Source organism: Squalius cephalus (genome assembly GCF_949319135.1).
Source record: "Squalius cephalus genome assembly, chromosome: 17".
Taxonomy (NCBI): domain Eukaryota; kingdom Metazoa; phylum Chordata; class Actinopteri; order Cypriniformes; family Leuciscidae; genus Squalius; species Squalius cephalus.
Window position 1 is genome coordinate 25,662,924 of NC_137138.1, and position 72,089 is coordinate 25,735,012.

The window sequence follows — 72,089 nt, forward strand, 5'->3', positions numbered from 1 at the left end:
ACCTGACAGTGGCCTCAACAAGCTCTAGCCAAGTGTGGAATTGATTGGGGTCCACAAGTAAATTATCGGAGACTTTGACAGTGCCGATGAATGCAGTTTTCCTCAACTCACAGATCTCCGATTCTACCTTAGTGACAGGTGTGGATGGCCACTGGTCAGAAGGTTGAAGGAGGAAGTCTGGTCCTGAACTCCACTGATGGGGTCTTGCTATCTGGGTCAGTGTCAGGCCTCTTGTGATGTGATCGGCAGGGTTGTGAGCTGAATCAATGTACCGCCATTCAGCCGTGTCTGTGAGGGTCTGGATTTCTGCTATGCGTGTCCCTACAAATACCTTGTAGCGACAGGACTCAGAGGTGAGCCAGTTCAGCACGGTTGTTGAGTCAGACCAGAGGGTGACTGTATGGAGATTAAGAGACAACTCAGTCTGGATCACTTTGGCTAACTGGGCGCCAGTCAGGGCTGCACTCAGTTCCAAACGAGGCATGGAGAGGCATTTTCTGGGGGCCACTCTGGATCTGGCCAGAACAAAGGCGACATGGATGTGTCCTTGATCATCTGTAGTACGCAAATAGGCCACTGAGCCGTATGCTCTTTCTGAGGCGTCGCAAAATACGTGGAGTTCTCGGATGGCACTAGGGTAATCAGCACAGGCTGGGGCATAAGGTCGAGGAAATTGCAGCTGAAGCAGATTAGGAATCTCTTGTATCCATGATAGCCACTTCTCTCTTAGCTGTAAAGGTGTTATTGGATCGTCCCAGCCCAAATTCTGCTTCCAGAGATCTTGGATGAGAACCTTGGCCCTGGTGGTAAACGGGATGATATAACCCAGCGGGTCATACTGGCTGGCCAAGGTCTTGTACACATTTCTCATGGTAGGTTCCAGAGGCTCGGTTGATCGCAAATTATAACCAAGGGTGTCACTGAGACAGTCCCACCGTAGACCCAGAGTGGGTTCTTGTAGGTCTGTACTGGCTTTGGTCAACCACAGTTCACTGTTAGCAGACCGGGCTTCTGCGGGAAGATGTTCGATGACAGAGGGTATGTTGCAGGCCCACTGTCTTAAGTCGAAGCCTCCCTCAGACAGTAGTTGACGAAGTCCATCAACTACCTCCTTAGCTTCATCAGAGTTCGAAGTGCTGTGCAGGCAGTTATCAACATAGAAGGAATTCTCAACTATGTTAACCAGACTGACCTGGTCGTTCTGGTGGTTCTGGGCACTGCGCTGGAGGGCGTAGATGGCGCAACACGGGCTGCAGGTAGTTCCGAACGGAAGCACCTGCCATTCATATATCTCAGGCTCCTGGTCTCTGCACATGTTCCTCCAAAGAAACCGCAACACTGGCTTGTCCCCGGGCAATAAGCGTACCTGATGGAACATAGCTTTTATGTCCCCACTCACAGCCACCGTGTGTTGTCGGAACCTCAGGAGCACACCTAACAAGGAGGGTCCCAGCATCGGACCAGGAAGCAGCTGACTGTTTAAGGACTGACCCTGATGTTGAAATGAACAGTTAAAGACGATCCTGTTCTTGCCATTGTGTTGTACGATATGGTGCGGAATGAACCAGGATTCCGAGGTATTGTGTGCTTCTTCTGTGGTTATCTTGGCTACATATCCAGCAGATTCCAACTTGCGGATTTCAGTGCAGTAGGCTTTTGCTAGTTCAGGATCTCTTGCCAGTCTGCGCTCTGTACTTCGAAGACTAGGAAGGACAACATCCTTATCGGTATGGAACATGGTCATGGGCATGCGTCGGAGCAATGGTGTGGCATAACGTTGAACGCCGTCTACGTTCACAGTGGTGGTGGCATTCTGGAGCATAGTGAGAGCGTCTTTGTCTTGCTTGGACCTGATGACCATCTTCTCATTGTATGGGAAGGTGTCGACCTGCCAGAGACGCTCGACGTGCCGAATCAGATCATCATGAAGCGGAGTGGTGGTGATATGAAGGCACTGCTGATAACACCGTGAGGGCTGCTTGGGGCTCATGGGACCCTGAAGAGACCATCCCAGCTGTGTTCTGATGGCTATTGGACCTCCGTCTGGTCCTCTGCAGACAGGCTGTATCGGCATTAAGAGGTGTGGCATGTCAGAACCAATGAGGAGTAGTGGTTTGACTCTGTCAACAGGGAGAAGAGGAAGATCTCTCAGATGACGATAAGCTCCTTGGAGCGCAGCCACTGGGTAGTTATGTTCTGCAAGACTCAAACCGGTTGCAGTAAAGGCATTGGGGATAGTGAACCTCTGCATGGGTTTGGTGACTGCTGAGACCTCGAAAGAAACGGACGAACCTTCGAGTTCTGTGTGAGATTGCTGAACAGTCTGTAAATGAAGTAACTCTGGGGTACAGGTAAGCTTGAGCTGCTCCACAACTGGGAAAAGCACGAGTGTTCTCTCTGACCCATCATCAAGAACGGCATGTGCCTCCATTGTGTGATGTCCATTGTGAAGGAGGACCTTGACGACCTTCAGCATGACTCTGGGTGTACGGTTCGGTCTGTCCAAGTAAACCCGGGTCGATGGGAGGCTGACGGTGAGGATAGCACTGGTGGTATCTTTAATGGAATCGTGAAGAACTGTAAGATGTAGCTCTTTACAGATTCTACATGGACGTTTGAGGTTGCAATACTCTACAGCATGGGACCGTCCACATCTCCAGCATCGTTTACCATCTTTAATCCAAGATACAATCTGGGAGGTAGTCAACTTCTTGAATGTCTCACAAGAGTTGAGGTAGTGATCCCTGTTGTCACAATGGGGACAGTATGGCTTGGGCTTGGAGCTGGACTTAGGGGCTGTCGACTCAGGAGTCTTAGCTACACTCTCACGTGTCAGGAGAACTGGCCTTGGCTGCCCTCTTGGATGAGGTGCTCCTCTAGCTCTACCAGGGGGCTTCAGAGTTTCACTCTGGAACATAGCCGCAGCTCTGCTAGAGATACGTTTCGCTTGGGACTTGATCTGAAGCCAGTCTGCGAAATCAGGTAGTGTGTAGGTCTTGTCGGTGCCGGTCTGGAGAATACCCCGACTTAGGCAGTATTCAACAAAACTGTCGCGATAGGCTGGTGGCAGTTTACTCAAGAGACGGTCCACATGTGAGCCACACAAAAGCTCATAACCATTCTGGCCTTCAAGAGTTCTCAGCATACCCACTAAAGACTGTACTGACAATGCAAATGAGTCGAAGGCATTAGCGTCACCCAACTTAAGAGGTGGAGTGCTTAGGATGGCACCCAACTCAGACTGAACAAGCTGTCTCGGTTGTCCATACTTGTCTTGAAGTGCCTGCAGAGCAGCAGTGTAAGGCTGGGGATGATACATGAAGGATTTAGCGAGCTGATGGGCACTAGGAAGTTCCAACTGACTTAAGAGAACATGATATTTATACTGTTCACTGATATGATGGTGATTACTCAACAAATTGTCCAATGCTAACTTAAACAAAGCAAAGTCACTCTCAGCACCACTCTCGAAAACTGGTAACGTGGGTCGTGGAATGCCATAAGCTGATGCGAGCAGGAGCTCTGGACTCGGTTGAGGTGAGTAGGCAGTTGGGGGGAGAGGCACAGATGCTTTAACGTAACCAGGAGCATGAAGTGTTGTTGCTGATGCTTGGTGGCTGAAAACAGGGAGTTGTGACGGACCCGGAAGTGTTGTCACTGGCGTTGTTGCTGTCTGTTGTAGCCTGTATCGAAGGGTAGGTAGTGTGGCAGTAACAGGTTGCTGTGTCACACGCTGCATGCTGCTGCTCATGGGGAACGCAGCGGAGGTCGGGATGGTGAACACTGCTGAAGGCTGAGAGGCCACATTCGACGGTAATGACACACAGTGTACTGGAACGGCAGTAGGAGCCGATGGTGCAATGTCAGGGACTGGCGGTGAGAATGCTTGTGGCCCTGGGTCAAATGCAGCGGGCATGGGTGCATCTGCAGAGTGAGGAGCAGGTGAGGCCCAATGTGGCGGTCTAGGAGACGCTGCAGAGACATCAGGATCAGGCAGTGCTGTAAGACAAGGCAGCAGCGTTGACGTCACAGCGGGCGACTGGAAGAGGGGCTGCTGAGTTTCAGAAGACATGAGCTGCGGTGAGCAAGCCTGGCTGCGCCGTGATGCAAGCTGTTGAGCGTTCGGAGAACCAGAGTCTGTAGGGACTGGAGTGGTCGCTCTAGAGTCTACAGAGAGCATGGAGGATACAAGCTTAGCTACTTCGAGTTCAGTCTCTGCTTCTTGAAGCTTGCGCTGTCGTTCTAGTTGTTTCAACAGGGCCTCCTTTGCGGCTAGCGCTTCCTCTTGCATGCGCTGGGCTTCTTTAGCTTGTGTCTGCAGTCTTTGGTATTCCAGATCAATCAGTGAGTCCTCTTCTACTTGCCGCTTTAAACTGTCATACTGTCTCTGTTTAATCTTTTCTTCCAACATAGCAGTCTGGACGCTAGAGAGCTCTGGTGGGACGTAAACGCCAGCGGACATAATGGAACGCCTACTTTTCCTGGATTGAGAGCTGACACCACTGTGGGACGTTTTCCTTGAGCTGCTTCGGGGCTGACTAGGACAGTGAGAGGAAGCCTTTGGAGGAAGGTCACCAGCAGGATGGTAGCCAACATCGTAATCATCCAGATGTGTAGGCAGATTAATCTTGCGTCGAGGTCTGGACGTTGTCTCAGATAGGTCACTTTCTGCTTTGTCCATATTGGTTCGATCTTGCTCTCAATCCGGCTCGAAGGACCACCTTTGTAGCGGAGGCGTGCTACAACTTTATAATATGCTGATTGAGGCGGCCAAATATGGACGGGATTCCGGTTAGAGAATCAAGGGTCGGAGAATAGATCTTCACAAAGATGGATTTATTGAACAGTCTTTGCGTTGTCATCTAGATCAGTTATTCTTTGGCAATGATGTCTGTATTAATGGTCTAAAAGAACAATAAAGAAATATAATTACAATCATATTCTGAGAATCATTTACACACTGGCATGATAGTCGAACAAATGCAATAAACAATGATTAAACACTCAAGTCTGCATTCTTAACATTAATAACAGCCCTATCAATGCAAATAGTCATGATAAATTGTGCTATGATACATTATTAATGTAAACAACATTGGTGACGCAGTTTAGAATACTGCCGAGGCTAATACTGATTAGCGTGTTTCTCTCGCGGCAAATTACGGCCGCTACGGCGCTCAAAACTCGCCGATGGTAACCGCAGAACGATCGCGGGACATCAATAACATACTCAATAAACATACATATGCAAATGTACTTACATCAAGGCATAAACGCATTATACAGAGCAAAGACAAGTGTGCAGAGATGAACATTCACCAAACCGTCTTCCTGCGCGTCACACTATAATCAGTCCGTGTGGCCAACAACTTTAGTCCCTAGGACAGGCTTTCGTACACCACCATCTAAACTGGATCCGGCCCAGATCCGGCTAGGAATCTACTTGCTCAAAGGAATGTTGCAGGTTAAATACTACTATTCCTATTGATAGCCCTAATAATGACATCTGTGTCACTGTGTTGATTATTTAACCTGTTCCTTGAAACTAATTCTTATTTTAAAAACAGCATTTGTCATAGTCTTCATCAACATTTTCATTGAGCACCTATAACTGGTGCTAGCCTGTTGTGGTGTCAGGTAACTTTATCTGTGTGATTAGTATTGATAGTTTTCAATTGGTGAGGAGTTCACGTCTATGTTCTGTATGTTGATCTCTGATTGTAATGGAAATGTCACAGATACAGGGTTTGTACCATCATACAGGTTGGCTTGATTATAACAATTAGATAATCAGCTTGCAATATCAGTGTACCAATATCAGCAACCAGGATCAAGCCTGAAGTGCCATAACCAGAAGTACGTATAAAACTTTATTACATGGCTTGGTTGAATTCTAATGTAGAATGCGGTCTGTTATTTCTTGATAACAGACTGCTGCTAAGTAACACACTGTTGCCATGAAAAACAGAGCGTTGCTGTGGACGCAGGATTCTAATCGTAGAGACGGAATGGACTATTTTCTTTAGTGGAAGCAATACAATCGTTTTTAAATCAATAAACTCCTTTTTAAATCAATATTTTGTGTCAAATTATTGATTTATTTGGTAGGTAGCCATATAATAAGCGGGATAATGCAGAGCGAGGCGGTTGTTATAGCGAATACAACCCCTTCAGGCTGATTCAAGTTCCCTCCGCTCCGTGTCGGGGTCCTGATCAGCCTGTCGGGGTTGTATACGCTATAACAACCGCCTTGCTCTACCTTATCCCTTACTTAAAAACTTTTAAGTTGAAAAGTGTCATTTTTTTTCATAACATGACATAAGCAATCATGTCTCTGGAAAGTGCTTTTAGCAAACAACACTGCGTAGCCTTTAGTGGTGTTAAAAAAACAGTACCCACCTAAATGGGCCTGTCAGAGTTTCCAAACCGCAGAATAAAAAAACAAGATTCAGGTCTCCCCTGTTCTGGCATTATTCATTTGCAAGATGCATTATATCCTTTTATGCACAGCATGTTTACTTAGACCTCACATTACTTTTCTGTGTAGCCGATACTCAGCAGCTGTTGCATAACATGAATCGAGTCATATCACCGACATGTACAATGCGCACACTATAGCAACATCAGACTAAAGCGCTTCCCCTGCTGTTGTTGATTTCGTTTGATTCATTCAGTGAGCGTATTTACTCCCTCCGAAGCGAACGGGGTATAGAGAAGTGAATCAGATGTGTTGTGCTCAAGCCTCCTCTAATTGCCATGGACCTCTCCTTCCACTGGCTTTCTTCTATCCTGTGTAAAGAAGAAGAAGAAAAAAAACACTACGTTTGTACCTCACTGTTCAGCTTTTATCTATATTTTAAGCCACACACAAGGTGTAGAGTTGAGCTGGAGCTTGTTACAGGGGCCTGCGAATGCATAATTCATGAGCGGGAGCGGGTTGCAGCAGCAGCTAAATAAAAGATCTTTCTTTCCGTGGCAGGACAGCAGCAGATACCTGTCCGTGCTGCTTGCTAGTGTCGTGGAACATGCAGGAAGATCAATACGCATTTGTGTGACACAAATCGCTCAGTCGACTGTGTGCCTTGAAAGTGATCAGTCCCCCAATGCTTGTCCCTAATGTTGATCCACTCTAGGATGCCAAAAATACTCACGTTTCAAGCACAGCAGGGCCTCCTTTACCTGTCGTTCCGCAGTAGAGGCGAAGGAAACTAATTTGTCTTGTTTATAACTTACACTGTAAATCCTGATTTTAACGGAAAAAGACGGTAAAAATGCTACGGTGAAAAAAGCCCCTGTTAATTGGTTAACAGAACATTTACATACTATATACGGTAGATAACTGAGATAGATCTAACCGTACATTTAATGCAATTTTACAATGCAAAAGTCATTATATAATTTACAGTATAACAAACCGTAAATTGACATTCCCACAATTCCCTGCGTGACACTTCACATTTGATTTATTTTTGTTGAAATAACTGTTAACAGTTATGTATATTAGGGTTTTATGTTACATTTAATGTTTTTAAATGAATGTTTATTGCATTTTTAAGATTTCATGTGTGTTACCATGATGGTTTTTAGTGTTTGTGTGAATTACACTGTGCAGCTTATATCTATATCTATATCTATATCTATATATCTATCTATCTATCTATCTATCTATATTATATATTCATAACATAACATAATATATATATAGATAGATAGATAGATAGATAGATAGATAGATAGATAGATAGAGATAATAACCTTTTTGTGGAAAAGCTGCTTGTGATGAGTCAGCATGTGACACTCATCACCACTGTGATTGGTATTTATCCGTGTATTACAATGGTACAAAACAGATATTAGAACTTCAATAGGTCAGTAAATTAACATTATATCAGATAATGAAATACGTTTTTTTTTACTGTCAATTTAAGTTAAGTCTGTTCAACCTGAAATATTGCTACCGTATTTTTTACAGTATATTTCTGGCAACCACAGCTGCCGTTTTTTTACCGTAAATTTAACAGATTTCTTTTTTACAGTGTACAAATGAAGCTAATAACAGATTATGTGACTGATTTTTAATGTAATTTCCAGTCTTTGAAACTCTTCAACACCTTATGAGCATGAAAGAGTCAGTGTAGGTTGGGAAGTTCTTTAATTTAAGGCAGCACTGAGCCACTGTTCCACTTTATTAGCCGTCTGCACTGAGCCCATTACAGAACACTCCAGTTTGCAGGACTCAAACTCTCAAACTCCCTCTGCCTAGATTGCAGTGGATGGTGGATAAGGCAAGATTAAAAAATCATGTCAGGAGAAAAGACTTGATGTGCAGGCGGAGGCATAAAACCGCATACGGAAGGCGGCAGCTTCAAATTGGACAGCAGACTGCGCTGTATCTCTACAAAATGCATGAATCCACTGAAGACCCGAGATCAACCCCCTGACTGCCTGTCTTGGTTTCTCTTTTTGGACAAAGCAGCCGTGGTTCTGATGAAGGGCTTCGAAGGAGCATCTCAGGGAGCGACTTGATCACGTTCTGAATGTGAGCTGGAGTGAGGGTGCGAGCTGGTCAGAACAGGGGGTGCGGGTTCACATCTAAAGGCACGTGCGATGCAGACTGAAGCGTGCAGAGCTGCACCGAACAGACTCTGGCTATGACGGGGTGGAGAGTTGGGGGGATGATCTTTTAAAAGCCTTCGTTCTCCACCAGTGAAATTATTACCAGTATATGAAAACAAGGCTGGCTTCAGGCTAGCCACCCAGGAGAGTGCTCAGCCTCAGGGTGATTTCAGAAGAAAGTAACTCAGGAGAAATAATGGGGCTGGGAATACAAGGGGAAGGTAAAGGGAATTTTTATTCGGTTCACTCATAGTCTCGCTCTTCGTTTTCTCTGAAGCATTCACGACTTGCTCACCACCTTCTCTTAGGCTCGAAGTCCTCGCTTTCTTCTCCGCTCCTGTACACCCCACATCTTGGCTGTTGTTGTGGAGTAACAAAGCTTAAAAAAAAAGCCTGATGTGTGTTCACAGGGGCAGACTCTTTCGTTGCTTGGCGGTTCACCCACTTTCAGACCTGCAGGGTCTTTTTTTCTTCTTCTTGAGTTTGTCTAGGGCCAGTGTTTACATGCTATACAAATGAGAAATGTAAAGTAGAGCGTTCACATCGCAACACATTTGGGCATCATGCATGGATTCATTATATTAACTTTCATATTCAAATTTGGACCAGAAACTATAAATCTAGTAACATTTCGACTGCTTTGATTGAATCTGAATAAGCATTTTGTTAAAAAAGGATCACTCCAGCAAAGAGACCTTAAATATTTACTGAAAATGTAGCTGACTCTCAGCAAATATAAATCTTGCATAACATCATGAAGCAGAAGGAAATCTATCCCTTCTTCCCCTCATTTTCTGAATGAGCGCTGTCTGTCTTTGACCTCATACAGATGGATTTTTTTTTTACAACAAAATATTACATTTAACAGAGACATATCTGTTAAAGTGGTATATTTCAGAGTCAAATAAATTTAGAAATGCATCGTATAATCCAGATCATGATATGTATCGCTCCCGTTCCAGCAGGATTTTCGTGATGGAATTTTCCTCACATTTTCTGCACTTGTAAATGGGCCTTCCTTAGTGTGGGAGCTTGTGAAGTGTACAGTGCCCACACACTCAAACTTGTGTAGCAGGACCAGCTCTGACTGTTATCAGTTTTGACATGTCAAAGGCAAGGCAGGGCGTTAGCCTGTGGCGTCCAGGAAAACATGCTAATAGTCAGATGCATTAGTGCACTCAGGGGCTCGAGATGATCAAAAAGGATGTGTGTTTTTCAGCAGTCCCATCTCACGGCCTAGCAAAGGTACAACTCGTGCAGACAGCTCCTGCTCTCCGTCCACATCCTGTACATTTTCAGAAACCTTTACCTTTACCTTTAGTCTAAGTTATTTAGGTGCACCTTGAGAGCAAAAGAAACTAGATAATTGTTGTTGTTTTTACAGTTTTTCTGAGTCGCTTTGGTGCATTTCTCACATCACTATTTACATTTGCACAACAGTTAATTCAAGCTCCACAACATTTACAGTAGTCATTTGTGCACATCATAGTAGCAGTTTCTCATTCCTTCCAACAAATTGCAAATGCTTTTGGACATGCAACAATTGCTTTCATACAACTCTCTGCTGTTTTATAACATTATCATTTGCTTATGTCATGTCAGTCAAAATTAACTATACTTGTGAATGCTGAATAGTCATTCCATATAAAACTAATAGTCCTCATTTCATTGCTTGAGTCATTTTTTTAAAATCTTTTTTTTTTTCTTTCTGAAAATGTCTCCTAAATTGAACAATTTCTCTCAGGTGAACCTCAGCTTTCACTGATGAGGAACGTCTGGATGTGCATGAATGACTACAGTACTATGTATGTTGTATGTTCAGTTCCAATATGTACTGCAATATTGTTTACAGTTGTGCACAGCTCTACCCAAAGGGAGTTTATGTTTGTTGTAAATAAGGGTGTATTTTTTCTTTTGCACAATGCTGTGAACAAATTAGAATTGCAAAGAGCAAATGCAGTAAAAATGTGAGACATACATATTCAGTGTCTTGTACTCAGTTACCTCACTAAATACAGTAATGTGTAACTTTACTGTATTTTTCAAATGGCTGTGCAAATAGTATATAGTGCTGTCTTGAGCATTTTCAGGTAGTGTCACCAAGATCTGACTTTTTTGCATTGGAAAACATTTACAGAGTAAACTGTCATAATGAAAACATGACAAAGCCGTTTGACTATCTTGTTCATAAACAATGGTGTCAGGACTTTTCATCTTGATGACACTGACACTTTCATTGACATGAACACTTGCTTTTGAGGAATGAGCTATCCATCTGTGTTGGCTTTTGCAGGTTATCAACTAGGTTTTGCAGTTTGTACTAATTGTTTTGAGAACTGCATTAACTGTTGTGCAAATGTAAATAGTGATGTGAGAAATGCACCAAAGCGACTGAGAAAAACTGTAATTACACTTCACAGTGTTTATGTATAATTTGGAGCTGGAGTGATTACACAGTTGATGATTAAAACATGTAAATGTAATGTTAACATTATTATGTTGATCTGGGTCATCTTCAATAGATAGACACTGTGATAGAAATATTTTATGTAATGGGTATTTTCAACATTAAATGTACAGAGAAATGCAGACTCAGGTCAAAGGCCATATATACTTAACCAAAACGTGCTTAACACAGTAGAACTAACAGTCATATGATTAGCTTAGATCATTACAAACCAATCACCAGAACAAATTATGTTCATGTATCTTTCTATTCAGGAGACTCACTTGGTTGTTGCGGCCAGTGATCTCCCGGCCGTGAATAAAACTTAATTTCTACAAAGAGCAACTTGGGAGTCATGTCAGGTATATACTGCGTAGCTGAGAAATAGATTCTACGCTCAAAAGACAACAGCAGAACATCTATGTGTGATTGAGGTAGTCAAGGTTCTACGCTCAAAAGACAACAAAACATCTATGTGTGATTGAGGTAATAGAAGTACCAAAGATTCTATGCTCAAAACACCACCGCAGAGACAGTGTTGGAAGTGTTGATAGTGTTGGAAGACTATAGAGCCACCCTCGGGGTGAGGCTGTAATACTCTGAGTTAGTATTAATGATCCTGTGTCGGACCAGCGTACACCTGAGAAGGACGGTGAGAGTGTATAGATGCTAAAGACCTGTGTGCTCATGTGTGATTGAGGTAGTGATCGTAGCTGACCTTACTTCAGGGAAGTATTGTATTGTATTGTAAGTATTCAGGTAATTTAGGGAATTACCTTAAGATACTGGAAGTTGTTTAAATTGTCCGTGGTGAAGAAGTCAGATTAAGTAGGTTGTATTCATATTGAGAATTTCCACGACAATAGATAGACAGATGGATGGATGGATGGATGGATGGATGGATGGATGGATGGATGGATGGATGGATGGATGGATAGATAGATGATAGATAGATAGATAGATAGATAGATAGATAGATAGATAGATAGATAGATAGATAGATAGATAGACTAACACTGAAACAGCATTGACTCAACATTAGCCAATGAAATATATGGTGCTTCCATCTATCGGAACTGTCACTGAGCATTAGTTCTCTCTTTTTTTTATTCCATTAGAAGACTCTCATGAATATGCTAGTGTCAAGCTAATAAAATCCATTAATATTAAATCCACCATAATACGCACCCTCTGCTCTCGTAATGGAGGTCCTGCTTTCACTGATAATTTAAAGCCACTGTGACCAGGAGTATTCCTAGGTTTAATTGGGGCGATTCATTTCAGTACAAGGAATTTTGCCTATACCAGCATGATGTTCCAGTTAATATCTCAAGAATTCCACTATTTAAAAAAAAAAAGTGAACATTGCTTTTACCTGATTCTGTTTGGTGCATGTCTTTTTATAGGTGTCGAATTCAATAGAGAATGTTGGGGAGATTAGGAGTGTTATAACCTGTAAAACAGGGAGTGTAACACAGGGTGAGGTTTAAAACCATCAGTTTAAACAATTAAGAATGAGTTAAAGGGGTGAAGTCACTATCATACATCACCTCCACCACCTTAGGTGACAGTACAAGTTGCATGTCATTGTCAAAACATAAATTAATTACAGGACAATAAATCTATAAAAAAATATTTTAAAAAAATTAATTGAGGAAGGAAAGTAAAATTTCACTTTGTTTATAATATAAACATGGATGTTAAATGACAGAACGGGTAGAGGGTTGTTATGGTCTCCCATGTAGCCTACCTTTTATAGCTTTTTTTTATTGCATTAACAATAACAATAGGGGAATACAGAGTCATACAAAACACTTGAATCTATGAAATATTAAGATCACAATTCTGCATTTTGTATAAAAAAAAAATCAATCATACATCTAATACATCAAGTAGCCTATCCTTTTCAACAGCTGAGATGTCTTAACAGCTTTACTATTGTTCTGTTTTTTTTACGTCAGAGAGTCCTAAAAAAAACTTCAATTCGGTGGAAAATAGTCTACCATTTGGTACTGTTAACATACATTTTGATTTATGTATATGATATTTCTCAAATAAAATAAAAATTTTAGTTATATTATCCATTTAAACCGGTATCACAATCCATAAACAAGACACTAATGTCAGTTATAGTGACAAATTTGTAAAACATCTCAAAAATAAACATAGAAACTTTGGACCAACCTCTAAAGAAGTTTTTCCTGCTAAAGTTTACTTTCGCTTCCGAACCCGGAAATATAAAATAGGGTCCAGAGGTCGTTTTGTAACCAGATAACCATGACAGCAGTGTGCTACTGACATTTGTTATGAATCAGTCTCAGGCGATAAATCGACAAAACGTATCTTGTCATCATTTATCATTCTATTATTAAAGTAGACTATACTGTTAGCTCATTTTCCAGAAGCGCTAAAATGGACAATTTTTGTATATCAATATAATAATTAAAAAAAACAAAAAAAAACTGGCAGATATTCCATGAAAAGTCAGCTCCCCATAGTGCCGGCCCAGATCTGGCCCACATCTGGTACGCGTGGAATCCACATGTACCAGATGTGGCCCGGATCTGGGCCAACACTATGTTGCTGTCTGGGTTGTCTGGCAACGCGTGTTTATTGAGTCTAATACACGTTTAATATAGCCTATTGATCTCCTTCAAAGAGTTTGACACACAATGGGGAAGAAAAATAAACTGGTTCTTTAATCTAGCGACAAAAAAACACGTTTTTCAACTCTATTTAATAGGCTACATTTGAAGGAGGGTTTCCTCACATGTCTGATACCCATCATGCATTTAGGGAATTTGGCACGGCAAATCCTGGTGTTTTCAAAAGGGTGATTTTTTTATCAGTGCCCAAAAAATCCGGGAAAGGTGTGCCAAGGGCTGTTTAAATTTTCATGGCAAACCAACAGACTCCGTGGCCTGAACAGGTCGTTGAGTAAATCTCCAGTGGCTGTTCAAGCAAATACACTTAGCTACTGAAATGAACTGAATCCTGTCCAGTCAAATCTTTAAAGGGTCTGCATGTCAACCCCTCGGCATGACAGCCATCGGCACAGATGCTCAGCAATGGCCACAAGAACCAGGCGTGATGAATCTGATCTTCAAGCAAAATGAACTGGATGAATATTTGAATGCAACCAATGTTTTTTTTCTCCATTCTGTCACCTGATGGAGTTTGGGTTCCTTGCCACTGGCTTGCTTTATTGGGGACACTTCAACAATATTATTGATCTGACTGTACTGACAGTGTTGTATGAGAACTAAACTGAGCTGGACAATGACATCATTTTTTGTTGTTGCAGCAGAACTGCTTTATAGATGAAATGAACTAATTTAATAATTGATGATCTCTTTACCATAGACCTGAATTAACACTGACTTTCAGCAGAGTAACAACCAAAATGCATTATTTTCCTGTTATCACTGCAAAGCTGCTTTTAAACAGTCTGAATTGTATAAAGCACTGTATAAATAAAATGTGACAACCTTGACTTGACTTGTCAGATTTGATATCCACATTGTGTCCTTCCAATTCTCAATTCTCAGATTCTGAAAACTTTCTGCCATGGTGTAGGCAAAGCCATTTTTTTCTGTTTAAAATCTGTTGTCCAATGTATCTCAGGACTAACTGTGTACACTTTTTTTTTTTTTTTTTTTTTTTACAAACATTGAAGGCATTGCTCCTGATTTCTTCTTCAAACATGCCCAGAGCTCGAGTAATTACAGAGATCGTCAAATCCTTTAGTCATCGCTGATTTTCATTAATAGACAGCGTGCTCATTAATCTGACTGTTGATGCACTTATTAGCGCTCATCAATTCATTATTCATGGCCTGAGTGAATACAAAGATAGCGGGTGTCTGTGTGGGACAAGGCGGCCAACAGCAAAGCGTCCTCTTGAAATACCAGCAGCACCGCCAGTGCTGGACGGAACCCCTACAACTCGGTTCGTTATTATTGCATATTGTCCTCACACCGACAGGTATAAGCACACACTGGCCCCGCAATGCCGCGGGTAAAATGTGAATTCATTGTGGAACGCTTGTTGGTAATTCTGTTAACAAAAGGTATCCTTAGAAGGAATTAAATATTTATTCGTTCTATGAATAACAATTGGTTAGGGACGACTGGCTGTGTTCACTCTGTATGGCACATTTGCGAGAGATACAGTACGTGCGAAAGAGCGGAGCAGAGTCTATCTATCTATCTATCTATCTATCTATCTATCTATCTATCTATCTATCTATCTATCTATCTATCTATCTATCTATCTATCTATCTATCTATCTATCTATCTATCTATCTATCTATCTATCTTCTCCATCCGCGGGCCTGATTGCTTGATTGCTTGACAGTGTTAACGGTTGGGTATCTGTATTTATTTATATAGTACAATTTATTCTAACGCTCACACACTGTACAAATTATATGATCAATAAGTTATGACAACATGTTTTACTCGTTAAAAAAAGTTAAGCAATTTTCATCTTTTTTATGTTATACGCTTTTTATGTCAGTTTAATGTAATTTAAGGTGAAATTAGTGTATTACATAGACTTTTCCCAGTACATTAAGGTTTTTATTGATGCAAATGAGAAGGGGGTGTTACAGTCAAATAATGACAATCAACTGCAGTTTGTAATGTGTTTAAAATGAATTACATTTCTAATCGTAACGGTCACTTTGCCTGAAAGAGTTTTTTATTTTTATTTTGACATATTTGACAAAACATATTTATTTGTTTATTTCTTATTTCGTTTGTTCTCTAAAATGTTGTCGTGATAATGGTAACAGCACTGCTTGATTTTTTTTCTTTGTTATAAATGCATATCATTAACATAATCAAGATAACATTTTTGGGTTACACTTTATTTTAAGGTGTCATTGTTACAGTGTAATTATATATTTAAGTACTAAGTAATATATACATGTACTTTAGGGTTAGAGTAGGATTAGGATTTGGTTGAGGGTTTGTTGCATGTAATTATGCATAATTTACTTTTATTACTATGCATGTAACATAATGTAACAAGGACACTGTTACCAATTTTAGCTATGTATAATACAACAGAAAAAGAAGAATTTTCCACATTTCTGCACTTTAAAGTTCCCGTTATAAACCCATAAAAAAAAGTTTGGAATGCAATCAAATTTGAAGGAAATGATATGCTTTATAACAGGATTGCAGGTAACAAACAAGCTGCTACTCTTCTGAGAACACTTCTTGCGCTATAAGCAATTTTTGATTGCGTTTATGATCACACTCCTCTTGTTAAGGTGTGTGCCTTCCTCGCTGTTAATTACCAGCACGAACTCCCCATGACTGGGCTGAGTGGAGCTGGCGGAGGGTGAAAACACTGGTTAAGCAAATTGGTATTTAAATGTATACTCGCTGGCCTTCATGCCTTGCATTATTCATTGCCGATACAAAAAAAAAAAAAAAAAAAAAAAAACGTTGCACTTCAAGCCGGGGTTCTGCAGCAGGCGGACATGAGGCCTGTCTACTGGGAAGTGCGAAATGTAGGGCAGAGAATTGTGGTCCGTGCACTCAGCACTCACTCCTCTTCTGTCTGTTGTATATATATATATATATATATATATATATATATATATATATATATATATAACTAGCCTAAGCACAAGTCAAACTTTATGTTAAATGACAATCTTTTATTTAAAATTTCGTATATTTAAAATTTAAATACTGACTGATTTTTTGAACTCCTTATTTTGCTGACTTTGCTGGTTTTGATTATTGACCGTGTATTTGATGAATGAATTGCGAAGCATTGATGTGCATCTTCAAAAATACCCACCGTCAGTGTATTTAATTTCATTAATTTTGTACCTCAGCTAAACGAATCTATTTAACGGGTGTCCGGCTACAAACGGGATTTTATTTTGTAGTACCGGACCGTGTTAGGGTATCTTGTCAGTTTAGAATAAATTATGTATGGGACATGATTAGAAGCTTATACGCATTACTTTGAACATATTTCTTTGAATTAAATGTGAGGAACTCATTTCATCTGTTTTGATTTACATATGAAGTGGAATTATTTCATCAGCATGAACGTATAGATCTAATAACTGATCTCCTTTTGATTTTGTGACATTTGGGAAAACACATACTGAAAAGAAGGCCGCATAATACACATACCAGCATTATCTTAAATATGTATATATATATATATTTTTTTTTTTGATCATTATTTGTTTTCACTGTCCATTGTTTATATACAGTATATATATATATATATATATATATATATATATATATATATATATATATATATATATATATAGCCTCTCTCTCTCTCTCTCTCTCTCTCTCTCTCTCTATATATATATATATATATATAGCCTCTCTCTCTCTCTCCCTCTCTCTCTCTCTCTCTCTCTCTCTCTCTCTCTCTCTCTCTCTCTATATATATATATGTGTGTGTGTGTGTGTGTGTGTGTGTGTGTGTGTGTGTTTATTTTGGTCATTATGTAGACATTTTTATATTTATGGTTTGATATTTATTAAGAACACAACATTTTTTTTTTTTTTTTTTTATATAAAAATACATTAGGCTAACCCATGTGAAATTACGTATAGAATAGAGAAATGTTGCCTTGAGATGTTTTTGACATTACTGACATTATAATTTAGACTTTTCCAGCACTGCCTTGTGAAATTAACTTTTGTTGGGTGCTGTCCGTGGTCCTGAATGTCCTGATAAGTCACGTTTTATAAGTTTACATTTGTCTTAACTGGATATTTTTGTAAGATTGTTGTCCTTTTGTTTAGAGCGGTGACATTACATCAGTAAAGATAACGAACAAGTAAAATCATAGTAGCCTATCTTTACCATTATTTTACTATTATTATTTTATTATTATTTTGTACTTTTCTTCTCTGTTGATTGCCGCTTATTTGACCGAATTAATACAACACAATTCTACCCTATGCCCTTCAATTTACATTTACATTTGGCAGACTCTTTTATTAAAATAATGATAATAATAATATGCCGAGTTTACTTCGAAACTAAACAATAGCATTTGTATGTATTATTCTCTCTGTGACAGACGTGCACAGCCTCCCTCCTCGCGTGTTGGAATGAGCACGCGCCCGTGCTCGCTCTCGAGGAGAAGCGTCCTGCACGCGGAGGAGCAGCATATCGTCATTAAAAAGTTATTAACTCCCAAGATTTAACTCTTCAGCACTCGTATAATTCAGGCTTTCGGATTTTAGAGTGTTCTCGTGAAAGTCTCCAATCTCCATCATGGGTCAATGAAGACATAAACGTACATTTTAACCAATGAGGTGTTTTTATACATTACTTAAAACATAATAATAATTCAGACTACTTACATTTGTCTTAACTGGATATCTTTTTTGTTAGATTTGTGTCCTTTTGTTTAGCCTTATGCTGTAAATGTATCTTTCGTTTTTAAATTTTTTGTGAAATAAAACGTCACGTCACATCATATTCAAACAAGACGGTTCATGGGTTTAGGTTTATATAGATTCATTGGCTCAGAATATTTGATTTGCATTTCATTTAGCAGAGCGAAAAATCAGAATAGTTTTTGCATGTATGAAGAGTGATACAAAGTCTTCAGCCGAAAAAGTCACGACATTCCTAAGACTATTTTATAAATCTTATCATGACCGATCAAAATCCAATAAAACATTTACAAGAGTCTCACATTTCGCCCTCTACACCAAGGGATGAATAGAATATCCCCTACAGTAAATGTGTTTAATCTGTAATTGTTTTTGAGTATTAGGTAACACTTAATTTACAGTGTCTGTACTTACCATAGTAATAACGGTAAATTATGCATAATTACCTGCCCTCAACCAAACCCTAATCCTACCATAACCCCATAGTAAGTAGGTTACATGTTGTTTTATTTTTGTATAATTTTGTATAATTATAAATAATTAATATATACTTAAATATATAATTACACTGTATGACCTTAAAATAAAGTATAACCCGTTTTACATTATTGTTCATATTACATGTAAATTATCATTACAATAATAATAGAACAAGAACAACTCAATTTTTACGTAAATTTAATGTAGGATAACGACACCGCATGAACACTAATGTCAGGTCAGGTGTAACCTTTAATGGATTTTAAATGAAGACGTTTACATCTAAATAGCATAAAGCTGATAATTATTTTTGACCAGTGACATCATTCTTATGCAAGCTGGACAAGAGCCAAATTACATGATATAGTTTGTTACTCTGCTTCGATTGTTTTGATGGTCTATCAGTCAGTTTGTCTCAGTGCCAAATATTCAGATCTCTCTGTCTTTTGATCATCCCCAGCTGCTTCTGTCATTCATTAGGCTTGATTAAGTATACAAGATTCTTAATTACAACAGCCATGTTTTAATTCTTGTCGAATATGCATAATTCCAGTCTGTGATGTGGCATGCTCGTGAGTGATCATATTACACAGTTATATGTATATATTTATTTTAATCCGCTGTTAAAGACAGCAAGCGTTACAAAGATTCCCTTGTTCACCTTGTCAGGATCAATTTGAGTTGCTCTCCCTTGCACCTTCATTTAGGACTTTTTGTCTTTCAGTTTCGCATGTTGGTTATTTTTAAGTACAAATCCACAATGATTGGCAGTCAAAAACCAGCTCAGACTTCAGGTTAGGCGCTTTCGTAAGCTTGCGCTTCTCTCAGTGTGAGAACTCTGATATCTTGAACGCTGTATTGGGCTTATATATTAACGCGCTTGATAAATATTGCATTGTACTGATTTAGAGCTTCCAGTGCCGGAGGTGTGATCTGACCGTAAAGCGCGCACTCGCGGATCAAAACATAGGGAGCGCGCAACGCGGATGGAAACACTGAGGGAAGTTTATTTACCTAGCTCGAAATCGGCTGTAAGGCTGGGCTGAAATAAATGAAACGTTGCTGCAGTAATTCTCTCTCTCAAAAAAAAAAAAAAAAAAAAAAAAAAAATTCGCGATTACTACTCTCGACTGAGCCGGTCGAACGGGCCTTGTTGCTGCAATGTTTGTGAGGAAAGAGGGAGCCATAGTCATGTACCAGAGAGCTGATTCTCCAAGGCCCTCAGTCGAGCAGCACTCAAGACTCTGGCTTCATTAAAATTTTATACGCAGCGCTTGGCCAAGGTCTATTTATGAAAATGCGCTTTCCGCTCCATGGAAAACACAAGACTGTAAGGAACCATGGGGAGGAATGTAAATCTAAAGCGGAATTATATACACTTACACATATTTTTCACTCCAGCTGCATTTTACAAAATAAAGTAACCAATGCCACAGTTAAAATATTGCCTCGCATTTGACGTCTATATGTTGCGTGGCTTCAACGGTTGATGAATTATGTAGATGATTTGGTGAGAGATATGCAAATCCTCAATTGTGGGCACATTTGAGCACGATAGCATATACCAATTTGAGTATATTGTCTCGCATATTTCAAGATATTGATGCAAGAAACAACTGTAGCTAGCCAGTATGTTTCCTTTCACTATGGACAAACTGTGATTTGTGCTGATGAGAACACTCTAAATATAATAGCGTCACAATATTGGGTTACACATTTTGGTAACACTTTATTTTACAGTGTCCTTGTTATGTTACATGTACTTGCCATAGTAATAACAGTAAACTATGCATAATTACATGCAACTAACCTTCAACCAAATCCTAATCCTACTCTAACCTTAGTTGTAGTTGTAGGTACTTAAATATATAATTACACTGTAACAATGACACCTTAAAATAAAGTGTAACCAACATTTTAAGGTGTCCGTATTACAATGTAATTGAGTAATAATTATTAACTAGCCTACATACTACTATATGGTTAGGAGTAGGATGTGATTAAGGTTAGTTGTATGTATTTATGCACACTTTATTGTAATGTAACATGTGTAACAAGGATTCTGTAAAAATAAATAGTTACCCAATATTGTAGTTGCAATCGCTCTCACATGCACTATAATGCGTTTAAATATTTCAAATACGTTTTCCACTGCCTTCAGTCTTTAAAGGCATGGGGCGGAACGATTCTGATTTGCGTAACTTGTCTCGTGCCTTTTGTATTCAGCAGGAAACGAAAAAGAAACGATGACCTCCATTTGTGAATTATTCAAATCGAACAATTGACGCAAAGTGTCGTGGGAATAGGCTTTACCTCGTGCGTCTACACAGCCGCACTGTTTTCTATAAACTAACTTACTAAACCAAGCCTTATGGGATAAATTGTCTTTTGATAAGAAAATTAAATATTTTTGCGTAGGTGTCTTATTATATAGATTAATCATTTAATATATATTTGAAATTTTCATTTTTATTTTTTATTTATTTAAAGTAGCCTATACTTTTCATTTATTATGGTGCGTTCAATTCATGTCGGAAAATCGCATTTACGAGTTGATCACACGTGAACGCCACCACAATGTTGTTAAATAGCCTACGAGTGGGAAGCTCGGGGTTTTCTTTAGTTTAAGCCCATGAGTTGGGGGCGTGTCAGTGAGAAACGTGGCGAAACTTGTGTATAGGCTTATTTATTTGCACACACAAAAATAAGCTAACCACCTGCACAAAACATGATTGTAATATGAACATGTAACGATGAAGTTCACAGTCGCTTCATATATTACCGGTAATTAAAAACATCAAAAAGCAAAACATTTTTTGTTCTTCATTTTAGAAATAGAGTTTAAAACCAGTCATATTTTTGTGTGTGCAAGTATAATCTTGCTCCGACTTCCCAAATCGACAAATACGACTTCCCAACTCGTAAATGAACTTCGCAGGAGTAGCCTACATGAACGCACCATTAGTTATATGTGTGTGTGTGTGTGTGTGTGTGTGTGTGTGTGTGTGTGTGCCTGTTTGTTGTTATTATAATATAATATTTTCTATATGACAAATAATTTAAAAGTATTTGGTTGTTCTTCGCCACACTTTTTGTTTAAGACTGATTCGGACTAACTGCTTTTTTCAAAGAAACTTTTTGTAGGAATTAAATTCCTGTTTATTTGAGGATAATGAATGAGTTTAGGCTACTGAACTCCACGGGGGAAAGGACGAGAACTCTTGTTATACATCCGTTCAGCAATAAGATATCTTCCTCTTAACAAACACTTGCAAAATCGATAGTATCATAACACTTCATATTTATTATTCATAAATAACTAGATTTACGGACTCAAAACCACCTGCTGAACACCAAAGAGAGTCCGAACTTGACAACTAAAATAAGCGAACTTGCTTTCCTTTTACATTGACCAATTTAATAGCGTAACGTGTTATAAAAGAAACACATTCGGAGTTTCCTCATACATAAATGATGGATTTAATCGGGCTTGTAGAAATTTCTATGAACGTGATTTTTTTTAATTCGTTTAATCTGCTCGGCTAACATTGAGGATAAACTATAGGAACCTCGCCATAGGGGGAAACTACAGACATTTCACTGTTAAAATGAGTTTATTCGTTCGGAAACTGAAACGATAATAATAATAATCATCATGAAGGTCGGAGATTTTGATTTAAAATAAGCCTGAAATTATTAAGGGACGAACAAATCTTAGTAGTGTCCTCTTATTTAGAGAACGGTATAACTAATAATTAGTGTTATACTAAGCACAATAAATAAAGAAGACTCAACAATAAAGCAAGTTCAGGGTCATAAACACACGGCAGTAACAGAGGTAAGACGTGCATGGTTTATTGAAAATTCTGTCGCGTACACATACACAGTTAAGCACACTTTCACAAATGAACCATGTGTGGTATTCAAAATAAATTAAGCTCAAATAAATAAGTAAACGACAATATCAACGAAGTAGAAATATAAATAGGCAAAACAAATAAGAAAAATCGGAACCATATCTACAAAGTGCAATGAATCTCTGAAAATGTAATGAAATGTTCCCATCTACAAACTTAGTGTAATAATAATAATAATAATTTATATTTAGACGTACAGTAGAAGGGGGTAGTCACAAAATAATTATTAAATAATTTGATTGTCAAAGCATCGTTGAAGTGAAATTAGTTGCAACACACAACGCTTCGTGTTTTCTATCTAATTTTACTCAAAATGTGTCAAAACTGAAAACTATAAAAAAAAATGTAAAAAAAATCTAGTTTTATGCCCTATTTCCAAAATGACCATGAATGTGTCAAGACGTCAGGAATCATGAGGTAGACACAGAAACGTATATTAAGGATGTCCGTGTGTACGTGCGTTCGCCTGTGCGTGTTCTCTCTTATTGCAATACATCAAAATGAATGGAATTTTCAAACGGTAAATGAAACACTTAACGCCTTGTAAACCATGCAAAGGATCACAGCAGAACCTTCATGAATTTCTTCAGGAGCATATAGAATAACACTAAGGTTTCTAGAATGGGACATCTTTTGCACAACAGCGTTTTTAGCTTTCTTTCTTTTCATCCTTAAAAAAACAGAATTTTGATGCGTTCTTCACACAAAGAGGTGCAGTGTATTCACAGATATGTACACAGATGAATATAAAAAGAGTTGTTTTGAGTTAAGAGAATAATCATTATTATTCAATTCTCGATTTTTGTACAATAATTGCAACGTTTAGTTGATGTTGGTTGTCCTCCGTCTTCCAGACCTCGTTGTTCTTGACATAATGCCATGACAAACTTTTTGGGACAGTTTCTGTCTCTGGGATGTTGACGCCCAACTCCCAATTCCTGCGTGGGACGCGTTTCGCCTCACCATTGAAGAGTTTTGTCGGCTCTGTTCACTTTTATTTAAATGTTAAGTTTATTTAAATGCGTTATTTCTGGCCTAGTGCGTAGCCGAAAACTTCATCCGTTTCTGCTTTTGCCTTTGATTACAAAACCACACGCGGACCACGTTTTTTTTCAGGTCCAGTTTCTCGGCGATGGCAGCGATTTTCTCCGACGACGGTCTCGGCTGGACGGCGAAGTAAGCCTCCAGCGATCGCTTCTCTGGAGCAGCGATCGAAGTGCGTTTTCTCTTTTTGTCCCCGCCGTTAAAAATCTCCGGTTTGGCCATTTTCTCTCTCTGAGCCCGTTCTGCCTCCTCTAACCATGCTTCCAGGATAGGCTTGAGGGCGACCATGTTATTGTGGGACAACGTGAGAGACTCGAACCGACAGATAGTGCTCTGGCTCAGGCAGCCGACCCCGGGGATTTTAAGATTGGCCAACGCCGAACCCACGTCGGCCTGCGTGACCCCGAGTTTGATCCGCCTCTGCTTGAAGCGCTCGGCGAAAGACTCGAGCTCCCGGGGATCAGGCTCGGAGTCTCCAACGCCGCCCAGAGAGGTGTGTGAGCCCAGGCTGTGGTGGTGCATGTTCATACTTTGCTGGTGGTGATGCTGCATGTGGTTAATTGCTGACATGTGTGAGTGCGGGTGGGAAGCGGTGGAGCAAACGTCGGAGCCCATGCCTCCGATGGAGATGCCTGGGGTGAGGTGGTCGAGCAGGTCGCCCTCCAGGCCCTGCGTCGGCTGGTGGTGGGGATGATGGTGGTGAGAGGTCAGCACTGATGGGTGATGAAGGTGCCCAGAAGAGGACGTGGGAGTGCAGGTCATGCTCGTCATGGTGGTCATGGTGTGGTAGGTGGCATCTGGCTTGAACGGATGACTCTTTTGAGCTATGTCCACCGCCGCCAGCGCCTCGGCTCTCTGGAGAAGGGTCTCGTCAAAGCCGGCAAAGATGTTACCCTGCAACTGCGTGACAGAGAGCAAGCATAAGTATGGCAAATTCAGTTTTAAGTTTTTATTTTTATTTTTTATTTTTTAAGAAAACTTAACAACCAGATTATGCGACCTGCATTTGTTTATTTATTTTGGTAAACAATGTTATAAAAAGTTTATGGGACCAAATTGGGTCACTTTTAGAAAATCATTTAAAGCGGCATTCAAATGGATATTCAATTAAACGCCAATTTCCAAGTGCTGCTCTAATTTCTAAAGTGCCGTAACAACTTATATGATTCTATGTTTAAAAATAAACGCAGTAAAATAAATGTTGCTAAAAGTGCAAGATTTATTTAGGCGACAAGCCAACCGAAACTTCGACTTCGATTTTTTTGTCACGCGGAGAAAAGTTTAGACCACTTATAATGCAAATGACTACGGTGATCATGAATCGCAAACATCAGAATAAAATATTAAACTTACCGAGGGCGTGGGCAAACATGCTCGCCGGATAGCTTCAGAGCTGGAATGTAGAGGTGTGTATTTAGGCTCGTGCAAAATCGGATGCATACTAAACGGCTGTTTGCTATTCATGGACATCATTTTGGCAGAGGTGTGAGGGGGTCGCTTCTCGTCTTCCTCGTTTATCTCCGGTTTACCCCAGTACAGTGTCTAATCTGGATGATAAAAACTGAAAAGGTATGCCTGAGAAAGTCTTCCTTTCTGGCTGAGCAGTAGCCAGGCGCGAGCTGTCAATGTCTGTGACACAGTAGGAATTTACGCAGGCACCTAAAATATAACGCTGTCTCCTTTAGCCCCGCCCAGATAGGTACAGGTCCCGCCCAACTACTATTACAGCACCCTCAACTGTTATTGGTAAGTTTGGGATGTGAACACGCCTCCGGGGTATTTGGTCCCATTCCCCATCATGTGCGCTGGAGCAAAGAAGGCGTGGCTCTGGCTCTGAGACTCTCATGGTGTGTTTTCATTGGTGCTGTGATTTTGACAGGTCGCCCTAGATTGGTTGTTGTGAACACTGCGATCTTTATGTTCACATGCTCGTGGTTTAAATATCTGTCACCATATCTATGAATTGTTATGATCCTCATAAAACATACTTTAAAGATTCAAATAGAGATTCAAATGATTTGAAATGAAAATAACTCTTAATTAGTAATAAAAAATAAAAAAAAAACATTTAACCCCTTTTTATACATTTTTATTATTACATTTTATCTTTTTTTGTAATTTATGATCAGGGAACATAAACTACTGTCATTCTTAAATGCACTTTTTGTAGTCTTTTTTTTTTGGGGGGGGGGGGGGTGCACCTGCCAAATAAATAAATATAATTGGATTTGAAATATGAAACGCAAATTTTATCATAGCATTTGTTTTTTATCTTTAAACAATTGAATTAATGACTGAATATATACAAGTGCTAAATATTTCCCTTAATTATGATCAGTTTTGTTGTGTTGTGTTGTGTGAAGCAAGTGATGTATTTTATTATTATTTTTTTTTCATGTGGCCAGCCTTAACAATTTGGTACATGAATTAATTATTGTACGTTTACTTTGTGGTATGCACCACAATATGGATTCTCAAATAGAGCATAAATAGGCTGGGATGATAAGAGCCCATGTACAATTAAATATTGATTAAAAAAAAACAAAGGTCAAACAAATGAGAGCAGTCAATCAAATACCTCAGTCTGACAAATGAAATGCTGGTACCACCATCCATTTGCATGAATGAATGATTGAATTAATTTCATAAACACTTTTTGTTATATTGGTTGAAACACTTTTCACACCCTGATACTGTAGCAATCAATAACAGAAGTGGTCTAAATATAAAAAATCAAGTCTCAGAACCCCCAAAAAATTGTCCAATCATTGCATTTGGTCCAAATGCATTGATTGGATGTCTTATCTGCTTGTCAACCTATGTATTTAGACATCACACATCATCAAAGCATTCCATGATGAGGCTATGCAGAGTTGTAGACAGACAGTCACAGAGCGCCGCAAACAAACATAGCCCCATTTTGCGGTTCCTCCTGAACCAAAACTTATGCGGCTTTCATGCCGTGTGGTAATTACCATAATTAAGAGATGGCAAAAATTCTTGGTTCAGTGAATAGATCATATTACCCTTCATGCAGTGAAGCTGCTAAAATGGGAACTTCATTACTGGACCTTGACTGTTTGATCAGCACCTCTTCAAAGTGGGTTGTGTGTTGCACAGGTTTTGTAGTGCATGCAAGCTGCTCTGGATTGGCTTGTATAGAGCCTATATCTATCACTCTAATTGGTGCTGAAACCCCAGACATGGACAATAAAGTCCCACAATGGGAGAAGGAGTCTCTGCGAGTGTGACTCAGAAACCTGAGATGCAGACGCAGATAGCAACATCGTCCCCTCGTGCCTTGCTCTCCGGCAAGGCCTTGGCACCCGCTCATCAAATATGCATCAATGCTGCCATCTCTCCCCCAGCAACCACTGTCACTGGGGACTCCAAATGCTATGGGACGGACAGAGAGGCACAGCAAAAGTGACAGAACAGAGAGAGAGGCAGTCTGGAAAAGAGAAGAGGGCTCAAAGAGTGAGCTTATATATGTAGATAGAGAGACAGACATGCATCCGAGATGATACACAAGCCATACTTGTTGAATTTATTGAGTCATTCCCTCTTTTCACATCATTCCTGCTTTCTCTTTCAGACTGCCGACACGAAGTCACAGTCATTTTCCTGATGAGTTTTCTGCAAACAAGCCTGGGGAAGTGCTTGATTATTGCTAATGGAACATTTTCCTCAATGAATATTAATGCTGAAATGGGGAATTGGTGGTATTGGCTGTTAGGATTCCTACTGCAGATGATAAGTTGAGGTGTTGATACTGTTATTTTCTGTCATCTATAGTTCACAGAAAACAGGAAAAGTGTCCATGTCATATTAACTTGCAACTAGACAATGCTGTCTGTGAATGTTCATTGGAACTATGGCTAACAACAGAATGTGTGACCATAGTTGACTAATGATGCTTTTGGGAAATGCACCTCTGTTGAGCTAAATTGTGGATATTTGTGTTTCACAGTATAAATAAAAATGCGTTGTGGAATATACTGGACAGAATTCCATACTCAAGTCTCCAGACTTTAAATGAATGGTTCACCCAAAAATTAACATTCTGTCATTATTTACTCACCCTCGTGTCATTCTTTCTTCTGCAGAAGACAAATGTTTCAAGAAAGGAAATCAGTAGGGTCCAAAACAACACTGAACCCAATGACTTTCAATGCATGGGGAAAATTATTATTATTATTTTTAAATATTTTCTTTTGCGAAGAATTCATAACCGGTTTGGAATGATGTGGGTGTGAGTAAATGATGACATCATTTTCATTTGGGGTGAACTACCACTTCACCTTTTATCCTTGCTTGTCTTTACACTTTAAAATGGTTAATCTCATTTATTTGTTTTTATGCTGCCCCTGATTAATCGCTCAATTTTTACTGTACACCAACCATCTGAGTACAGCCAGACTTTTTGTTTGCGCAAATGCAATGGGAGTGTGGGTGTGATGCCAGAGCTCTAAAGAGAGAGTGAAAGCAAGACGTCAACACAAGTAAATATTTCTGGAACGTTAAGCAAATGGACATGAGCGCATGTACCTCGCTTTTCCTTTTTCTCCTCATTTTCTTTTTTCCATTCTTGCCCCCTCAAGCCTCCCCCATTTCATGATTGGTGAATTATTGATAGCGTGTAAAATCTAACATTGTAGATATGTGACCATTCACCAAATCAGCGGGTTCACACTGTGGGGCTGCCGAAGGGAAGGGGTGTCTAAGCACACACTTTAATGTAATTGCCTTTAGGGTTCCTGGTAAATATTTTATTGTCTGCCAGCACAAATTAAAGGTACAAAGTTACCGAAACGGGGTGATTCCTCACTACGAAGCTCTGCAGAAGATGTCCTTGTGCTTGTCATTTGACTTGACTTTTTGGGTACTTGTCTTATAGTAAGTTTTATATTCAAAGGATCGTGCAAGATGCTCACCTGGGAAATAAAAGAAAATAGAAGCAAGCATGCGCCTCGGAGAGCTGTGTGTTGGGGTTGTTGGGGTTTGCTGTTTGGTTCCGTTCACTGAGGCCGAAAGAGCTCTTGATTTAAGTGATTTTGGTGGAAAGAAAAGAAAAAGAGGGGTGGGCGGGGGATGGGTGGGGGGAACTCGTACATTGCCAGTCCGAGAGGAAAGTAAGCAGAAAGATGGGAACAGGAAAACTTCATTACCTGATGGGGCAGTGGCCAAAAAGACATTAAAAATGAATGGCAGCCGACACAGATGGTAAGCTGACCTGGATGGGATGTGAAGCGTCGATGGGAAGATTTGTATTTTTCTGTTCCACACTTAGAGAACAAATTCTCAGGTCCAGGTTGTTTTTCTCCTCTGGGATTTCTGTCTGTTATCGCTGTTCTAAATTAGATGAAACTATTTACTTTCGATTCCTTAAAGATACAATCCGTGTGTCTTGCTAACCTTTTCTAGGCCTTGTCAAGTTGTTTGGTGTAGTCGCTTTTCATGCCTCGTTTCGATCTCCTTTCTCCGATTTCTTTCTCAGAATCCCTCCTGTGTGCACATACTATGATCTGCATAGTTTCCTTGGCACCCCGTAATTCTCTTTGCACCATTCCGCTGTTACCTGCCGTTCGCCGTCCAAACGGGATGGGCCGCACTAAGTCTGGATCAATAGATTAACTGAGTGGTTATGAATTATGCAGAAGAGCCCTACAGCAGTTGAACGTAAAGAGCTTGTGCTCTTGAATTGGCGTGTAAAAGCTAAGTACAGGCCTGTTTACTTGTTCCCCGGCATGCTGGGTGCTGTGCTTCAAGATCCCCCCCTTTAGCCAAGGCCCCTGGGACCTTAGTCAGGTAGAAACAATGTGATGGTATTGATGGGGATGACTTGAACTCAATTGGAAAAATGTTTTTTTTTTTTAACTAGTTATAGGTTGGTTTGCTTTAATATGCATGTTGAAAGGCAGTGTAGAGAGTTTGCTCACACTGTCTTGTCGCTCTCTTCTGAATCAAACCTCCGAGGACACAGCTACAGCAATAGCATTAGCTTAATATTCAACCGCGCATGTAATTTTACATTTGCATACAATCAAACTTGGTGTCACTCATGTTTTTTTGTGTGTTCTACAACAGTAAAACAAAGGAGGGAAAAGAATAAACAAGCAAAATGCTGTAAATATGATAGTGAAGGCATATTCATGATATGTAAATCTCAGTGTAGTTTTAGAGCAGTACAAAGAAAGAAAAGGATCTTTTTATGCGTACCAGGAACTGTTTTCCAGAAGACAAGTGTGGCATATTGAGACAGATGCGTTGTGTGACTTTTACATAACCGTCAGCCGCTCATTCAGTGCCAAATAAGAAGCTATGAAAAGAGGAAGAAGGCCCAAAGCTGAAACATTTGTCTTGGATCTCCTTTCTTCTTTATTTATTAAAATATTAATGTCTTTGCTTGAGGCCAAGTGTGTTTATGCATGCCGCTCAGAGCGTTGACCGAAATGCCGACTGATGCTCTCTCATTGATTTTTTTTTTTATTGTGGGTGTATCTGTCTAAGTAGAGGCTGCCAGTCACCCTACCACCCTCCCTGTTCTCCTGCTCCCTCTGCTTCAGCATGCGTTCCTCTAAGTCCTGGCCCCATTCCTCTACTTCATCTGCCCTTATTAGACTCTTCAAATGGAGCTGCTGCTTTAACTCGGTGTGTCAGACACTTCAAAGGACGGCTGTGTTAATTGTTGGTTTGTTGGAGATGCTTGTAGCGGAGGGTGTGTAAGGGATGTTGCAGACATGCTGGAATCTTTATGATGTGAGCAATGAGCTGAGAAATGAGGAAATAGAGAGAGCAGAAAAGGGCAAACTTTTCTTTACTTTCAAGTAAGAAGGAGTGCTTTCAAAAGCTCTGGTGGATGCGAGATTACATATCCATTTGTTTATCTATGCATGTCATGTAATTTTCTCCCGTTAGAGAAAGTATCACAGGATTCCCTTTATAAGTTTAGGGACTTTTTCTCATCGTCTCAGGTGTTTTGGGGCAAGCAGGCAAATTCTTCTTCTGTTTCTCATGAGTGTTTTACAGTATTGTAATACTACATGGTTTAAGTGTTTATCCAATACTTTAAAGACAAAAAAAATGTATTTGCTCAAAGATTGTAGGCCAAACTCTTGGCCTACTCAATGAATTATATTATGATTATAATATATGAAGAATGGCCAACAATATTGTTTCTGATCCTAATCATGTCCTGAGTAATGCACTGCTTCCATCAAACAGTAGATGGAACTGTATTAAACATGATTTAATAAGGTGTGTTGAAGGACTTGTTTGTAAGAGCCCCAATATACTCACAGCGAAGATCTTTTTCATTCTTCGTTTAGGGGTAAAACGAAGTTCGAAATGCGTGAGCAGTTGTTAGCTACTGTTAGCCAGAGGTGTAAAAGTCCAGGGGTCAGAAGTAAAAGTCCTGCCATATGTTTATTCCACCCATGAACTCAGCCAGCTGAACTCAGCAGCCACACACCTACCTATTACGTAATCGCCACTGAACAATGGCAGTACAAAGTTGTTTCGCAGCTGTAGCAAACTTTTCCAGAAGTTCCCTTTGGCAAGCTGTTTCGAACTCCCAAAAAACTCCAAACGAAGTTCGTTTTGGCCTGATTTTGTTCGAAATGTTGTCACATCAGTTTGCCCTTCGATTTTGATTGAAGTATATGAGATGTAGATGGTCCCTTTAGTAAAGCTGCTGTGTTGCAAGACAAATTTGTGATGCAAAAAAAAAAAAAAAAAGAAGTAACATATTGATTATTAAAATGGGAATTTAGGTCTTTGTAACCCTGACCCCTCTTGTACTTGACCTTTATGGTGTCTAGATGTATTTTGGCTTCTTTAGCAGACACATTCACTAGTCCACTGAGTAGAGGTAATGGTATTGAGGGTCTTTGCAGGTGGCCTGGTGAGCAGCGCAACACCATGAGGAACATTGAAGAGCAGATTTTGAAAGCCTCTGGGGAACAGGGGGTGGGTTTGCATCGGGTAGGAGCGCTCGGGACCCCAGCTGGTGCAGGACGGGGTCCCATTGTGCTCCCCACCCTCCTCCTCGCAGTGCTAACAGGATTAGGCGACGGAGATCACCCTCTCCTCAAAACCCCAGGCTTTTCCTTGCATGTCCTGTCTGATCTGGGGTTTTAAGGGTCCCCTTGTCATGCTTTAATAAACCAGAAACCTCTCCCACAGGGAGACTTTGAGATTCAATCTTCAAGACTCCATCTGAAGCACAAGTTAACAGCACATATGAAGACGGCTTTTGGATGTTATGGCTCCTCAACATGGCCTGGCTTTCATTATTACTCATAACCATGCTGAAGAAACCAGATAAACCATATAAACCAGCCTAAGGTGGTTTGCTGATCTAAGCTGGTTTAAGATTCCAACCTGGGGTGCGTTTCCCGTACAACGTCGTAACTCGCTGCTTAACTACCATAGTGCGATGCATCGTTGAAGAAATCAAGTAGCTAGTCACGACTGTTTCCCGAAACCATGTTGTCGCAAAGTGGTCGTTCAACCACGATGGTTAATGATGTCACGCAAGTGCTCGAGTAATAACTTCTTTTAATTAATCTGTTTGAGATTGAATTAATGCTAGATGTTTTGCTATAAATTACGGACATGGCATCTGAGGACTATTTCAAATTTTTCTCAATTATTTAGCTTTATTTCCAGATTCAATCATAAGCTCGTTCTTACGTAGGCTACTAGAGCATGCACATGCACACTCTTCAAAAACGGTGCTTTAAATCTTTTGACAAACTAAAAGACTTACATGACATTTGTATGTATTCTAAAAAAAAGATACAGATTGTACTGAATGTCAGCTTTCTCATTTTGCTCAAGATAAGGATTTATTGAGTCCACGTCATGAAAACAAGAAACTATGCTTCTAACCACAGGTCGAGAGCTGTCGTTCCAACCACACATGCTGCTATGCTGCTTGTGAATGTAGAACGATGGTTTCAGGAAACACAGACTCGTTGAACTATGCTGATAGAACCGTCCTATAGAACCGACAGAACTCGCGACCATAGTTAGCTAACGGTGCTTTCAGTAAATTCACCCCTGGCTAGGCTGCTACAAGTCTAAAACTAGCCTAACCAAACTAGGAGAACAACTAAGACCAGAAAACGAGTTTAACCTTAGAATGCATTATCCCAAAAACCTACATGAATGCATAAAATGGGTCAAAACTTTTTTTTTTTACACGAAACTGACATAAACCATAATTTTGAGTAATTCATTTATTTACAAAGATGTGGGGTAGTGATAAAGAAGTGTTATTTTTTTCTGAACCTTTAAATAAGCATGTCAAGAAATTGAATGATGTTTTAGAAAAAACACACATCTGAAAACCATACCCTATCGGGTCAGTTTGATCCTTTATGCATCCTAAGATTAAGATGTCATTGTCAGCACGAAATAAAAACTTCTCCAAGGCTCCAAGGTTGGTGCACACTTCCCATACACAAAAGAAATATATTTGAAATATATTTTCAAAATATATTTTTGGAATATATGCAAATATTTGAAATTGGCCCAATAAATATATTTTAGTTAAATATATGTAAATATATTTTCATATATGTTTACATATATGTTCATATATGTTTTAACTTTTGCAAATTGTTTCATTTGAAATTTAAAAAGTTAACATTTTCACAAACAAACAACACATTTTCAATTTATTTTTTAGATAGACCACTTCAGCTGTGGATGTGGGCATGTGAGAGCAGTGCTCTACCACATCCCCCGCCCACATTTTTCCTACTGGTCGGGGATCGAACCAGCAACCCTTTGGTTACAAGCCCGAAGCCCGAAGCCCTAACCAGTAGGCCACGGCTGCCCCTTTACTGACTTTATTGGCCTAAAATGACAATTTTATGTAGGAAATAACACACAGAATGCAGAGTTTTTTTTCCCTATTTTTACAGAATTGAATACAGTTATTTAATAGTGTGTGTATGCAGTGTTAGACACTGAGTTCTATCTATTGTTTAAGTGTACTTCACTGTTGGAGTGTCACTGTTATACTTGCATCATAAATATTGTGCATATTTTCAATATTTAAATGACTTCAGGAAAGATGTCAATAAAACAACAATAAATCTAATAATTGCACTTAGTGTTAGGTACGTGCCACCTAATATGGCCTAATAGTCCTAGGAAAGCAACTATCTGTCATTTTACATTGCAGTCATTTAAATGTAAGTACAGTATTTATTATAGCTGTGTGTCATAATACAGTAGTGAAATACGGTAGCCTACTGTTGTGTATAGGGGAAAAGGTAGAGGAATTACTATGTTCAAAATACCTTTTCGACCCTTCTTTAGCAAGCTAAACATTTTATGACCATACATTTTGTCATATATTTTACATTACATGTTATAAATGTAAATATATTTCACACTTAACATCATATATTTCAGAATATATTTAAAAATGATCAAATATAAGTGAACAACAATGCAAATATATTTCAATGTATTTGGAATATATGCCACATATATTTTTGACACTTTAAAATATATTTCAATATATTTTTTTTCTGTATGGGTTGTCTTCATGAATTGAAAGGAAAATGGATGCACACGGGTGTCCTGACCTTCTTTCCCAAGACCCTCCCCTGTGGACTTGAGCCTGACTTTACGATGAATCCCAAGCAGTCTGGCATTCATGTCACCACAGTACAAAAACTCCCCATATCACTTTCTCACACCAGATACCACACACGTATTAGAGGTTCCTTCAGCTTTCACCCTTTAACCTCAACCCACACCCAACACATGCTGAGGTTGGCAACATTCACCTTTAGTCTGTCCTTTCTTTTTTCTTTTGTGTCTTTACTCTGTTTTTAACCTATTCTTGATATTAGAGTGAACAGGTCCGGTGTAAATGCAGCAGTAGTCCTGATGGAGGCACAGCGCTCGTACCTGACAGTGCAGCGGGACACCGCTCTCATTACCACAACAATGAAATAATTATGAATGCCGCAGCGAGACTTCATCAGAGGAATATCTATTGTATTATTTATTCAGTCCCCTGGTTCAGGGAGAACACATATAAACTTCCAGCCATGCTCTACCCCAAGCACACACTCTCTTGTCTGCCTTTCAAAGCGGTGGCTTGCTCCTGCCCCTGTTTTATACTTCATTTCTCCAGGCCCTGGGATGATTTGCTTGGACATTGCCTCCGATATGTGTTCATGGCTGACCCTAACCGTCTCAAAGGACTATTACAGTCTGCACAGTGCCAGTTGGAGGATGTTCATTCATCAGTAAGCGGTCAATACTCTGATGGGTTCATGGCTACAAGCGATTACTCAACGTGGAACCAGCTGCCTTCGGATGGAAGGCCAAAGCACAGGCCCAGTCCATCCATGAAGGGCGATGCCTGGAGAATCGGCTCTATTGAAGATAACACTGCAGCAAGACCAGCCACGCGAACACACAAAACAGGTGAGCGCTGTCTTCTAGCTTGCCGGAAGGGTTTGGCTGATGTCTCTCATCTTGCATTTGGTGAACTTTTTAACTCGGGCAACAAAAGCGTGTGGGGTATGTTCATGCCCCTGTGTTTTTCTGCTCCTGTGTCCGTCCTTTGCAGTGAGGTTGCACGATGGTTGTGAGAGAGCAACACAGCATCATAAATAATGCAGCGCCTGCCTGGCAACGCCATTGCTGGTGCTTGGCAACTTCTAAAATGCCGTAGCGTTGTGGGGAAAGTGGATGCAGTGGGCGGAGTCCTGCAGGTGCTCGGCTCCTCTTTCTCATCTTTCTCATCCGTTCATCCGATCCCGGCTTGGGAGATTGCTAGTGTACCAAGCAGATGCACCTCCTGCTCACTCAGCTGAAACAGAGGAGGCCTTTGTTACTTTGAACTGTAATACGTCACATATCAATACGTCGATGACACACTCCTCAGCCCGCAATGAAAATGACAATTTTTTATGGCTTTTTATCATATAGTAATGAATACACATATGGTTCAAATTGAAAATTTCTAATGTCTTGTGCAGTGCATACACTTACAGAGAGGCCTGGTAAAAGATTCAGTTGTACTACATCATAAGAGATAAAGTGAGAAAAACAGTCGATATAGAGATATTGTTTGGACATTGAAGATTGGCACATACCAAGCAAATGTTGCCTGTGCATTATGAATCATGGTCATAATAATTGTAATTGTAAAAATGATGAAATGAAAATATTTTTCACTAATCTGATAAGTAATAATAAGTAATTTTCACTAATCTGATAAGTAAGCCAATAAGTGATATATTGGCCAGTACTAGATATCCTTTTTACACTTATCTTCAAAACCAAACATCTTGTGGAAATCTGCTTTCAATTTTTAAATCGATCTTTCAAGTTCAAGTTCTTTTATTTATATAGCACATTTTAAAAGAGCCACAAGACTGACCAAAGTGCTGTACAAAAGGCCACAGAAAAAAAAAAAAAATCTAAATTATAAACACTTAAAGGACATAGTATAGATCCACAATGAAAATCCAACTATAAGAACACAAAAGACACCAGTTAAAAAGCCAAGGAGCCTGGACACCCATCACTAAAGTTTTATCGGTTAGAACGTGTTTAATTTTAGATAGTTGACTCTCATATCCCACAGTTATGTAACAAAGTTAGGCCTACCATGACCCTCTGAAACAAATAAATAATAAATTAAACATATATAAATAATATAACAAAGAATACAGACAAAAAATGCCTGTGTGCCATATAGATTTAAAAACATTTTCTTCTTTTTTTAATCAACATTTATATATATATATATAAAAAAAAAAAAAAAAAAAAAAAAAAGGTAGGCCAACCAGAAATATGTTTTTTGGGCCCCATAATCATTTGGTCATAATTTAATGCATCAAATATATCAGCTTAAAGTCCGCGTGAACCGGAAGTTGCAAACGACTTTTCTCCAGTGTTGTGACGTATTTCCCAGTGAAAGGGAATATTGAACAGAGGGCAGGGTTTTACTCTAGCGCTCCTCCTCTCCATCGCTCGCTCATTACAGACTAACGGTTTGAGGGGAGTGGTTAAGCGTTTCCCAACCCAAGCCGTCAAACCTACATCATCAGAGAAGGAACGCCATTCCAGACCGGAAGTAACTTTTCAGACTTTGATTAAAGATTACGACGGCAAACAATTTTTTTCTGTGTATTAACTTGCACGGATTAATTGTTTATCCCAAGACTAGTAATATGCGCTAACAAAGTAAATAGGGTCAATTTTGATTTCAGTTGAACTTTAATTTTTGAAGCAATACTGATAAAATTAAAAATTCACATTGATATGTGCTATCTTTTTTTCTGCCAAATGATTGGCGTGAATTCCGTGAAATAAAGTAAATGAAGATTATCTTTACATTTTTCTTTGCTCTCCTAAAGATAAACGACCAGTAAAAACTTCACAGACTCAAGCATACATTTATGTTTGCATATGTGACTTTTAGAATTGAATCAGTTCAGTGATGTGTGACATAGTTCCCTTTTGATGGTGCTCAGATACTCTGGATTTCAGTTAGTGTGCATATCTGTGGTATCGTGCTGTGTTTTCAACAAGTGTGGTTCAACCGTTTGTCTGTATTGGAAATACTGGGTGTCCTATACCCTCCGGCCTTGGGCCTGGCCCTCGCACTATAGTCCGTTTTCAGGAAACATCGGCCCGTCGGGCTAAGGTGTGCAGCTGAAAGATTAATAACTTACCACCTTCTCTGATTTGTTCATGTAAATTATTAACCATCACCTCATTATCAATTATTTAAATATCAGACTTTGTTCTTTTTTCCCATGCTCTCATTCACAGAAAGAATTGCAGTCCCTTTCTCTGTTTTGGACACATTTTTCTCAGTGGCTCGTGAGAAGTGGGGGTAACATGTCTATAGTTCTGTTCCATCGTTTCTGTCTCCTAAAACATGGTTAATACTTCATGATGAGACAGCGGATATGGTAACAGGGTAAGTAATGCTCTCGGGGCAGAAATATGCCACTGTTCGACGGCTTGATGAATTCCAGCACAATATCCACAGAAAGTGCTGATGCAAGCATTTATCATGGAGAACGTTACTTAACATAACTTTGCAATCAACTTAATCTGAAAAAGTTAATGATTTGAATTAAAAAATGAAAAAGTACCATATTATTTTATAATTTATTTAAATCTATTTAAGCCTCTGTTAATGAATGTTTTCCTAAAATAAGAATTTATAAATTAATACAATTATTACATAATTTGATACATCTAATACATTAGATTAGCAATAATAGGCTATTGATATAAAATGATTATAAATAATTTTAAACTACTTATACCAATATATAATAATATAATCATAAAGTAGTTATTTAAATAATAATTTCTGAAATAAATATAAAATAATTAAAAAAAAATGTGATTCAGTGTCAATTTCAGGAATTGAATACAAATGCCAGTCAGAATTTCCATCAGACATGCATTTATTCTTTGATTTAAAATAAATAAATAAATAAATTTAACTGCATAACTGAAGATGGTTAAGTTCTAGAGACTGACTGCACCTTTGTGTGATTCCATCATACATGTATGTTGATGTGTGTGTGGTGTGTGTGTGTGTGTGTGTGTGTGTGTGTGTGTGTGTGTGTGTGTGTGTGCAAATTGTGACCTTGTGGAGAAATTTGTTGAAAAAAAAAAAAAAAAAAATTCATGATGAAACAAGCTTATAAATCATGCAGAATTATCTTTTATCTAAAATAGCAGAAAGTTTTCTGTGATGGGTAGGTTTAGATCGTGGGATAGAATATACAGTTTGTACAGTATAAAAATCATTATGTCTATGGAAAGTCCCCATAAATCATGGAAACCCAACATACCTGTATATGTTTTTGTGTACACATGCCTCATGTGAAATTACACAGAACAAGACGGGAAGTATGAATATCTCAGTGAAATCTTACTTAAACATGTTTCAACACTGTATAACATTTGTCTATGTAAATTTGACTGAAAAATCCAAAAAAGTGTCGTCCCTTCCACCAACTACCTGTTTGAAAGGTCAGAGGTCAGACATGTATGCCACTCTACCTCCTTTTCTCGTCATTTCCCAATGAATTTCACCAGCAGCAAATAGCGCTCTGGTTCATCCCTGTCAAAATCAACAGCACTGTAATTCAATGTGCGCAGTTAACCGAGGCCGAACCTCTTCGCTCAGCGTTGCCGCCAATTTGATGTGTTTATGATGTCAAGAAGAAGCCTCATATATTTTGCATGACATTTGCTGTTTCCTGTGATGGTGCCTCTTAGGTGAAGACAGACACACGGAGGTATAACAAGCCACCACTTTTGCTCTCATTACGTCTCAGAGGCGAGATGGAGGGAGATAGAAGAAAAGAGAAGTTTAGCGGCACACCCAACTCTCTCTCTCTCTCTCTCTCCCTGCTCCTCTGCATTAAGAGCTGCCTGGGGGCATGCGAGCAGGGCTGGGGGGGGGGGGGGTAGGGAGGGTCGGTTAAGAGCTGTCATTTAAATAAGCGTTTACAGAGAGAGGAAGAGAGCTGGGGGAGGAGTACAGAGTCATGGAAGGCAGAGAGAGAGAGAGAGCGAGGGGGAAGGGGTGGGGAACAGTCGCTTTAATGTGTCTCTGATCTCTCGCACCAGTCCACAGCTGCTGCAGCAGCAGGCCGTCCTGCTCGGCCATATGTTCCCTGCGCTGCTCCAATTATCCTCCCTGGAGCAAGGGCCCACTCACAGCCTGTGTGGCTGGCCCGCCAGGGTCGGCTACTGTTTCAGCACAGCTCTCACTGCTGTCACCGCGCTCGCACCCAGAGCGCCCCCTCCTCTCACCCGCCCACCAGCCCGACACACACACACACACACACAACTCTATCTCTGTCTTTTCCTCTTTTCCTTTCCACCCCATCAGTGGCCTGTTGTATTGAACGTGGACTTTATTTTTGGCTTCGCCCCATTTTAGAAACCAGGTAGACGCGAATAGGTTTTCAAAAGTTTACGTGAATATTAAAGAGATAGTTCACCCAAAAATTTTGCCCACACTGTAAAAAGTGATCAGTTGACTTAACTTAAAATTTTTTTTGAGTAATTAAGTAATTAAAGTAAGTAATTAAACTTCATGCTTAATCGAAAAAATTAAGTAATGTAGAATCGTCAAGTTCACATAACTTAATTTTTTCAATTAAGCATTACATTTATATACTTAATAATTTTAAGGCAACGGGTTTACTACATTTTTTTTTTAGTAAGTGAACTGAAGTCATCCTAGGTGTATATGACATTTTTCTTTCAGATGAATACAATCGGAGTTATATTAAAAATGTCCTGGCTCTTCCATGCTTTATAATGGCAGTGAATGGCTGTTTCTGTTTTGAAGTCCATAAAAGTGCATCTGTCCATCATAAAAGTGCATCTGTCCATCATAAAAATGCATCTATCCATCATAAAAGTGCATCTATCCATCATAAAAGTGCTCCACACGGCTCTGGGGGTTAATAAAGGCCTTCTGAAGCAAAACGATGAGTTTGTGTAAGAAAAATATTCATATGTTCATCATGTTATAAAGTAAAATTCTAGCTTCCGACAAAACGAACATACGCAGTCTACTTACGCCTAAGTAGTGTAGCGTAGCGTAAATAGTACGTCACATTACTCGCATAAGTTGCGCTTTAGACTCAAGTCGAATCCGCATGTCTGTTTGGCCTGAAGCTAGTTATTTTACTTTATTAAGTTTTAAATAAAGTTTTCTTCAGATGGCCTTTATTAACCCTCTCGGAGCCGTGCGGAGCACTTTTATGATGGACAGATGCACTTTTATGGACTTCAAAACAGAAATGGCCATTCACTGCCATTATAAAGCTTGGAAGAGCCAGGACATTTTTTAATATAACTATATAAAAGAATGAGGGTGAGTAAATCACTGGCTAATTTTCATATTTGGGTGAACTAACCCTTTAATCCAGAAGCAATTTTAAAGGCATCTTTCAAAAATAAGTTATTTGCATTTTTTGGTAATTAAGTTGAAATATTATTAAAGTAAAAAAAATGTTTGGTTATGTAGAAATCATCAGTTCACAGGTCTAAATTCGGCCAGATCAATACAGTCGCAGTTTGATTACTGTACACACTCATATGTCGCTCATAAATCATTTGCCATTTTTCTGGCAAACACAGCAGGAGTTTTTATTAAAATGCCAACTCTGTTCTTTTCCATACACAAACATTGGCTGTCGAGTTCAGTTGTATTTTTCTTAGATAATTAAATGAATTATAAATTAGGGTGGGATTTGAACCCATGTCCCCCAGCACGCTGAACAACAAGTGCATGACTAACCTAACGCGTCGGTTGCTGACATAAAGAACTACTAGTTGTTAAAAAGTGTTTTTTTCTTTGGTCATGTCATATTTTGCCTAGGGCACCGAATGAGCCAGAACTGCAACTGCAACCCCCTTTAAAAAAAAAAATAGATATGAGGATATTATGATTACTATTATCCATGTTACTGTTTGTATTGTTATAATAAAAAACATTATTATTATTATTATTATTATGGTAACACTTTACAATGAGGTTCGTTAGTTAGGATTAGTTAACTACATTAGTTAGCATGAACTAATAATGAACTGCACTTATACAGCATTAATTAATCTTTGTTAATGTTAATTTCAACATTCACTAATACTTTATTACAATCTTGTTCACATTAGTTAATGCACTGTGAACTGACATGGACAAACAATATATTGTTATCCTCATTACTATTTTATTGTTTTAAAAATAATCATTGTAATCAGCATCATATTTACTATTTATTATTATTATTATTATCATAACCATTATTATCATTAGCATTATTATTTACCATTATCAATTTATAATATTTACCAATATTATTTATTTATCAATATTGTCAAATATTAGTTGCAGTAGCATTATTAAACTCATTGTAATGTGCTGAACATAATTTGTGTATTTCACTGAAAGAATGCATTCATTGTAGGATTTACATGACATTTTCTATGATGGAATGTTATTTTCTATTTGGATAAAGCACATATTTACACAGTTTGATGCAAAAATAACACTCTAAAAGTGTTATATTAGCCTTTGCATGAAATAAAACCACAGGAAACTAAACTAATCAAGTAATGGCCTGGGTTCATCAGGAGTTCATTATCTAAAGAAAAAAAAACTGAGCTAAAACCCTTCAGAAAGGCAGAACAGAAGCTTCTATGAGGAGTTTTCATTAAGGCCCCGTGCCTTTGATCGTCTCATTAGACAGAAGATGGATGGTGAAGCATGTTGACATATTCATTTTCATTCAACTGAACAAACAAAAAGGAGAATTTCTACTACTGGTGAATAAAGGAGCAACAATTTGGCTGTGTAAAACCAGAAATGTGCTCACCTAAAGCATCACTTGAGATATAAAATGAAGCTACTTCTGTATCAAAACAGAGAATATGAGTGACAGGTGATGCTGCTGGGACAGAATGGAGGTTGTATCTTACTATAGTGTTTCCCAAGCATCTAATGGTGCCACAGGGGCCGATCCACATGCCGAAACCTGTTCTCAGGGCGACTCTGTTCTCTCTCCAGCAACTCACACCCCTTCATGACTCTGTTTACTGAACTTTCCACCTGTGAAATATTTATTAGAAAAGGAAGCATGGTTGAACTCAGGAACAAGAAAGAGATGTGGGATAGAGGCGAGGGGCAGAGTTTCTTTTTACATTTCTGTCTTCTGTCTGACAGTGGTGGTTATAAGGACCGGTTGCTGCTTAGCTTGAAGAAAATCTGTATATAACTCGACACACGTACAAAATGTTTGAGTTCCTGGTTTCATAACTTATCTCTGTGACGCATCCACCGCTACTTCATATCTGTGTGAGGTCATGGGGTCGCGGAGAGCACCATGTGCTGTAATTCAAGATGGAGGAGTGAGACGGGGGTCATAGGTCAGAGAGCAAGAACAATATTGCAACTCTCTCTGTCCAGCTCTTATTCGCCCATGCATGTCTTTTATTTCGCTGCCAGTCTACACACACACAAAAAAACAGTTTGCCGAAAAACAGCATCCTTCAGTTCCTCGCAATGTTTGCATTGGACAAAAGAATAGGAAGTAAGCCAAGCTGGCTCCTCATGAATCTTTAACCGGGAGTTTGTTTTGTCTTATGAATGTAATTAATGCATAATTAATATTTAAAGATTGCCTCATTTATCAAATTTAACCACTTTACCCACTCACCACAACAGAGTTGACTCATAAAACTCCGAGAATAAACAGCAGAGAGATTTTTGGAGTCTGCGAAGACGAGGAAAGCAAAGACTAATGAGGTTGGTGTTTAATTAGTGGCAGGTTGCAGCGGTTTCTTTTATCGGATGCGGATTCCCCTGGACCGTCAGGAAACGGGTCAGCAGACAAGGGTTCTGTTCAGATCGGAGTCTGGCACATGAGAAGCCAGAGCCGGGTCTCCAGCGACCCTCTTGTTCTGCCTCCCATGTGACGATACTGAGAATACTGACACATTTATTGTCCCCTTTCGTTTGTGGCCCTCACACAAATATATAAGAGATTGTTTTTTTGCTGTTATGAAAACTGACACGCTTTCTTGGTGGAATACAAGGGCTGAATGCTATACTGTAAATGTGAAATATTAAATCAATGATTCGTCATTAAAGACGTACCGTGCAATTTCTGCAACACCATTGGTACCAAAAAGAATCTCAAACAGGGTTATCTGATACCCATCCTTTGTTTGGATTGACAGTTAGTCTCACCCTAAACTCATGCTATTAGTTGAGCCAGATGTTAAGTCAAAGACCATTGAGCCACAGTGGTGCACTTTTGGGGGGAAATGACATATGAATGGTTTACTTATGACATAAGCTGTTCGTGAATGTAAAAGGTCTGCAAAATTTTAAAGATCAAAGTGCACGATAAATGGAGTTATTGTCTCCCAAACGGAAGACCCGATTCGGAACTGCCTGAAACGAGTCATCAGTAATTCCGGTCTTACTTCCTGCAGAAACCTACAGAGGTTTGTAACAAATTTGCATAATATCCACCTATGGTCTTCATTGGCTGCCCGCGAAAAACATCTTTGACCCGCCCTCAATCACCGCTGTTGCAGCTGAACCCTTGAGGAGTTTGGTTTGGGGTTTAGGGTTTAGAAAGACTGAATCCTTTATCGAACTGTTTCAGACACTGTGATAAATGAGGTGATGCTGCAATGTATTTTATGAGAAAAGTGTTTTTTGACCTTGGATGCATGTAAACGTATTTTCTAAACAAAATTAGACAAATTTTAAATAGTGTACTAGGGGCACTAATGTTCTCTTTAATGAAACCAAGTATATTTCTCATCAAGTTAGTACCTTTTAATACTTTTTTTTTTTTAAATTCCAATAACTAGAAGAACACAGTAATGGTCACAGACACGATCAAGCTGATTGCTCACTTAAACACCCTCACAGATCATCTTTCAAGTCATTTCACGTTTGATTTTGACGTGACACAAAGCGATGATATCTAATTGGGGGATTTGTTCACCTACTTTTTAATTCTTTTTGCACCATTATTTGTTCATTCAGATTGATTTGCAGACTCAGAGAGCTTGTGATTTATCATTGTGAACAGTGTAATGGGAATTATAGTCCAATGGATGCATTGTCTCCCCTCATGTGACCTTTTCCCATTCATTCTCATTTATTTGTTTTTATTGCAGAAGTTAGAGCGTTGAACTTTCTTCTCCTGCGTTCAAAATGGCAGCACAGCTGGAAGGTTTATTTGAGCTGCGCCTTCTACTGTACAGGAGTGAATGTGCATCTCCTTCAGCCTGAGGCTTATTCATTTCACTTTTGGTGTGAAAAGGCTTTTACATTTGCCAAAAATAGAACTATTTTTGTTGTATTAAAAAACAATCAAGCAAGCCCAGCCCAGGTGAGAAAAAGTCATTTGAAAATGTATTTTGCATGAAAAGCTAATGCACTTTTTAGGGAATAATGCAGTATTGTAATGCATTACTTTTAAAAGTAACTTTCCCCAACTCTGCTCATTGCTGTATTTGACTGTATCTGCACTCTTATGTTACTGTAAAAGACACTGAGCTGCCATATTATTCCTGAATCTTAATAAGAGGTTTTCGTTACAGTTCTATGAATTGATCTCACTGACAAAAGAGAATGTTTTTGACTAAAATATTTGATTTTGATGTCAAATTTGTGTGTGGTTCTGAGATTGTGTTTATAGTTGTGAGAAAATGGTGAATTTTGTTGAAGAATGTTGTTGTTTTCAATAGATGTTTATACTGAATTATTTATTACACAATTAATGAAGAACATATATAGCAGTTCATTTGGGAAAAGTATATATATATATACGGTCTCCGTGTACATACAGTATCTGTGCGTACGCCATAACAGCCCTGCAGTGACTCGTGTGATGGTCTTGTCTCAGTCCTCTTTATCTGGTCACTTGAGACCAACGTAAGACTTCTTCCATCAGGCTGGCTAAAGTGGGGATTAAGTAGGGCATTTCTCCCTGTCAATAGATAATCATTGAGCTCAGCTGGGATGACATAGATCTGTTTCCTCTGTCAGTGAGTGATTGTGCTAGTCTATCAAAGGCTGTGATGCACCAAACCACTGATTTATGCCCCCACTTCTGTCACTGTTGTTGTTCTTTTCTCTGCATGTTGATGTCGAGGGAGTTGCAGTGGAACAGTATAGCATGCTGTCTCGTTTAATAATCACTGACAATAAACTTAGGCTGCAATTGAAAAAGCTCACTGAATTCCCAAGCGGGGGGCGGGGGGGTTGGGTTGACACATTGGGGTGCTTGGATATGACCCAGTTTACATGTATCTAACTGAACATGACAGAAAATATCATAAATGTCTGATTTTCTATGGACTTACAGTGATAGTTCACTCAAAATAATAATTCTGTCGTCATTTACTCACCCCCGTGTCCTGAATCACTCTATTTTGAAAAATGTCGCAATCCAAAATGTTGTTTTGGAACCCATTGGCTTTCATTGTACGGACACAAATGGATGAAACATTCTTCAAGGTTTGGAACGACATTAATGAGAGTAAATGACTGCAATAAGGTGAGTAATCGAAAATGATTACAAGGGGAAAAAAACAACACAAAATGCAAGTAATCAAATTGATATAAACATCCTCAATAAACATCTTTCAAAAGTGAGGAGAAAAAACACTCCCCTTTTATTTGAAACTCTTTGGAAATGTTAAACAACCAAATGAATGAGAGTGAGGGAGAGAAAAAATATGCTCATGAACCAACTAGGCTCCTTGAACTAATGGAGACAGCAGCTAATGGGTTAATTTAATTCCGCTAGGCAGCACACTCTGTCTTGTTGCTAACAATTAGCCGGGAATGGAGTTGTTAATTTTTAATGATGAGCAAGGTAAAGGGAGAAAACAGAGGAAAAGCCTTCTGCACTTAACAGAACTACAAGAGGCCAGAGTGGCACTTGCCTTCTGCTTTTTGTACACAAAATATTACAATTAATAATTATAAAAGAAAAATGTTTACCTCTTGCTTTGGCTTTTTTTAAAGTTTAGAATATGTTAAAACAGTGGGACTTACCTGATCTCACGGCAATTCGTACGTATTTTACGAGGTGGCAAATTTGTACGAATTCATACAACCTCACTTGTACGAATTCGTACATTTTTTGCTAAATCATACATATTTTACAAGTTGCCCAATTCATATGAATTCGTATGAATGACCTACCCCTGACCCCACCCCTAAACCTACCCATCACTGGGATTTAGAGAAATCTTACGAATTCGTATGAGTGAGGTCAAACGAGTGAGGTCGAACAAATTCGTATGAATTAGTACTCACTCGTATGAATTTGTACGAATTGGTCATGAGATAGCGTTGATCTATCTATCTATCTATCTATCTATCTATCTATCTATCTATCTATCTATCTATCTATCTATCTATCTATCTATCTATCCATCCATCCATCCATCCATCCATCCATCCATCCATCCATCCATCCATCCATCCATCCATCCATCCATCCATCCATCCATCCATCCATCCATCTGTAATTTATCTATCATTGCTGCCTATGTTAATGGTCTCTATCTCTGTGGTAGCTATCTCGCTCACAAACTCAATATTGTTGATTTTTATAACATCCACAGTGATGCTCAAGCCCTTTCACTCACTTGCACATTAAAATGCTGTTATTGTAGATACTGTATCAGCACTTCAGAGACCATTAAGAGGGAAGGCATTGACAGAAGCAGAAGGGAAGACAGGAACAGAGGGACTCTAGTGGCTCAGTCCTCACTGTTTATTCACAAAACCATGAGGTTTTTTTTCTTCTCCAGTTTATTTTCTTCTACAACAGTTTATAAAATGATCAGATACCTGAAAAGATAAGGAACAACAGCAAAACCGTATTATTAGAGTAACCAAACATATGCAATATGCGCGCACAACGGTCTGTATTTGTACAAGGATTCTAATGCAAATTTGGATTGATATTCAAACGTATGTGTGCTGTGGGAGATCATTTGTGGAACAATGACATGAAAACATTTTGGACAAGAACACTAACATTTTTTTATTTTATTGTGATTTTCTCCAAATCATTTGATAGTCTTGGCAACAGTTGGGACAAAAACATGGAGATGCCTTGTAATTTTCCTTAATTCTTTATTCTAATTTTGAATACTGATTTTCAACAGTTTTCTTTGCTAAACCAGTGATACTTTTCATTGTTTTTTTGTTTTGTTTTTTTTCTGCCACCTTGCATTCAGAAACAACACCTTGTGGATACAGAATGCCATTGAACAAAACCTCAATAGAGCAACATCGCAATTATGGACCCTATATACCCTATATTAATTTATGACAAATGATTAAGCTCAAACGTGCTGCGTAACACAAGAATGAACCTGATTGGTTCTTGCTGAAGCTCAAACGTGCTGCGTAACTATTAAAAACATGCGTAGTAATTTAAATGAATCTTTATCTCTCAATAACCTTTTTTTTTTTTTTTTGCTCTAAGGCAGAAACGGGCTTCCATACCCACAGTGCATGTGAGGTTGTTTTTTGATGTTATGTGCATTAAAATAAAACAATGTCTGTTTTGAGTAAACTGTTTTGACTGGTTATTGAATATATAATTAATCATTACCAGTGCTATAGAAATATTGAGCATTATTGACATATTGATTATTGATTATTTTTTATGTTAAAACAATTAATCAGAAAAAAAAAAAAACCTGAGGTGCTATCATTACAATGGCAAAGTTCCTTTACAAGAGAACAAATCATTCATGTTCAGTCATTCATGATGATTGCGCACTTTAAGCAAGCTGTATCTTTTACCAGTTAGCTGGATAATCCGAGGATAAGCTCGCATAAGCTTCCTTGGATTTGACTGGGCAGCGCTGGCAGTGGACTAACCTGCCAATGCAGTTCCCTAAAAATGACCTAAAAATGACTGAGATTCCCACTCCTCCGATCATTTAACCCTGTTATCTCCAGTATGTCCTACTCAAAACAACTAGCCAGGCAAGGGCACATACATCGTGCAATGCTATTCAACTTAAACAGTAAACAAACAATGACTTTATTGTTTTGTCTAAATAATTAATGGCACTAACTCCAAGACTTTATCTTGGCAAGAACAAATATCTGTTGAAGAAGATGCTGACAACATATTGAACCATCTGTAGCTCAAACAATACAACAGACATTTAACAAAATGTGTATAACACACTGTGAATTCACTCACTTTCTCCTAAACACACACACACACACACACACACACACACACACACACACACACACACACACACACACACACAGGTTAGGCCTGTGTCGATCAGAGGCTGTTGAAGTGTTTACAGACAGACAGGGCAGATGAATAAGTGATGCCGTTGATGTATAATAAATGGCACTGCTTCGTTACACATTCTCACAATCAGGAGGGCATTCCAGAGGGCAGTCAGGGATGGACGCCGTGAGCTCCAGCATGCTAACATCATCAACAAGCACCTAACAAGAGCTCTGCCTTAATGTGGGCTGCTGGGCCGAGAAACCTTGTTGTTGTGTCCCGCGCTGGGATTTGGACCTAGTATAATGTCTAAAGCAGATGACCGCGTAAATACATCGTCAATACAGCGAATATGCTGCTAAAATGAGGGTGTAGGGAAGGTGAAGAATAGTGTAAAGACTGGATTAACTGATTACGTGTTTTACCAACGCTATCTCACCACCAATTCGTACGAATTCATACGAGGAGGCTAAACCCCAGTGATGGGTAGGTTTAGGGGCAGGATCAGGGGTAGGTCATTCGTACGAATTCACACGAATTAGCCACCTCGTAAAATATAACGAATATAAAACGAATTGCCGTAGATAGGGTTGGTTTTACCTTTACTGGATTCATTTTATTTGCTTGACATGAACACCCTAGTGCAACACTTCGATAATCTTTATCAGTGCTTCGTTTTAATACGCTTTATTATAGCTATCGAACACGTCGTTACAATGTTATAGGTGCAAAAAAAATATTTTTTAATAAGTGTCTAATTTTCTAGTTACAAATACATCTAAAAATCCTTGGAACAAGATGCATGTGCTTCAAAAGCAACACCACATAAGAAATTAGGACTTAATTCATTTTATTAGATTGATTTGCTGGACATAAACACCCCAGTGCAACATTTAAAAGATTCATTGAATCTTTTTCATGGTGCTTTATGGTTTATTACATTTTATTGTGGCTAGCAAACATGTCATTGCACTTTAAATTTTTTTTTGAATTTGAGTTTAATTCCTAGTTAAAAATATATCTAAAAATCCTTGAAACAAGATGCATGTACTTGAGAAGCAACACTGCATAAGATATTAAGACTTGTTTTTCAGGGAATTTATTTATCTGTTTTATTTTTATTTTTGAACGATTTTTTTTACACTTGTTTTATAAACAATTTAAAAACGAGTGAACAAATCTGCCAGTGCTGCAAGACTTATATTATATTCACGCTTATATTCACGATACTGTATATTCTAATCTATGAAAACAAGCCTTGATATCTTATGCAGAGTTGCTTCTCAAGAAAATGTATTTTGTTTCAAGCCTTTCTTAGCTATATTAACTGATAATCTTTATACAAAAATAATTATATTAAATAAAATTAAAACTAAATATTTATTTATTTATTTATTTATTTTGCTAGCATATATGAAATGCTTCTGTCTCCTTCTGAATTACTGTCCTGCACACCCTCTCTTCAGGGTGTTTGTGTTGTGGAATGCTCTTCTCTAAGAGCTGGTCATTCTGTGGCTCTTATGTCTTTAATCTCTCCACCTCCTGCTCTCATCCTTTCCTAATCCTCTTCACTGAGAGAACAGAGGAAACTGATATTCTCTTCCCATCTGTCTGTAGTTTGGAACTTCTGTAAAGCATGGGCAACCACCCAGCCTTTTCTAACTGAAGAGATCCAATACAAGGTTGCAAATCTGCAAGAAAAAAACAAACATTGCCAACGTCTACAAATAAATTTGTTTCACACCGGCTCAACGACTGTGCGTGCCTGTGTTTGCTGAGGAAAATGATTTAGATTTGCATGGTGTTGGAAATGTCCTTTGAAGTATTTGTGTAGCAGCTCAAATAGTGTTCGATTTGGTCATTTCTTCCTCTGGAGAACAAGAACGCTCTTGTATTTGCATGCGGTTGTATTAGTGTGTATCTGACTGACGAGGCCTGTGTTATCTGGGGTAAGCTTCATCTAAAGCTTCATAAAAGAATTTCAGGGGAGCTGAAATTCTTGCATCAAACCTGTTTTATCCGTGAGCACCAGCGATGTGATTTTGTGCTGTTATCTCTTTCTGAAAGCATTTTTACCTCCTTTTGTAGAGCGTGCACCTGTGCAGAATGTTTAAACGGTGTTGGATGCTCAAGACTTTTTGGAATGAATAGAAATTATTTTTTGAGAGGTAATCCTACACTCTAAAAAGATGGTTCTTTAAAGGTTCTTTACACATAGTAACAATTCTTTTTAGTACCATATCATCTTGAAAACCCTTGTATGCTGAAGTTTAGGGTTCTTTATTCCCGCCCTTTTGTTGTTTGAATCTGTAACTGTCAAAACAGTTATTTCAAGACCACCTCATTATTGATTTCCTGGACCTCAACGATCCAACTATATGTTCAACAGGTAACTTGAAATCCTTCTTAAAATGTTTATAAATATTAACTTTCAAATTGTAACTGGTCTCCTATAGCAGTCGTACGGCCCCCTTGGTTTTTTTTTTTTTGTATTGTTTTTTTTTTTTTTAATAAAACTCTTAAGTGTGACTATGAGTTGAGGGCATTTCTCTCCTCTCCTCCACTAATCAACCAAGTTACAGAGATACTAAATTTATGATCCATATTGTTAGAGTTCTCAATTATAACTTGGGATTATGCATAAGCACGCCCAGTCACAAAAACATTAAAGCTATTCCATTTATATGACTTTATATCACTTTTTCCTTTTAACATTGTGAAGGGCTCATATAGTCAATTCACAACAGCTACGTTTGGTCTTTCAAAGCATGGTTTTTTTTATAGAACCGTATAAAAAAGGATTCTATTTAGCACCAAAAAGAGTTCTATAGACTTTTTGTAGCCCCACCCCTTTTAAGCACTGCACTCGTTGTGTTCTGTCTTTCGGTTTGTTTTTCCACAGCATGAAGGTAAGATCTTACGATTTTATGAATGAACCGCTCGTTTTAATATCTTCCTACTGACATTTGTTAAAACATGGGCTTTAAGCATTACAATGCTCATGATAACTTTCATTAACTCTACAATAGGTAAATCCACTTCACCATCTAATTATTCTTCGACACCGATGCCACAGAAAATATACAGAGCTATCACACAAATAGAAGCTAAAGATGGCTGCACACTTGTTTCTCTCACTCATAAAGCCACACCAAGCCACACCAAGCCGACGATGGTCCGTTTTTGAGCGTCTGCCGACATAGTTTTTCCGGTGTGTTCCGCACCGTTGGCTCTAGTCGGACGCCGTCGGATTTGTTTGGGCCGATTCAGCATGCAGAATCGCCGTCGGGCATCAGTGAGAGAGAGAACTCTGATTGGCTGTTCAGCTTAGTGAATGAGTCAGTGCATGAGAATAATAGCAAAACAGCAGAATGCAAAGAAGTCAAAACGGTCAGAAGGCCGCTCTAATTTTGTGTCATCTTACCTGAGTGTTCCTTTCAATGTTTACATGAACGGAGTGGAATAAAGAAAGTGATCAGCAGGATTGATATTCAAAACGGTAAGCACATGCTGCTTTGTTAACGATTTGTGTATCTGCAGTCTCCAGTGTCGGTTTCCCTTTTTAGACGAATGTATCTGCAGAAATAGATAGTCGTCTCATTTACACACAGGTGCAGTACAGGTGCAGTTTGTCTTCTTTGGCATCGGTTTGGTGTGTCCCTACCTTAAGATCGTCTCGGGTTACGTATGTAACCCTCGTTCCCTGAGTAGGGAACGAGACGCTGCATCGATACTCGATACTTTGGGGAATGCCTTCGGCATGAAGCGTCTGAAGTCTACTATACAACTATTCCAATCTGGATTGGTGCAACGTCATTACGTCAGCCGTGACGTCGCATGTGACGGTGATCCGGAAGCTATAAAACGGTCACAGGAACCAGGAAATGTTAGCTTCTAATTGGTCAAAGCAAGTCGTTCTCAGGGGCGCGAAAAGTGTGGCCGAGGGATGCAGCGTCTCGTTCCCTACTCAGGGAACGAGGGTTACATACGTAACCCGAGACGTTCCCTTTCGTAAAGGGAACTCCCGCTGCATCGATACTCGATACTTTGGGGAACAAATACCCACGCCGCCACACTGAGAGAAAAATGCCCTGGTACAAAGATCTGGTACACTCAAGGACAATAAAATGAGTAGAGGGTAGATCCAAACTAGCTTGCTTCGTAAGATTTGGTGTAAGAAGGGGAGGTGAGGAGCCGAAGGGTCAACTGACCTCGTGGAAAGGGAAAAACCCCGGACAGTAGAAAGTATAAGATAAAAGGTGAAGGCAAAAGCGCACCTTATATTTCAATTATAAGTGGTTTCTGCAGATAACCCACTATCTACTTGATAGAGGGGAATATCTCCTAACCCTTGATACATTACTAGATGGATTAACTCCTCCCAGCCCGAGGCCTAGCATAGGAACCTCCAAGGCTAGCCTTGACCACCCGACACATGCGATGGAGGATGGAAAACCTGAAGAATCATGATATCGCCTACCGGCACCTCGGTACCGGGGCAACAATAATGTAGAGTGGCTCCCACACTCGCAAGTAAGAGGGGGCAGCACCACCACTCTTCCAGGGAGTAAGACGAGCAGGAAGCAGACTCAATAGATTCTCCTATATATACTTATATATCTCAAATATATATATGTATACCTCACCCACAGGACATGATGGGTGCCAGGGATAACCCATCAGCCTGATGCCAATAGGCTGGATGACAGGATTCATCCTCCAATCTACAGGAACATGGAGTTTCAGTGGGAACGTCCTTTCGAGAACACCCTTAGAGGCTTGCGGAGGGCACTGAGGCCGCCACAGAGGCCCTAAGCATGAACAGGAGATCCCGTTAGAGAGCGGGATGGAACACCAGAACTGAAGCCAGTGGGCAGTAATACACTGGGTTCGATGCCCTCCCTAACTTAATTGTTTAGTTCCTAGTAGAGTGGGGTTCTAGTATGGATGTCCTGACCACCTCGGTGGAAAGGGCAACCTAATTATGGGTGGGACCCCCTCAGGGGCCAGACCCATAGTCTCCATAACTCTGGTCGGGGATGAAATAATATACCATCAGCCTGAGACAGAAGATCTCTCCTAATAGGAATTTTCCATGGAGGACTCTCCAGGAGACTAATAAGGTCCGAAAACCAAATTCGGGCCGGCCAGTACGGAGCTACAAGGAGTAGTCTCACTCCGTACCTCCTGACCCTTTCTAGAACCCCAGGGAGCAGAGCGATCGGGGGAAAAGCGTACAGACGTGACCTCGGCCACATCTGTACCATGGCATCCAAGCCCAAAGGAGCTGGATGTGAGAGAGAGTACCAGAGCGGGCAATGAGAGTTCTCATGAGAAGCGAACAGGTCAACCTCCGCCCGGCCAAACTCCCTCCATATAAGCTCAACCACTTCAGGGTGGAGCCGCCATTCCCCGGGCCTCAGCCCCTGCCTCGACAGGATGTCTGCTCCCCTATTTTCAACCCCAGGAATATAAATAGATCTGACAGAGAAAAATTTGTCCTGGGACCAAAGAAGAATTTGATGCGCCAGTCTACAAAGAGGGCGAGATCTCAAACCTCCTTGGCGGTTGATATAAGAGACCACCGACACATTGTCTGTCCTAACAAGAACATGATGGCCTCTGAGGTCCACAAGGAAGTGCCTCAGGGCAAAAAACACAGCCAACATCTCCAAGCGATTAATATGCCATGAGAGATGATGGTCCTTCCAAGTACCTCGGGTGTAACGGCCCTCCATAACCGCACCCCAGCCGGTGCGGGACGCATCCGTAGTCAGAGTTTTTCTCTGACATGGTGCTCCCAACACCGGGCCCTGAGACAGGAACCATGGCTTCTTCCATACGACAAGAGAACGAAGGCATCTGCGCGTAACTCTGATCGTACGAAAATGGTTTCCCAGAGGAGAAAATCCCTTGTTCCTGAGCCACCACTGCAAGGCCCTCATATGGAGCAGACCAAAGGGTACTACCGTGGAAGCTGCAGCCATAAGACCCAAAACTCTTTGAAAGTGTTTGACAGTGATAGCCTGGCCTAACCTAATACTCTTCATTGTGTTTAAAATAGTATTAATACGAGCAGGAGACAATTGTGCCCGCATCGTAATTGAGTCCCACTCTACTCCCAGGAACGTAGTCCTCTGAAGAGGAGTTAATGAACTTTTCTTCACATTGAGTCTCAACCCCAAGCACCTCAAATGACTCAAAACAACATCTCGATGTTGAATCGCCAACTCCTTTGACTGGGCTAAAATAAGCCAGTCATCTATATAATTCAAGATACAAATCCCCTGAAGTCTCAGTGGAGCAAGGGAAGCGTCCATACATTTAGTAAAGGTGCGAGGTGATAAGGCTAGGCCGAAAGGAAGAACTCTATATTGATAAGCTTTTCCCCCAAAAGCAAATCTCAGAAACTTCCTATGATGTGGAATGATGGAAATATGAAAGTATGCATCCTTAAGATCTATCGTCACAAACCAATCCTCGGATCTGATTTGATGAACGATCATAGGTATCGTCAACATCTTGAACTTAAATCTCCTCAAAGATTTATTCAATACCCTAAGATCTATAATGGGACGCAGCCCACCATCCTTCTTTGGAACTATGAAGTACCGGCTGTAGAACCCGGAATCCCTCTGCTCTAAGGGCACATACTCTATGGCCTCCTTAGCTAGGAGAGTCTGCACTTCATCTTCCATTACCTGAGCCTGATCAGGAGATACCAGCGTCTGAATAACACCACTAAATTTGGGTGGTCTAAACTGGAACTGGATTCTATATCCTTTCTCAACTGTACTCAGGACCCACTGAGATATATTTTGAAGACCCTTCCAGGTGTCTAAATAATCTGCTAAGGGAATTAGTCTCTCAGGACTAACCTCAGGTGTTCCATTCACATCTCTAGTTTCATCTTTATTCTCATTTATATTTTCGGTGACCTGAAGCACTCTTCTGGCAGGAACTAACCGAATCATTTTTTCTACAGGCCTCGTGAGAGGTAGTGAACGTTTCAGAATAATAGATTTCATAGGAACATTCTGTGAAATACATTCGCTAGAATTCGATGCGTCCCGAAGCGCACTTGACGGCGGGAAGCAACATCGATTTCCTGAGGGCTCCGCGGAGCGAAGTTTTAAAAAGCCCTCGCGGAGGGGGATGCCCTCAGAGGCCTGGACGTCCCGTCACGGCCTCTTAGCCGAAGCCTTCCTCGCCTGAATAACAGTCCTCAGATCTGTTTTCGGTTTGGAAGGCTTCGGCTGAGAGTGTTGCCCCTGCCTCCAAGCCCCTTGGGGGGGAGCACGAGAGGCCACACTCTCCTTCTGCCTCAGCAGGTGTGAGGAGCTGGTGTGAGGAGCTGGTGTGAGGAGCTGGCGGCGGCCCCGTGGGACTGCCCCCTGGCAGCAGACCCACGAGACCTGGAACGACGGCGGGGGATAAGCTCTTTAAATGCGGCTGACTGTCGTTTCGCCTCCTGAAACCTATCGACGACATTGTTGACACCGTCGCCGAAAAGGCCAGAAGGCGAAACCGGGGCATCAAGGAGACAAGCCCTGTCCTTGTCCCCGATGCCCGACAGATTCAGCCACAAGTGTCTCTCCGTGGCTACCAGTGCTGCCATGGAGCGGCCGATGGCGCGGGCCGTCTCCTTGGTAGCACGGAGAGACAAGTCGACCACACGACGCATCTCTCTAATGTCGTCGTAGGCGACCTCCCCACCGTCATCCACCTCCTTGAGGAGGTCGGCCTGGTATGCCTGCAACAGCCCCATCGTATGCAGACAACTACCAGCCCGACCTGCCGCCATATATGCCTTCCCAACCAAAGCCGATGTTGTACGGCAGGGTTTAGAGGGAAGCGCCGGAGCCCGCAGGGATGACGCAACGTCAGGGGAGAGGTGCGATGCAAACGACTCTTCAACCCTGGGCATCATCCCATAGCCCTCCTCCCTAGCACCCATTATATTTGAATATAGATGTACATTGGGGCTAGATATTCTTGAGGAGAAGGGCTTATTCCACGATCTCGACACCTCGGTGTGGAGATCGGGAAAAAATGGCAGACTCCGGCGTAGAGGTTGTGATCGAGACTGCAGGAAGCGCTCATCGAGTTTACTTTTTACAGTCGCTTCCTGCGTCTCAGATGGCCAGTCGATCTTTAATTTATCAACTGCTCTGGTCACAACCTCTAGCAGCTCCTCAAAGGCAGGGGAATGGGGTAAACTTTCACCTTCCCCTGCCTCGATGCCCAAAATATCTAGCTCCTCGGAACCAGATAATTCGAGCATCGGTTCCTCTGCTGGGGCGGAAGAAGCCGCAGCGCGGGCTTCCGCACCCTGAGCGGAACTACGAGAACTAGCTTCAGAATGCCGAGAAAGGGCCGAAGCCGTCTCGACATCATCCACTAGATCTCTCTGCGATCCCCATGAATGCAGACGCCGCGCTGCCTCGACAGACGCGGGACCCGATCCACGGGGATCGCGGGGCTGGCCACTTTCATCAAATAGAGCTTGCCGGGAGCGGAGCGTTCTCAGGGGCATGATCTCACAGTTAGCACAGGCAGCACCCTCGAGCGCTGCCTGTGCATGCTCCGCTCCCAAACAAATCACACATAGCGAGTGTGTGTCACCCTCAGCGAGAAAACGCGGGCAAGGGGACGCACACTGCCTAAATTGTTTCTCGGCCATTTTAATATATAAACTCTTTTCACGGACAGACAACACCAAATAAGACAGACAAGTTGTACATAGAACGCTTGCTGAAGACCAGAAGCTAACATTTCCTGGTTCCTGTGACCGTTTTATAGCTTCCGGATCACCGTCACATGCGACGTCACGGCTGACGTAATGACGTTGCACCAATCCAGATTGGAATAGTTGTATAGTAGACTTCAGACGCTTCATGCCGAAGGCATTCCCCAAAGTATCGAGTATCGATGCAGCGGGAGTTCCCTTTACGAAAGGGAACTATAGTTACAAGCCGAAGAACCCAAAGCTACAGTATATCACGACCAAATGAGTGAGTAAAAGGTGGCTAATTCATACGAATTCGCTGGCTACAATTTGTCTAAACCCCAATGACGGATAGTTTTAGGGGCGGGGTCAGGGATAGGTCATTTATACAAATTCATACGAATTGGGCAACTCGTAAAATATGTACGATTTAGCAAAAATCTTACGAATTTGTACGAGTGAGGTCGTATGAATTCGTATTAATTAGCCACCTCAATCCGTACGAATCCGTACGAATTGCCGTGAGATCCGTTTGGAGGAACGTTAATCTTGTACTTTTTAGAACCATTTTTTGTAACACTTTATTTCAAAATAATTTTTTTATTTCTCCTAACCATAGCCTAAGAGTCTACTAATGAGAGTTAGTTGATATGTAGTTGCAAATTAATGAGAGTTAGGTAACATGCAGTTGCAAAGTTACTTATAGTCAGTAGAATGTCTAAAGTTGACTTTTGAAATAAAGTGTAACTCCATTTTTTAAGAGTGGAGCGAGTGCTGTAAAAGAGGGCCAGATGATCAAAAAAGCTGCCCGAGGGGAAGTGGAGGACAGGGTCTGACTGTAACTATCTCTGTTAGTTTTATTGGCTTGCCCCTGTAGTAACCACCTCCTCCTCTCCCCTCAGGCCTGCCGTATGATGGGCGTCCAGGGGGCCTCCACCCCCACAGCCATCCATATAGGGTAACGTGGGGCCCTGTCAGCTGGGCAGCCTGACACCAGTTGCCTGGACGAATTGGGGAAACATAGACTATATTTGGGTGGTGTTTCTCCCCATCTAATTAGATGCTTAGCCTAGTCATTAAACTACAGTTGAGCTGACACAGAACAAAGTGTGTTGCTGTATTTTGGGTCTCCTCTGAAAAGAACCTGTGTGAGAAGGGTAAAAAAGGGTCAGCTGTGGAACAAGGAGTTTTGGCAAGTCCTGTTTCAACTTTGACCCCAGGCTCTCGCTTCTCAGCGGTGAGAACAGAGAGACAATAGGACCCATGGGCCGCTGTCAGCAACTACAAGTGCAGAACAAATCTGCCACTGCAGGAGTCCATGTGGAGTTGTTATTCACGTTCACTGCACCGAAGCCTTTTATGGAGACATTTTATGTTAATCTGTCATTGGTATTTATAATTATGCATGCATATTTTTAGGTTTGGGTAGATGCAAATCCGAATTCATAAACACTGTAAGAAAAACAGATAATGTCCTTTCACGGGGTGGATCAGATAAACGTTTATTTATATTTCTTTTTTATATTTATTTAGCCATAATATAAACCATCTAAATTGACTTTACTTTGCAGCTCCAAGGTTGTTGTTTTTTTGTTTTTGTTTTTTAAAAATGTTTCACTAATACATTTGTTGCACGACATAAACTAGACTGAGGCATCTCTTTGATTTACGTCATACAGTGTATTCAACAACTCCCAAAGTCTTGATCACCAACCCTTGAGTAAACCCGCAATATTTTTCTTCTCTATTTAGATTTCATATTTAACTTGCCTCAGGCAACTGCTTTCAAACACTGTGGACAAAACAGTAAGAGTGCCACAATTAGAGAGAATGGCAAATCGACGAGAAGACATAAATTGATGAGCTCAGAAATGTTTAATCTCCCTGTGCGTGCGTGTCAAGCAGCTGTTGCAGATGCATGAGCACTTTGAAGCCTGACAGTGAATGAAGAAAGTCATCTCCCTTTTCCTGCTGTTCTCGTTCTCTTTCTGTGTTTCTGTCACTCTTTGTGTGGGCAAACGGACAGTGTGCGATGTTACACCCTCTGTCTTGCTGCGCGTGGCTTGCAGCATTGTCTTGGGTTTTCTTTTGTGAGGTAGGCAAATCACTGACTGAAGCCTTGGTGGGCAATTTAAACTGCACTTTTCAAGGACTTGCCCTCTGTCTGTTTGCTTGTAAAGTCAATCACATGCATTGTTCCACTATTGTTGGGCCCTCAGGGTGAGTTAACTGTTGGTCAACAGAAATAATGCTTTGGCTGACAAGACCATATGACTCATGTGTCTCTTGAAGGCACTAAATTTCTAAGGACTATCCTTTCATATATGTCAGAGTTAAAAAAACATTTAATACCAGGTTGTAAATTTCCTTCTACAGTAGATTTAAATCACCAGTAAAAAGTTAAGTAGAATAATAAAGATTGTTTTCCTGTAGTCAATAATTGTATCCCTTAAAACTCATTTCTGATCACCATAATGACATATTTTAAAAGATTTCCTTGAAAAAAAAAGTTTCTTCATGCCTTAAAATAATTTGAATGTAACTCTACACCCTTGCCTCATTTAGTATATGCGGTTCTATGAATATGCAAATGAGCCCCGCCTCCACTCACTCGCACCAGCTCAGAGATACACTCATTGACAATCACTTGTTGATGTGATTGGTTACAAGTTGTGACGTCAGAAACACTTGCGATTTCGATTTTGAGACTGTGGTTTGTCTTTGGTTCACTGCAGTTTTAAGGAGAAAATACTCAGCAATAGTGTTGACTTATGAATTTGCAAATGGTTTGTCTTAAAGCATATTAAAAACACCACATAGACAAATAAAGACTTGATTTTCCCCACAGGGGGACTTTAAATGTTTTTGAAAGAAGTTTCTTAGGCTCACCAAGGCTCAAAAATACAGTAAAAACTGTACTATTGTGAAATATTATTACAATTTAAAAGAACTGTTTACATTTTTTAAATATTTCTGTGATGCAAAGCTGAATTTTCAGCATCACTACTCCAGTCATCATTGTCACATGATCCTTCAGAAATCATTCTAATATGTTGAAAATATAAATAAATCAAAAATCCAAATCAAAAAGAATCCAAACTTTTGACTGGTATTGTATGTAAAAAAATCATAAAAATAATCATTTTAGAATTAATTAGCATTTGGTTTGTCTCCCTTGTGCTTCAATGAAAGCAGGACTCAAAGCTAAAATTTGCACACATTCATATGATCAATATTATAACGTGTTTGATTGTATTTGATCAGTAGCCTATAAATCAGAAATATTTCTTCATTTTATGTCATAACTTTGTTTAAAATTGATCAAAATGCTAAAACTTTGTTTGTTTTCAAGTTTATTTATTTCTTTTTTTCCAATTTGAATGTGGTCTCAGACTTTTGTCGGATACTGTCTGGTATGAGTTTATAGAAAATGTACAGTATATAAAAAAAAAAACCCAAATTGGTCTCATATTGTGATGGGCTCTTTCTATATTGCAGATTGTTTCAGCCCTATTCCCAAATGCCCAGAGCTGTTGCCAGATTGGTTTAAATGCATCAAACTGTTAGCTAATGCATGGCTGATTAGCCACAAACAAATGTGGTACCCTGCGGTCCATATCCGAAAGTGATTATTCATGTCATCCAGAGCTTCAGCCAGTCAGTCTTTGATAGTAAGAAAGACTGGCACTGGTCCTAACCTGTGGTTAGTGATAAAGCATGCTGATTAATGGCGGTATTTTATTTAAATCCACTCATGCAGGTTTATTGAAGCTTGTGTCAATAAGTACTTGTGCATCTAGATTATTTGTGACCGCTATCGACTGCCCACGTGTAATTTGTCCACTTTGCTTAGCAGGAAGTGCAGTTGTGCACAAGTCCTGACATGGGAAGAACATCCAGAAACCTTCCCCCAAGTGGTACGGCATTCCCCATCGTCTCTGGGACAAGGAGAGACATCTCCAGAGCCTTGTCGCCACGTGCCTTCGGTAAGAAATCCGTCAAGGAACAGCTTTCATGGGAGTTGCGCCTTTGCCGGATCAATACGTCTGTGGAGCACTTCCCAAGATGGATGACACAGTCCCCTCTTGTTAGCGAGACTCCATCAGCCAGCCATGATCCGGCATTACCTGGATCACAGAGCAAGATCCTTAGGGACCCTGATCCGACTCCATCACATAGCAGTCATTTAAGGCGTCTAATGAATGTTAGTGTTGACAATGATAGATCTAAACAACACTGATTTGAGCAATATATGGGGGGGGGTGGAAGTGGTGGGGTTCATATTGCGGGTTAATGGGTCATAAAGGAATTCATGAAGATTACTCTGAAGCCAGTGTTTAATCAGGGCCGTTTTTTGGGCGGTGCAACTGGTGCGACGGCACGGGACCCCGAGGCAAACGCGAACGAACCGAGCGGGACACCCCATAATACTTTCAATTCCAAATACTTCCCAATTCTTTCTTGCTTTCTTTCTTTCTTAAAAATAATAATCAAATACAGTCGCACTTTAGGTTAGGGTCCAAGTCTATTAACTAACTATTAACTACGACTTTTTCTTCAATAAACTCCAGATTACTGCTTATTAATAGGTGGTTAGGTTTAGCTATTGGGTAGGATTAAGGGTACGATTATAGAATATGATCATGCAGAATAAGGCATTAATATGTGCTAATAAACAGCCAATATCCTAGTAACATGCATGCTAATAAGCAACTAGTAAATAGTGAGAATTGGACCCTAATCTAAAGTGTTACCTAAAATACAAAATAATTAAAAAAAAAGTACATTTGATTCCTCTTCTAGCTAAAAGACAACTCATGTAGAATTTGTATATTCTCCTTAGTAATATCATGTTTGTTCATTGCATTGTTGTTTTTAATTGTATTATATTTCATTTATAAAAAATAAGATACAAAATACACTGCCATTCAAAAGTTTTGGATCATTAAGATTTTTAATGTTTTTAAAAGAAGAAGAAATTGTAATAAAATTTCTCAATATTACTGTTTTTTATTTGTATTTTAATCAAATAAATGCAGCCTTGGTGAGCAGAAGAGACTTCTTTTAAAATCAGTAAAAATCGTACAGATCCAAAACTTTTGAACGGCAGTGTATATTAAAATGAAATAAAAATAAATGTTTGATTTTGAGACTGGCTGAAAGAGGTATGTAGATTCGTGCAGGTATATTTTACATTAAAAAGACAATCATCTTGCTTTGCGTCACATGAACAAGGCATTGTATTCAGGGTGGCTTCAAACATTTTTTTTAAAAGTGCGTTATAATGGACCAGTGACAGATTTTAAATGGGAGCTGTAATCTTATTGTTGTGCCTCACTGGAAAAGAAAACAACATGCCACATTTTCATTGTCATTCCCACCACAGCAGATGTGGAATATAAAGTGAGTTCAGGGTAGCATGTTTAGGCCCTGAAGCCAGTCAATCCCTATAGCACAACAACAGCGTGAGAGCTGCACGGTTAATATGGCCATGTTATTTTAAGTTGGACAATGCTTGATAAAAAGTTGAGATTAACCCTGCAGAGGAGCAAAAAGAGGAACTGCAACCACAAACCTGTCATTCCCCGGAACACCCTTGACAGTTCAATAAGATTCCTCATGCAAATATGTTGGCCACTAACGGTTTTTGGGTTATAATTTATTTTGTCGGAGTTTGTTGAGGTGTAGCATATCTGATGTTTGAATTTTAAGAACTTAAGTAGACTGAGAAAAAAAAAAAAAATATATATATATATATATACATATATATGCATGCAACTTTTTATTTGGGAGCTAAATAAATAGGAATGGAACTTTCCAAACGCTAATTTTAAGCTCCAAACAACAAGAAAACATTTGTATTTAAAAACCTATTTTCTTCCACAGAGACAATGAGAATGAGCTCCAGTCGTCGACACGGTTCATTTATTGATCATCTGATGGTTGGGTAATGACACTAGTGGCCTAATAATGAGGGGTTGATGGAGAGCCCTACTGAGTGTGTGTTCAAAAGGAACAGAATGGGGTAAAGTACGCAACTCGTGGGAGGCTGATGACTTCAGTGAACGCTAAGAACAGTTTGGGGCCAATGGAACATATGCTGAGCTGCTGTCTGTCACCTTTGTGTGGTTATCTGACACACCTTTTATTCATGCCTGTCCTTCTTTTCGCCAGCAACCGTTCCACCTCCTCTCAAACTCTCTATTATCGGTGTCAACAGTCTGTTTTGGCATATTGATGGAAAACAACATTTAATCATTTGAAATCTCTGATGTCCTGAACATTCATGTCTGGCTTCATATGAAAAGATGGACTCGGAAACACACACGGTTTCAACAAGTTCAAGTTATTTATTTATTTTGCCTTATACTATACCTTATTGTGATACTGTACTTCATATGCTTACCAGAAGTGATATTTGAAAGGTATACAGCACAAAATCAATGAGGCATTCGCTAGAACACATATAAGCAAGACACAACAGGCAAAAACATTTCTTTCATGCACTGGTCAATTTTTTCATTTTGGACTGTTAGGCTTTTAATAATGTGTTAATTTAGATGAGTGGAAACCACTTTTATGTTTATTAAATGTTCCTTATATTGCATTTGATCGTTTTGCGTCTGTACATTTAAACAATAATGCATATATTTAAAGACTATTTTCTCGAAATTAGTTTTTTCTTTTACTTTCTTTTTACTTTCCACTTCAGTAGCTCTATACACCAGGCTTACCAGTTTTTCCTATTTATATGCTGAAGGTTTTTTTCCCTGTTTTTTTTTTCTTTTTTTTTTTTTTTTACAGAGGAGTTTGTTAATATATAATTTGTCTGATTTTATACAACAAAAAAAAATGTTTCTGTCTGTTGATAGTATTTTCTGATTCATGAAGGGGTGAGATTCCCTCTGCAAAACCTTTAACACAAATATGTCAACAAAACAAACAGACAGACAGACAGACAGATAGACAGACAGATAGATAGACAGATAGATAGACAGATAGATAGACAGATAGATAGATAGATAGATAGATAGATAGATAGATAGATAGATAGATAGATAGATAGATAGATAGATAGATAGATAGATAGATAGATAGATAGAATTACTGTATTCCACTCTCGTCTTCCACTTGTCGGAAAAACTGATAGTCCCGCTCTGTGATTGATGAAGGCTTAGATAATTGACAAAAAATAATCACTTCTTCAAGAAAAAAACTGATTTGTAAAAAATATCTAGTGCACTCAGAGAGAGAGAAAAAATAAGTATTATAGAGTTCAGGTTTGGCCTTCTAACGAGAACTGGGACCTGTGGACCTGTGTGTCTGTTAATCGCGGGGCATACTGCCGATAGAGTGATTCACTCTGCTGTCTATGCAATATTTAAGGCCCTTAGCCTGGGTCCCATTAATGGAGTCTTTCACTGCTGTTTTCTGCCTCTCGCTCAAGTAAAAAAAAAAAAAAAAAAAACTCTCTCTGACATGAATTACATTTACATCTCTCCAGACTGGAGGGATCAGCAGCTTTTGCAACTTCTTTGGTGAGGCAGAAAATGATTTTAGGCGTTATTAATAGTGAAACTGCTCGTTGAATGTGTATCATAAAGATAATCCATTAATTCCCTTTTCACCCATATGAAAAGCAGTGCACTGACTTGGGGCAACATAAAATTCCAGGGAAAAAAGTGTAGAGGGGTGTTTTGATTACTTACTAGCTGATCTTAAGTCTAAATGGTGATTCCTACAGAATATTCAGTTTAAGTATTTTAAGTGTAAGTGGTGCTCTCCACATTATTCTGCAATGCGGAAGTAAGCTGTTTTCTGTGAATGCGCGAGACTACCGATTCATTAGCCACTATAGGTAAATAACAAATAATAAAAAAGTGCAGGAAATGGGAAAACTATTTGCACTTCCCAAACAGCAACATAGTGTCGGCCCAGATCCAGCGCACATCTGGTACGTTTTGAATCCACATGTACCATTTGTGGTCCGGATCTGGGCCAACACTACTTTGCTGTCTGGGTTCAAACTAGTGTGTTTACTATTTTGATAATAAATTATAATAATATAATAACAAATACCAGTTTGCAGTATCAAGCAGCATAACAAACTGTTTTTGTGAAAATCAAGTTCTATCATGAAACTCTAGATGGCACAGGTTCAAAAATTCTTTAACCTGCTTGCAATTACATTATTCTCTATAGGGCACAGCTGATTGGTTCTCGCTGTATTGGTAGCCAATGAGCTTGCTGCTCAACATTCATATTCTTGCCTATTGTTTGCTGTTAGCAGTGCAAGGCGCTTTCAGCAACCCCCCCACCTACCCCAGCTCCACCTGTATAGATCTGCATACGGGGGAATTCATGTATGCTTGTACAGCTGCAGCACATCTTATTTGCTCATAGCAGCATTTCCAACCCGATCTCACGGCAATTCGTACGCATTTTACGAGGTGGCTAATTCGTACGAATTCATACGAATGACCTACCCTGACCCCGCCCCTAAACCTACCCATCACAGGGATTTAGACAAATCGTACGAGTAAAGTCATACGAATTCGTACGAATTAGCCACCTCGTACTGGTAGAATTGGTCGTGAGATAGCGTTGACATTTCATGTGTATTAGCAGTGGCAAGTTCCATACTAACTTTGCAGCAGCAGCAGCGTAGCAGATCTAAGACCCTAAAACAACTGTAAAATATCAAGGATAACTTTACAGCTCAATTAATAGTTTAACAGAGATAAATGAATATGAGCGCTTTTATAAAAGTTTTGCATTTTTGTATTTAAACCTTCCAAAAATATTTGGCCCCATTTAACTTTTTTGCGCCTTGTTTATAAGTGCTTCGATTATTTGTAAAGTTTGTGCAATTATTTTTGGCTGTACTCAACAATATGCCACTAATGCTGTCCATTGAGCTTAAATTTGACTGAACCCAGAATATTCCTTGTAGAAATAGTGAGAAATGTAAAAGTCAGTGTTACTACTATGCACAACAGGCCACAGTTTGAGCCCCATCTAGTGTTATCGGAGTGTGTGAAAATCCATGCGTTTGTGTGGCAGCATGTCAAGCTCACGCTGCAATTCATTTTTGATGATGCTCAGTGAGTCAGCTCACTATTTTGACAGGCTGTTGTGTGTGATGTGACAAGCAACATTGGCCTCCATTTTCAATTCACCAGCATCAAGCATGACAAATTCACTACAGCTCATGTTGATCCGCTCCTTCCCAATAAGCCCTTTCGATATCACGGTCCCGAACCGCAGAGAATAATGACATCGCAGGAGATCATTAGGCCTGGATTGACGGACAGGCCATGTGATTTTCTACCTCCAAAGTCCACAAGGCAGTGACCCCGGCACCCACCCCTTGATCTTGGGGCTTCGGCCCCTTTCTTTTGAGACTGCCGAACAAGTGGCTCCTGGTGTTGTGGAAGAGTGAGACTTAAATATTTAATCTTTCCTTTTTTCGTCCTCCCTCTGCCCTCCCCTCATATAATCCTGTGGTTCCAATGCCCTGCAGCTGTGAGTGACAGAAAGGCACATGGTGCCCTATGAAAAATGTATCTTCAGAAGCTGACACTGTATGGGAATTTTACTACAGGGACAAGGCTTGATCTTGCGATGAAATAAATATGTTTCCTCGGCTTTGTGCCGTAGCAGGCTCTTCTTCGCGGGATGCCGGCACAGGTGTTGAGTCGAACTTATGTAACATCAGATACCCGCTGTGCTGGAACAAAGAGGCGCTCCATCTCCATCTGTGTCTGCGGCCATATATGAGACAAGCTTTTGTTTTGAAGCATTAGATCAGAGGATGGGAAGTTTTCAAACTCAATTCAATGCTTTGGGATGAGCCAATGTTGCCGTTTAGATCCGACAAAGCTATGATTTCTATTTCTTTTATCGAGAAGTCTTAGACCTTCGCTTGTCGTTTCTGATCTACAGCTCTATTAAACCCTACATCCAATTTTTTGATGTCCTTCCCTCACTAACTTTCTTCCGTCTCGTTCATTCGGATGTAAGCGTCTGACCAGAAGATGGCGCCTGCAGCTGAATCATCCATTAGGGGTGTCACAAAATATCGCAATACAAAAATGCAACATGTATCGTGGATAGTTCACCCAAAATGAAAATTACTGTGTGAGAAAAAAAATTAAGTTTCATTAAACTGCTATATCTAATGTTAAATATAATGTATAATAATGCAATGGGGGAATATTTGTGGGTCCTGATAATGCCAAATGTCTAATGTTACCAGTAAAAAGTTGCCTAAATGATCTTGTCAGTGACAGAGTGCAAGCATATTCGTCTAAAATAATTCTGTATTTTCAGCTTCAGAATCATGAATATTTTTATTCTGGTGTCACTATTGTCCTGCGCGTTGGGTTTCCAGCTCCAAGTACAAGCCTATTCATTTACACCCACAATGTAATATCAAATTTACCATTTTAATCAACAGTACATTTTTTGTCAACCTTTTATCATATGTCTATAATATCGCAATAATATCGTATTGTGATATATATCGAATCTTGACATGAGGGTATCGTTACACCCCTATCATCCATACATTCATTAATTTTACAAACCGCTGGTCCAATGTGGCTACAGCGTAATATCATATAGGAATAAATTCCTTTTTAACTGATTATTAAGTTGTTTGATTAAGGTTAATACATGACAGTTTCCATGGCAGAGATCAATATAAATCCTTTCATTACTACTGAGCTGCCAGTTTGCTATGTTTAAAATGATTATTAAACAGAAAGCATAAACTATGCAAAAGCGGCAGCCCTTCCGGCGCACTCAGTGTCCGAATTCACTCACTCAATTTCATTCACTCCTTCAAGTGGCGGAGTAATGGGAATAGTGAATGAGGGTATAGGGGGTGATTTCGAATACAGCACATATCAAATAGTTATACAGATACTATTATAATGCATGTTATTTTTTTACGTTTTTTTATAAATACTTTTAACTCAGAATTATATGCTGATAATAGAAGTTGCATAGTAACTCGTATAGTACAACATTTTTATGAAATTAGAAAAACAGAATTTTTGGACAGACAAATCGTGCACGTGCAACAAAAATAAAGCCACCCGAGCACCTGTTTGTATGCTGTGAGCTGCAGTGAGTGTCTCAGAGGTGCTCTAAAGAGAGGGGTGGAGGAAGATGGAGAATGAACGAGTGCTCTAATGGATCTGTGCTAATGGTGCCGGAGCGATTAGAGCAGGAAAGACTCTGGACTTCCAGCCCTTATGAACCCTCACTGACTGTGCCATGCGTGGAGTGAATTACCGTGCATGCTCACATTTGTGTTTTTAAATGTATGATACAAAGTTTCTTTTTTAAATCATAGATATGTTTGACACATGTGAAGGGAGGTAAATTAGGTAGTTCTTATCTGAATTTGGGCCATTTTTTTTATAAAGCACACACAGTTAAAATGTATATTCACACAACACAAGGCCTGCCTCACCTCAAGATATCAAGCAACAAGGCAAAGCAGCAATGTGACATATTATGTGTTTGTTTATGTTTATACTCGCGTGTGTGTGTTTGTGTATGTGTGTGGTGGGAATTGGGGGGGGGGGGGTGCTCTTCATTAAGCAGCTCAGCATAATGTTGACAATCTGTAATGTGATGCAGAGTATCTCAGTGGGACTGCTTGAGTGATCTTAATGAAGAGAACATCAGGTGTTAATTAGCACACATTTAATGTCACTAATATAAAAATGGCTGTTTGCCAAGTGCGTCTTTGACAAACAAGAAGCAACTTTCTGCTTTCGGTCCAGCCACTGAATTCTGGTCATCTACTGCCACCTGGAGACAATTTTCTGGTAATGCAATAAAAGGCGTTTGAATCACTACACTACCTTGAAGGTTTGGGGTCAGTAAAATTGACCGATCGATTGCTTCATTCATTTATTGATTGATTCATTGATTTGGAAATTAATACTTTTATTCAGCAAGGATGCATTAGAAATGTATAAAAAATGACAGGGAAGACTAATTCAAATAAATGCTGTTCTTTTGAACTTGAAAAAAAGTTTCATGGTTTCCAAAAAAACATTAAACAGCACAATTGTTTTCAGCATTGCTAATAATAGGAAATGTACCAAATCAGCATTATAGAATGATCACATGACACTATAACATAATTCAATGTATATGAAAAAGATAAATAATTAAAACCTCAAAGTTAACTCCCAAAATGTCTAATAAACATGTCAGATCTGTGCTTGTTTGTGAAAAACTTGCAGCCACGTGGACCTTTTTCACTGGAACTACTACACTGCAATTTTTTTACTATCAATAAGTTATTACAACTTATGTTTTTACATTGCTTTAACTCATCAAAATAAGACATTTTCAACCTTTTTAGCGCAATTTTCCTACGGACAAAATTGCGATTGTTAACTCTTGATTTCTGTTCTGTCTGTGCGCACCAATCTTGCACTTCTATCTCCTCCTCAACCAGACCACCTAGAGACTTCGGGTTTTCGGCATTATGTTAAGGAAGGTCTAATCTCGGGAACGCACACACACACAAAAAAAAAAAAAAAAAAAAAAAAAAAAAAAACATAAAAAGATTTACTATCTCTTAGTGTTGTGATCCCATGACGTCAGAAAATTGCGCTAAAACACTCACTGAGTTTTTATTACTTGTTTATGTTATACAAGATTCGACTCATTTTAAGTCAGTTTAATGTTTGATGACTTAAACATCCAAGTTGATTGTACTTAAAAATTTAAGGCAGCAACTTTTTTTACAGTGTGCAGGACAACATGGTGAACTTCTAGAGTCATTTACCAATTATTGCAAATATATTTTTTGTATTCCCGTTTGCTCAAACTGCAAAAGAAAAACACTCTTGCATTCCAAAAATTTTCTAATAGAGGAAAAAACTGTACTAGAAACCCTTTTGCTGCAGCATTAACTAGTTTTGTCATTTTATCCCAGGGTAATATGGCGCAAAAGTATATATATATATATAGGCTAAACTTTGCTAAATTTACAAACGTAATTATTGTGGAAATACATCATCACAGTGTGTGAAAAGGATTTTTTCTTCTTTTTTTTTTTTTTTTTGCATGTGAAAATTGCATCTCTGATCACCTGGAAAGCGATTGACACGTCTATCCTCAACAATCTGCACAATAGGTTTGTTTGTTCAAATGTATGACTAATAATAATGGTTTCCTTGACTTAGCAAGCACCACTAATAATACATTGTACAGTATTTTTCATCTTTGTCATGCTCGATTGATGTTATAATTATTATGGCATTATTTTGTTTAATATTATTATATTATGATAAATCATTCTCATTTATTGGACCATCGTCATCTTGTATTTAATTCCTCAGTCTAAGCTGTAAACACAAAATCTAGACAGTGATATCAGATGACAGGCTTCCTCATCTGTCCAGACCCCCTGCTCTTTTTACCTGAACCCCAAGGGGGTGAAGGGTGTCCAGAGAGGGAGGAGGCAGGTCACTGGATCTTTAGATAATCAGTGTGGGCTAATGACCCCTCCAGAGAGAATGTGTCTAATCCATTGAGCCTTAGGGAGCACTTCTCCCTACCCCCTCATTTCACAGACAACCACTGAATACTGAATCCAAAGCATGTTTGTCCCAGTGTGTGTGTGTGTGGGGGGGGAGGGGGGGGGGGGCATTTAAAAACTATCCCAGAGTCTACACTGCAACAGAGCAACATGACGATGTTGAACCAATATCATTAAAACCATACAAGCAATGAACTATGAATTGACTTTTTAAACTAAAAATTACTGACAGACTTACTGTACAGAACATAAAGTAAATTCTTGGTTACTGTAGTCATTATTTCTCTTTATAACAGACATACATTTTAAAATGGTTATTTAGAGTGTACCTTTAAGAATTATTATGAACTTTGGTCACTGTGATATTTAATCAGAGAACAGAACTCAAGACTTAAAATTTAAACTATTTAAATCGTCTAGTTCAAGTCAGATTTACTGAATAGAAAATGTTTTTCTATCTCTCACTGCGTGTGAAACTTACGTAAAGCTTCACAACAAGCCTAATGTGATGAAAATGCACTATAAACCTATTTATGAATATAATCTATATTCATAAATAGGTTTATAGTGCATTTTCATCACATTTTAGCACATTATTGGCCGGTTTCTCAGACAAGGTTTACGTCTATAGTCTTAGACAAAAATGCATGTTTGAGCTGTTTTAACTGATAGCAACATGCACTCACATATCTTAAAATATGTCATTGTCATTGTTTTGTCTCAAGATGCACACCAGTAATGTTTTTGTTTTGTTTTTTTCATCTAAGGCAATTTAATAAAAGCTATTTAAATGTCCTAATTTAACCTGGCCTAATCTGAGACCTGTCTGTGAAACCAGGCCTATGTCTATTAAATAATCTCAACTTAATTACTTTTGGATGGACATAAGGTATACAGACATTTTCCACAAATTTTCATGTGTGTATTTACATTTTATTAGATTTATCCACCTTAAATGTCACATAAAAAATAACAAACTGATGGTATTTTCACATGTCAGAATCACAATCACTTTATACATTTGCATGTATAAAGAATCTTTCTTGATGTT

At 39.5% G+C, this 72,089-nt stretch overlaps 1 protein-coding gene across 1 annotated transcript; it reads right to left on the reverse strand.

The window, feature by feature from the left end:
* Window positions 1-22,771: 22,771 nt before the first annotated feature.
* pou4f4 (POU class 4 homeobox 4) lies at window positions 22,772-25,539 on the reverse strand. Its single transcript, XM_079847890.1, has 2 exons — window positions 25,255-25,539; window positions 22,772-24,801 (listed from the first exon to the last, which is right to left on the reverse strand). The coding sequence occupies exons 1-2, from the start codon at window positions 25,372-25,374 to the stop codon at window positions 23,893-23,895; spliced, it is 1,029 nt and encodes a 342-aa protein (XP_079704016.1). The 5' UTR covers window positions 25,375-25,539; the 3' UTR covers window positions 22,772-23,892.
* Window positions 25,540-72,089: the final 46,550 nt, after the last annotated feature.

Coding starts and splice junctions, on each gene's coding strand:
- pou4f4 (XM_079847890.1), bottom strand. CDS start 25,374: ATGATGTCCATGAATAGCAAACAGCCGTTTAGTATGCATCCGATTTTG. Junction 24,802..25,254: donor CATGTTTGCCCACGCCCTCG/GTAAGTTTAATA, acceptor TCTGTCACGCAG/TTGCAGGGTAACATCTTTGC.